The sequence below is a fragment of the Phoenix dactylifera genome, chromosome 16, assembly GCF_009389715.1.
Source record: "Phoenix dactylifera cultivar Barhee BC4 chromosome 16, palm_55x_up_171113_PBpolish2nd_filt_p, whole genome shotgun sequence".
Classification (NCBI taxonomy): domain Eukaryota; kingdom Viridiplantae; phylum Streptophyta; class Magnoliopsida; order Arecales; family Arecaceae; genus Phoenix; species Phoenix dactylifera.
In genome coordinates, this window is record NC_052407.1 from 4,455,581 (window position 1) to 4,527,669 (window position 72,089).

The window sequence follows — 72,089 nt, forward strand, 5'->3', positions numbered from 1 at the left end:
GCAGCAAGAAGCGGCATCTTCAAGGGGCGTCGACCCACATCAAGAAGGCTCGCGATCACCCGCGGCCCCGGCGGACCTGAGACCCGATCTTGATTCCACCGACCGTCTCTTGGAGTTCTTGCGTGGGAATCAAACAACTATGCAGCAGAGCCAACAACAATTGATGGAGAAGATGGATACCATGCAACGCCATATTGAGATGATGTTGCAACTATTGCTAAATCAGCGGCAAGAAACTCCACTGGGGGGAGCTCCGCATCGGACCCGGGTGGAATCTCCGGCCCCTACCCGTGGACGACCAGGACGGAGGGGACCCCCTCCTCGTGAGCCTCTCCTTCCCAACCCACCAGAGGAGATGCGGCTGGACCAAGGAGAAGATCGACCTAGACCTCGACCCGAGCTCATACCGATTGGCGCACGCGCTAGGGCTCGGGGGATGAGCCCGATTGGCATCGACGACGGGTCGGATATGGAGGATGATTTCATCCAGAATTTTCAGATGAGGAACCAGCGTGTGGGGGAGTACCCACGCCGAGGATATGAACGAGATCGGGACCGTAATGGAGATCGAGAGGGAGGAAATCGCGGACTGACTCTTAGGCTGAAATTTCCCAAGTTTAAAGACGGCGATCCTCTCGATTGGGTGTATCGAGCTGAGCGGTTCTTTCACTACCATGGCACAGCGGAGGACCAAAAGGTATTGATCTCATCTTTTCACCTAGAAGAGACCGCCCTGCGATGGTTTCAAACCGCCGACCGACTCCGACCTTTCAACGGTTGGGAGGATTTTTCTGCAGCAATTTGTCGGCATTTCGGCCCTACCGAGTACGATGACTTCCAGTCTATGCTATCAAGGGTCACCCAAAAGACTACTGTTAGAGCCTTTCAAGAGGAGTTTGAGAGGATCAGCAACCGAGTGGTGGGGTCGAGCGACTCCGCGCTGAAAAGCGTATACCTCGGAGGACTTCGTGTCGACATTCAAGCCGAGGTGAGGACTTTGCGGCCACAATCTCTGGAGGATGCCTTTGCCTTGGCCCTAATGGTGGAAGAGAAGATCAAGACCACTCGATCAGTGGCACGGGGCAGCTGGACCAACCCCCGGGCCGGCCAAACCGCAGGGGGCTCCATCGGCCAGCCGAGAGCGCCGACGGTTGCAGCAGCCAACACAGGGCCGAGGACCCCTCTTCGCTTGTCTGGTGATGTCAAGAGGGTTGAGCGTCCACCCGGGAGGACCTTGACACCAGCACAAGTGGAGGAGCGTCGAGCAAAAGGCCTATGTTTTCGCTGCGACGAGAAATTTACACCGGGACACCGGTGTGCGCGGCCCGTCGGAGCGGTGATGTTGATCGACGGATTGGAGGACGAGGCCGTGGCTGAAGATGGTGATGAGGTTGCTGAGGATGAGCCCCAAGATTTAGAGGCCAAGGAAGAGGACGTGCCACCTCAGATTTCATTGCATGCCTACTCTGGATCGGCGACACCGAAAACGCTACGCGTGGACGGCATGATCAAAAGACGTGTGGTGCGTATCCTCATAGATACGGGCAGCACCCACAATTTTTTGGATGAGAGGCTCGTCAAACAGATCGGTCTCATAGCAGAGCCGACATTGGGCTTCGACGTGGCATTGGGTGACGGAGCCACGTTGAGGGCGGAGGGCATATGCCGAGGCATCACTTTGACGATCCAGGGCAGCCAATTCAAGCTCGATCTCTATCCGTTGGCATTACGAGGAGCTGATTTGGTCCTTGGTACGCAGTGGCTGCAGAGTCTTGGCCTGGTTACATTCGACTTTGCCGAGATGTGGGTGACTTTCAGACGGAGCGGACGGCGAGTTAGATTGGATGGCATTCGGCCTAGCCCAAGGGCTGCACTTCAGCCCCTAGTCGGCTTGCCCGGACCCGACGCGCACAGCTACTTGATGCAGCTCTTACCTCTGTCGACGGAGACCACGACGGAGGCAGGTATACCTACTGATTTGGCTGCTCTCTTACAGGGGTTCGCAGATTTATTTGAGAAGCCTCATGGTCTTCCACCCGAGAGGGAGTACGATCATCACATAGAGATTGTACCGGGAGCAGAACCGGCGAATGTGAAGCCTTACCGCTACCCGCACGTTCAGAAGGAGGAGATCTCAAAGATGGTACGAGAGATGTTGGAGAGCGGCATCATTCAGCCCAGTAGAAGCTCATATTCATCGCCGGTGCTGCTGGTACATAAGAAGGACGGGACGTGGCGATTCTGCGTCGACTACCGGGCACTTAACGCGATCACCGTTAAGGACCGGTATCCGATTCCAGTCATCGAGGAGCTGTTGGATGAGCTTGCTGGTGCGGAATACTTCAGCAAACTTGATCTCCGTGCCGGATACCACCAGATCCGTGTCAGGCCCGAAGATGTGCGCAAGACGGCGTTTCGGACACACGATGGCCATTATGAGTTCAGGGTGATGCCGTTCGGCCTCACCAATGCACCAGCGACGTTCCAGGGGCTCATGAATGACATATTCAGACCATTACTACGACGGTATGTCCTTGTATTCTTCGATGACATACTGGTTTACAGTCGTTCATGGCAGGAGCACCTAGAGCACTTAGAAGAAGTGCTGAAAATTCTGCGCGGAAATCAATTGAAGGTAAAGCGATCCAAGTGCCTATGGGCCGAGCCGAAGGTCGAGTACCTAGGCCATGTCATCTCTGCTGCAGGTGTGGAGCCGGACCAAGCAAAGATACATTGCATGACCGAGTGGCCGCTACCCAAGAACCAAAAGGAGCTGCGAGGATTTTTGGGCCTAACCGGTTATTACCGCCGGTTTGTGGAGGGATATGGAAAGATCGCCGTGCCACTGACCCTGTTGCTGCGAAAGGGCGAGTTTAGATGGACCGAGGCAGCGACGGAAGCATTCGAGAAGCTCAAGGAAGCCATGACGACGGCCCCGATTTTGGCACTACCCGATTTTGCCAAACCATTTGTAGTCGAGTGCGATGCTTCCGGTGCCGGCATTGGTGCTGTTTTGATGCAGGAGGGACGGCCAATTGCTTTCATGAGCAAGGCGTTGTCCCCTAGGACCCGCTCGCTGTCCACATATGAGAGGGAGATGATGGCGGTCATCCATGCAGTCACAAAGTGGAGGCCGTACCTTATCGGCCGCCGATTCATCGTTCGGACTGATCAGCAGAGCCTTCCATTTTTTCTTGAGCAGCGCATACATACTCCAGCCCAGCAGAGGTGGGTGTCGAAGCTTCTCGGCTACGACTATGAGATGGTGTACAAAAAGGGCGCAGAAAATCGAGTAGCGGATGCACTATCGCGCCATCCCGAGTCCGGCGAGTTGGCGGCTTTGACTACGCTGTTTTTTCCTTTTATTTCAGACTTGAGGACCGCCACGTGCCGGGATCCGAACCTAGTACAGATCCAGAGGGAGTTGGCAGCAGATCCGAGCAGTCATCCCGAGATGGAGGACCGAGATGGGTTGATTCTGGACCATGGGTTGATCCGCGTGCCCACCGATTCAGCCATGCGGCAGGTATTGATCCAGCACTTCCATGATACTCCTTTTGCTGGACACGAGGGATTTTTCAGGACTTACAAGAGGCTGAGTCAGAGCTGTACGTGGGTAGGCATGAAGGCAGCGGTCAGAGCTTATGTTCAGCAATGCGATGTGTGCCAAAGGGCGAAGGCGGATTCACTGCGACCTGCGGGTCTACTTCAGCCTTTACCGATTCCTGATCAGGTTTGGGAGGATGTGTCGATGGACTTCATTGAGGGGCTGCCATTAGTTCGAGGGTACTCAGTGATCATGGTCGTTGTGGACTGCCTCAGCAAGTATGCCCACTTTTCGGCGCTCGCACATCCATTTTCTGCTCGACGGGTGGCAGAGGTCTACATACGGAACATTGCTCGATTACATGGTATGCCTCGGACTATTGTTTCTGATCGTGACCGCATTTTTGTTAGCGCATTCTGGCAGGCTTACTTTAAACAGCAAGGGACGAAGCTTGCCATGAGCTCGGCTTACCACCCTCAGACTAATGGGCAGACGGAGGTGGTAAACCGCTGCATCGAGCAGTACTTGCGCTGTATGATTGGTGATCGGCCCCGAGAGTGGCTTTCTTATTTACCTTGGGCCGAGTATTCGTACAACACCGCTTTCCACTCAGCCATAGGGATGACATCCTTTGAGGCGGTGTATGGACGAGTACCACCGACGCTGCGAGTTTATGATCCACTGTCACATGCGGACCGGACAGAGGCAGATTTTGAGCTCTTAGACCGCGATGCTACCTTACGGCGGTTAAAGTTCCACATAACGACTGCGCAGAACAGGATGAAGCAGCTGCATGATCGGAAGCACAGAGATCCAGTATACGAGGTGGGCGACTGGGTATACGTCAAGGTGCAGCCTTATCGACAGTTGACACTGCGGCCCATGGCGAACCAGAAGCTCTCTCATCGCTTCTATGGGCCCTTTCAGATAATGGAGCGCATTGGACCCGTGGCGTATCGCTTGGACTTGCCGACTACATCAAGAGTTCACCCGGTATTCCACGTGTCGCTTCTGAGGGCCCGGCTTGGACCCAAGACATCTGTCGGCCCAATCATACATGAGCCACCGGAGGACGAGGTAGTGGAGCCGGTTCGAGTGCTGGCGAAGCGTAGAATACGAGTAGAAGGACGACTGGAAACCCAGATACTAGTGGAGTGGCTGGGGAGAGCAGCAGACCAGGCCACATGGAAGTTTGAGACTGAGATACTTGATCGTTTTCCTGACTTCCGACCTTGAGGACAAGGTTAAGGGAAGCGTGGTGGAGTGATGCGGTTGGATCCACTAGACCGCCTCGGACTTAATCATTTGGTTATTTTTGCTTTTGAGTCCTTGATGTTAATTTTATTTCAGCATAGCCTTGCTCGGGTTAGCCGACTTGGCCTTTATTAGAGTCACTTTGGGTTTAGTTATTTCTTGAATTCAATTAGATCAAGTCAAGTTAAGGGATCCGGTAGCCACCTATAAATAGATGTGGTGAGCACCTATTTCAGTATGCAAAAATTGATTGAAAGGCTTTTGCCCTAACTCTCTTCCCTTCTCTCTTCTCTTCTTGCGACGCCTTCCTCCTCTCCCTAGGCCGCCGTCCAAGGCCGCCGCCCCCTCCTTCATCCGGCTGCACCACCTCTGTCCCGAGAGGCCAGCCACCTCCTCCCTCTTCTTCCTCTCCTCCTTGATCCCTTCCACCTTCTACAAACAACTCCATCCCGTTGGATTTTCAGCCCGTCCTTCCCTGCGCAGTCATCAGTCGAAGGCCGATATCTTAAGATCCCGACGTCATCTCTAGACCCACGACCTACCGCTGGAAAGCTAACACATATCCCGACGTCATCTCTAGACCCACGACCTACCTCCATCTCTAGATCTACAACATATCCAAAATTGAGATCGATCTGACGGACGGATCTTCAGAAATCGTGTCTGCAATCAGGTCGGAACTACCCTTCCAGAAATCAAGAAGAGTCAAGAATCTTGGGATACGGATCAAATTCTATTGGATCGCATCACCAACCTGCTGGAGAGTAGCACAAACCTACTGGTTTGATGCCTCTGCGGCAGCATCTCAAGCAACCCTTTTGATCCGACATAGAGACATCTTAGCATATACCCATCAGATAGCAGCAAACCTTCAATAAACTTATAAATTTATCGAGATAACTTATATCTCAATTATGATAAATTAAGATCTCAATGTCCCTAGTGTTATCCACCTACACTCATCCTATGTCCCTAATGTCTAATTCTATGACATTATTTATCCGCTTATGCTATGATAACATACTAATTATCATGCCCCTAATCCAAGATCGCAATCTTAGGTCTGGGTATGACAAAGGCTATGGGAACTCGATCTTGACTTCTACATTAACCTTGTCTATAGTCACTTCGCCAATATTTTTTTAGGAAAGAAATGCCTAGTCAAAATCTTTTTTAAAAAGAAAAGTTTTGCCTTGACTAGCCCATTTCAAAGTCTAGATGATGAAATTTGGTCCTAAATATTATATGCACGAAATTCTTTAGATGTTGGCATCACTTTGTAAAGCTCAAAAAATAATCTGATTTTAGAAAGAATAGGAGCACCTCAAGTAGACCTTTTAATAGTAAGTTAAAACCTCCAGATGTTTGGTATACAATTCAAAACCCAATATAGCGAATTTCACCATCAGATCCTATGCAGACCTCCTTGTTATAGCTAGAGTGGCCAACTAGAATCTGGTGATCCTTCTGAATCAAAATCATAGATACTATGAAAGTTCCTCTAGAAACCATAGAGGAAGGCAAATATCAAAATGTCCTAAACTAGGAGAACAAGGAATAATTCCATGGACAGGCTAGTTAGGTTTGGGTGAAAATTATTTAACCAGGGATAGAAAAATTATTTAGTAAAAATTATGTAAAAGCTCTATCTTTAGTGCCCGCCATGACTTTTTCCTCAATTGTCCTCTCCTGCTCTCTTTTTAGCTCAAGAAATTATATCGTACACCATGTGCACCACATGGCTATGCACCATGCCAATCGCCAAGCGCATGATGAATGGAGCCTGCAGAAAGAAGATGCAGTAATTGGCATGGTGTATAACTATGTTGGTGCATACCGTGGTATAATTTCTCCTCTTATAGACCCTTCTTTAATGGATGATTATTCACTTGTTCCAACAAAAGATTACAACCTTCCTTTGCCAAGATGTTTTCTTTTCACCATAGAACAGGACGCCATCTTCCCTTCTTCTCTTCTCAAAGCCCTTGGCAACCCATGCTTAGACCAAGCTCCATTCCTTCTCAGAGCTGCCACCAGTTTTTGGGCAAAGCAACACCCTATTGACCCCACTAAAGGAGAAGGAGAAGCTCAGATCCAGATATTGATAGATCAGAAAAAGTTGATGCTTTGGACACTTCAAGGTTGGCCCATCCCTGTGGCATACTGCGCAATATGGAGATAGTGATCAAGACTTCACCATCTGAAAGCAAGTGACAAAACACAGTTTTCTTTCATCCAGCGGCATTAGTAAAGAGAAGGTTTAATTACGTCACCCTTCATTTTTTGGGAATATAGGGAAACCCCCTACCCTTGTTTCATGAAAGCAATCCTTACAGACTACTTTAAGAAATCCGTGAGGATGTACCTTTCTCCCCGTGATAGACTTAGACGGATATGTCTTTTTGACAGCTAACTATGAGGTTGGTGTAGGTGCATGATTAGTCTCATGTTGGCTACATGCTGAATTTTTTTTATATATTTATATAAAATTAAAAATTTTAAATAATATCTTCTAACTAATCTTATTGGTGAGGTCACGGATTATTATATAAAGTGTATTAGAATCGATTTGATGCATAGTCTATGTGTACTGAAAAATACTGCAGCATAGGCCTAATTAAATTGACTACGGGTTGATTATGATATTCGTAACTAGATGGCACTTATGATTGAATTTAAATAGATCTGAATCCTTAGCTTAATGAGGACACCAAAATTATGCAAGGACCTATGCCAGTTACGTGATCATCTATTGTCGTAAAAGGAAGAAAGAGGGATATTATGTTAAAATAGACTTTGAGAAGTCCTTCAACAATGTTAAATGCGAGTTCAAGCCCTCCTCTTTCCAAAGGAGTGGTTTCAATCCAAAATGGGTCGTGGATTCTTTAAATTCTCTGTTCAGGAATACAATAGCCCTTGTTTATAGGCAACCGGGGAGTTGGATCCAATGCAATAATGGCTAATTTACATCAAGGAGACCCCATCTCCCCATATCTCTTCACTCAAAAAGACATTCTTCGCCCCTGTTCCTTCTATGTGCAGTCGCCGTCCTAAACCGATGTTCTGGCGACCGCCTGACATGCTAGCCCCCACCTTGTCTGTAAATGGGCATCACTCGGACCCACCATTGACAGCCCTGTTGAGGTTCCCTGTCACAACTGTTGTGATCCGGACGGTCAACATCGACACGGAAATGAAATTTTATTTTAGATTATAGTCCATTAATTAAAGCACTGTGCTGGATAAATTTTTAAATCTCCCATCTAAATAGACTAGTTGGATCTTTATCCACATAGTAATTATAATTATGAGTCGGATTTGCCCTAATAACATTTGTAACTATTTAAAACCATAACCAAAATGGCTAACTGGAAGGTATTATTTGGGTTCCTTGATCTTGTATAAATATCCGAGATCTACCTAGTAAATAATCGATGTGGGACTAAACACACATCCGCACGGATCCTCATATAAGAAATTCTAAGATTGCCCTACGAGTATTGAAGGCATCTCAACATGATATCATAAATATGCAACAGAACGATTTAACTAATAATATATAAATTTTATTTTGTTAACTAACTCAACTTACAATATCTCACAATTCTAGCACTACTCTAATCTAAGATAACTTTGTGCCACAATTCTTCTAATCGCTCTCCTATATTGTAAACTCTAGTAGGCTAGTTCTCTGAATATGTAAAAATATAAGAAATCATAAAATGAGCTAAACAACCCAGTAAGCAATGATCACTTTAGCTAAATAAACCAGATAACCAGATAGATAAGATTTTGCAGAAAATAAGTATATATGCAATACCAATATACGAATCATATTCTATTCATGGATTCAAATTCTTTCAAATATTCATTTCATCTAATCGATCCTGAGCTATGACCACATCATCTTGTGGCAGAATCATACACCGACTAATCATCTTGTGGTGAGCCATGCATCATCTTGCAGTAAAATCCTTCAGAACTATTGGTCTGCTGGCGATATATCATTAATTATCCTGGACACAACCTTCACGACAACTATATGCCAATGTATTAGCCCCCATTGGGGGGGTGTTCAACATAACTAGGTCAAAATTCAAATAGTTCTACCCTTCATATTTCAGTTCTAAAATTATGAGCTATTAAAATAAATCGATCATATCCATAATAAGATCATATATCGTCATCATATTGTAAAATATTATATTATATAGTAATATACTATCCATCAAATTCATGCATCACGAATAATACACTTAAAGTCATAAATATAATAATTTAATATTTATTGATAAATTCAAAAAAATAAAATAGTACTTACCTCGTGAACACAATCCATCTAACAAATCCAATTAATCCCAAATTTTTTTTAGAGCCTAATATCCAAAAATTATACTTTCTATTAAAATTTCATCACAATTAAAAAACCTTAAATTCCATTACCCTCAAAGGGTCAACCAAGTAGGAGTACTTAACGCTCCGGTTAGTTCAATCAAAGTGAAATTCATCAAATTATGCTCGAACTAGGGCACACATGGTTCAACAAGGATCAGAGCGATCAAATCTAACAATATTTATTAAGGGCTAGGGTGGAGGCTGACACGCCGTTCGGCGATCCTGGATGAGGATCCTTCACAAAGGTCAATTCAAAATCACTATGAATAGTCCCTACTGGATCCAACTATCCTAGAGAGAGTAGAGATAGAAAGTTCAGGTAGAGAGAAAAATAAGAGAGAAATCATACGAAGAGAGAAAAGAAGAGAGAGAAAAGAGAACAAGCTTCTCTCTCTAACCAAGGAAGAGGGTGGCCGTAGATGGAGCCCGGGGTCAAGGACATGCGGCTAGCGGCCGGCGGTGACTGGCTACCGGCAGCGCCAAACCAACAAATTAGGGGAACCAAAGCTTCTTCATCATTTTTTTAGCCATTGACACTCATCGATGGCTATTGCTTTGCTCAGAAGGGTCGGTGGGAGGCCGAAGTAGTCGATCAAGGTCCGACATCAAGAGGCAGCAATGCTGGTGGCCGTAAAAAAGGAAAGATGTGCCGGTTTTCACAAAAGCAGGGCATCCGATTCTTCACAAAAATCCGGAGATCATCAGTCGGATTCAAGGCTTTAAGGGGTTCGAAAGAAATAAGAGAGGGGTAAATCAAAGGGGCTGGGTCATTATCTAGTTTCCGGCAATGTTGGCCATTGCAACAGTGCAAAAGGTAGTCGATGTTCGAAGAGAAAAAAGAACGAAGATTCGGACAACGACTCCGATCGACGAACCTAGACTCTCCGGTGAAATCAAAGAGAGGATTAGAGGGCTCTAAATATAGTCGAGAAAGACTGGAATCCGACTATTGGTCGGGTTCCTTCCGATGAAGTCGGGGGAAATAAGACTCCCATCGCGAGCCTTGTTCCCTTGTCGCACGTGCGGCCTTTTTTTGGGGGGGCTGAAGCATACCTCTGGGGTGGTCAAATGGACCTGGCCCAGCTTGGTTTCAGGCTTTAAAAGGCCTGCGTATTATATTAGTCCTGTATAAATATCTAAAAATTCTCTTATAAATAATTGATGTAGGACTAAATACAGGCTGCACGAGTCCTTACATACCCCTCGTTCAAGCCACGATGTCCTCATCAAGTTAAGAGTTCAAATCTATTCAAATCTGATCACAAGCACCATGATCGGCTCGTGGTCAGTCTCTATGAACCTATGCTGTAGTGTCTTCTAGTCCACATAGGTTATAGGCCGAGATCACTCTGTTACCATTGTCAGAACCCAAGACGTCACCAAAAAAGTTAGCCAAAAGATATTTTTTGGATTTCTTAATTCTGTGCAAATATGTAAGATCTTTTCGATAAATAACCAATATGAGATTACGCACATGCCCGTATGGGTCCTCACAATATGGGAGTTTCCATCGTCTTCTGTCCGCACTTGGGCCACTTGTAAGAAGCTGTAACAAACTTGGCAGTGCTTCTCTGTACTAGTACAACATAGTCGTGGGTACCCATGAAATGGACAGGGAATCATAGTGAATCAAAACTAAACTAATGTAATCAGTAGGTCATCCAAAATACTTTCCAAATTTTCTCCTAATCAACATTAATCGCAACATTAGGGCCAGATCAATGAGTAAACTATCAAATTACATTGCAGCATTATATTTACATATACTCAAGCATAAACTAAATATTTTTTACTCATGATTCATATACCGAGCTTATAAGAATTGCCATTATATAACCACTCATCAACGGATGCCATTTTTCGTGCTATAATTCGCATTTCCAACAGGCATGTAAACATTATGTATAGAATAACTTTGATGTTGAGAGTTATTTACGGATTTCATATTTTTTTTAATTTAATAAACAATTCAATTAGACGGTTATATATATATCTACAATAGCAGGTTAGTACGAGCAAATTAGAAAGATTCCCACGTACCAATCTCCGTAAAAGCTCACAGTTCATCCATCACTGTCCTTGCCAATTCAGTTATCAACCATCGCCAAGGGAATGCCAGTTCACAAATTCGATGCAAAGGCTTGCAGACAGTGAAGCCACTTCCCAAGGTGCCCTAATGAAACCCTTAAAAAGCCCTAGAGTCAGAAACTCTGGGCGAGCGGTCCATTGATGGCCTTCCCTTTCCCTGTCACTACAGCTCCATAGGGTGTGGTCCTGCCCTCATCACCTCCATTCAGTAGTACTCCCCCCAGCCAACAAAGTACATACATCCGGTGCAACTGCAACGAATCATTAAATATCCTATATTTTCATTATATTGCCTCATTTAACTTATTTAACATTTCACGGCACATAGATACATCAGAATATGCCATCGGCACATGATCGGTGCCCAATCAAATGGGTTGGTTGTAGGGCCTTTATCACATTGCATGACTTGCACATGCCACCATAAAAGTCCAATTTCACGCATGCATGAATGCATCCAAAATTGTGCAACTGTATGGTCTCTAGAAGCAAGCATGCTCGGATAATTAGCTCTCCTCCATCCACCAAGGTGTAGGTATACGCATGACCGGCATGCAATAAGACTTACACATCGATCAGAATTAGCTGAAACGAGTAAATTCGAGCAAATTAATATATGGATGATCCGTAGTAGACTGTGCCTTAGCGATATATCGCATTGAAGATATTCTATAGATAAACGTCGAAACCAGGCAATGTGCAGCTCAACTAATTAATAACAATTTTTTAGAGGAAACTAAGTAATGAAATATTAATATCAATGCATGTTGATTGTTAACATATGTTTTAATATTCAGAATTAAAATAACTGAGTGTGTGGGCCTAACAAACAAGCCGATGGTTAAGCCGATCGATAAAAATCATAATAACAAGCAGTGCTATCATAGCTGCAGTATCCCTAACATCAAGGATATGGCAGTTGTGGACCACTCTTCCTAGACTTTGGACCTGCAATGCATCACCCTCTATCTGTTACCAATGTGTGTTGAAAGTAGCAATACAGAGGGCCAAGTTGCTGTAAAGAGCTCACTGTCCTCTGATTCCTAGACTCATGCTGTCATCATTTCATAAGAGGAAAAAGAATGTTGTGCTGTCATCATATGTTTCTGATGCTAAATACATAGCCCCTCCAGTTCATATTGCCAAACCCTAAAGATTTATTTGCATGTGATGTCATTTTTAAAGAGGATCATGATACTGAAGTATGGATAACAAGGTGAAAAAAGGAGAGAGATTTGGTGGTGATTGACTGAATCCGGGGGGCAGACAGGTATGGTGATGGTCGTCCCCTTATCCGGAAGACTCGCAGGATGGCTCAGTTAATGGGCAGTTTTTAGGCAGCTCACGTATTTAGGGAGGCGGACAGGGCCACAAACTGGGTCGCTTCTTTTGTCGCCCGACACTCCGAGAATTTTTTGTGGACATCTGCATAGATGTTCCTTCTTCTTTGTTGCTATTACTTTTCCGTGATTTGGCTGGTTGTACTCATGTTAAACTTATATGAATGAGTAGCCGTTTCTACCAAAAAAAAAGAAAGAGGAGAGAGATTTAACTTTGGCCTTTTTTTGGCTAAGACTAGGCTTTCCATTATATTGAAGTGTTTATCCTGTATTCTAACCCATTGTTATGTTTTAATCCTGACTCTTTCTAGAAAAGCTATTCAAGCAACAGATTTTTAAAGGAAAATTAAAAAAAGTCCCTCTTTTGATGCCTACATTGTAAGAGTGAACTACTATTCATATAAATATATGGCAGCATACAATAGACCGAACTTTCTCGCTATGCACTATATGTGATCTTCTCCTTGGAAGACTAGATGATTTAATCATAATTTGGGCCTGTATTGCATGTAATCTGCTTCATTTATTCTTCTCTGAGCTTGGTCCTCATCTTGTTAAGACCTAGACTGGTCACCATGATGAATATTTTATTGTAATTGGTCATATTGGGATAGTACAAGAGAGCTCAACCTGACATCTTAGCTCTATGTCCCAAGTTAACGCTTGCAGCCTGCCTAATAACTGTGTACAACTATGGCACTTGAGCTGGAGTGGCCATACTGCTGAACCATGCCATGGTCGCTAATTGCAATTTGAATTTAGAAAAATCCACAACAACCAGGTCATATTGTTGGATTGCCAAGCGGTTCTCTCTTTCAACTTATGGTATTGTAATTGCTGCTCTGCTGATATCTTTATTGTTCTAATTGAAATGTTAATAACCTTTTTGCAGATAAAAACATCATTCTTGTACATTTCTTTTTCGATATTTCTACTATAATGAATTATTTTTCAACTTTTGCTTTGCTTTTTTTTTTTTTTTACAAAATACAGGTCCGGGATTTTGTATGAAAATTTAGGAAAGTGCATTCAATCCCAATAATCTAGTCGTGTTTGAATTTGGGTCTTGCTGAATTTAATATGCCCATGGACTCATGATTGGAGCTCAACATCTCAAGAATGTATTTCAAAAACTTCTTGTTTGTAATGTTATTCTCTTTGGTATTTTATTTTCTTTTATTAAAAGACCTTAACTAATATGTTCGTAATTGTAAAGCATTTGCATGACTGAGTTCAACCTAGTAAATGACATGTATGATGGTTGAAATTCAGGATCATAGTTGTATCATTCACGCGAAAGGATGATTCACCTGCGTGTGAATCCATCATTGGATCATCATCCGCCGGTCATTTTGAGAAACGTGCATATTGTTGGATCTTTTTAATTTTCTAGCCTGAAGGTTCGCTGCAAGCTACCAAATTCCATAAAAGAACAGTCACAAAAACAAAGAATTATATATATGCGTGTGCGTGTGCGTGTTCTCATTTCCTCATTTAAGCTAACAGTAACAGCAACCGCAACACCACATCTCGCCCGAATGGCATCAGGTGGCGTAGGAGCTAGCATTCAAGAGGAGAGAGAGGGGGATGATCAGGATAAAAATTTATAAAGAACTTAGCAGATAAAAAATATAAATTTATTGACAAAGAACATAAGAAAAGAAAGAAAATTTAAGAAAAACACAGGGAAGTCAAAGAGGCATAGTTGCAACAAAAACAAATTTAATTAGAAAAAAGCTTTCTATTTTCGTTCTGCTGAAATCTAGATAGAATGGCCTTTCCACTGATATTAATCCAAACAAAATCGGTTGCTATCAGTCACCTCTACTCATGCTGCTGGTGATCAGCAAGAGCAGAACTGAAGTCACAACCGAGATTATGGATTCTCTGAATGCAGATATGCATACATGCGCATAGACAAAGTGGGTACATTTTAGCATCAAAGAGGTGATTCAGATAGGGGCACATCATCATTCGCAAGCAAAAGAAAACCAGAAGCATAAGAGAATTTCAGCACTCCTAATTAAATTTAGTTTTCATTAACCACCACAACTGGAATACATGTTAAACTGTAAGGAAGAACCAGATGTCCAAAAAAATCTAACAATCCTGCAGTCTTATTTTCTACTGTTAACTGTCACTGCCTTAAATGCCCTCATCTTCTACCCGTCAGAAACTTGCATATATCATCGACTCCAAAAAAGATCATGTTTCACGCAAGGGTTCTTAGATTTCCACTGAGTGTGCCAATACCTCCATTTTAACAAACATTATGGAACACCATCAAAATTAGCAATAAAAACAGAGTCATAGTAAATGAAAATACTACAACTAGAACACAGTCAAACTGCAAAATGTCACTCAGGTTAGTAAAATATTAGTTGGATGGTAACTCCATTTCCTTAATTCCCATCATAAATCCACCAGCAGGCATCTTCATTAGCCATGGAAGCATCAATGCAAGCATCAGCTTGACACCCCACTTCCACCAAAACAATGCATGCAAGTGTAGCTATTTGTACTGCTCAAGTCTTCCTTTACACCTTTCAAACTTTATTTTGGTTTGCGAGAAACAAGCTATAAAATACAATTAAGCTAGACAATCACTTTCAGAAGATCATATTCAATGACCAATAACGTATTTTTCTTAATTCTATTCGGTTCACCTCAGGTACCTCTGAGAATAAGATACATGGAAGCATATGCATTATTCAGTAGGTACAACAATCTACAAGGCATGGTTGTAAGAGTCTTCAATAAACATTTTCATTTCCAACATGAATATGGGAGAATGATAAGTGATCCAAAGGATAGAGTGGACTCATGTAAAGCCCAAAATTTATTGCAATAAGGTCCTCATCTATGCATTAAACATTTTGTTAAAGATCCAGAAAATCAAAGCATAGATCATTATTATTACGAAACGCAAAAGCATAAAAAGCCCAGTTGAATGGTACTTCATAGATTAGTAGTGAGAAGACCAGTTTGCAGCACTGCCAACCCTCGGCATGCTTGATTCCTTCTTAGTTTGGGCATCAATCTCATATGTAGCACCGCAAACCTCGCCTTTGCTGTCAACCCTGGGCATGAGCTTCACCTCATTCAGGGGATGTTCAAAACTCCGCAGTCCCCCAGAGGTTGTGAAGAAGCAACCTGGTTGAAACATAAAAAAATTAGGAAGGGCCATATATTGAACAGGAAAAAGAAGCCTATTATCGGACTTGATAGATTTATTATCTCCAATTGTTTTCTGGATTATACCTTTCGGGAATGATGCAAATGATTTCCCACAGCCTTTTTTAATGACATCCACATCATCAGAAAGAACAAGATGGCCTCCTGAATCAGTTCCCCAGTAAAAGGGAACGCTACCATCAGCATCCTGTATAAAAACAAAACAAAATCCACTGGGAGGTCGAGAACTGATTCAAATAAACTGAATCAACTCACACAAATAATACCAACAAGTGGCATGCAGATGGTATGAAAGTTCAAAATATGAAGCTTTTTTTTCCCTTTCTCAAGTGGGTTACATTTAGTGACCCTTTCTATAATGTCCAACATTACTTAAAAGAGCGAAAAGAAACCTACATGAGTAATCTGTCGCGTCCAAAGAGTATCAGCAACTTACACACGGCTAGGGGACATTCATGACAGATACTGAACTATAATACCATGCTCCATGGATAATTCATAGCCATATTTTGTTTCCGGAAATACATTACACATAACAATCATGAATACACACCATTATTCTTGTGCCACTTATAGAAGAATGCAAAAAGATTGTATAACTATTTGATTTTTCATTCTTCTAATCCAACTCTTATCAAATATTAGGATGATTTTAATTTACAAGGCACCAATGCATGTATATTTCACTGCCACAAATTTGGTCCTAATTTTATAGAAATGTCTACATAAGTAGACTTAAATTTTCCACAATTTTTATTATTGAGAACTCTAAAATAACTGTTTTTTATTGGAATATCACCACATAATGCAAAAGCATGTATACATAATTTAAATAGCCTAAGAACTTAAAAGACCACCAAGAAATAGGTACAATCATACCTTTCTATACTCTTAAGCCAAGATGAGACAATAAATACGATTCCTTAATTCAAACTTAGAAAGAAAGTTAACAAAGAGGATACTTCCTTATAATTGCCAACATCCTAAGCCATGTTCTAGTAACTGCATCTCTTTCTATTATCTCTAGATTTCTCTCTCTCTATGAATTGCACAAACTTTGCTTGTAATTGATCAGATAAGTATCTTCCAGAGAGAATTAGAAATCACTAATCAGGGGGAACTTGAAAGAGGCCCCAATGCAGCAAGGTATACGAAAATAGAGAAGTGCAGCAAATATGGGAGTATAAGAAGAAAAAAGAAATCAAAGTGGGCATTTGATCCCCATGACACTCCAGTGAAAGATTTGAAAGACCAGGGATGAACTTAAAACGAACTCTAAGTAATCAAAGTTCAAATATTCATTCAGAACTTTGCTAATTCTAGTTGCCAACTAAACCAAGGAAAGTCCAGCTCTGGAAATTGAAAAACACATGAATTACTTTACCTAAGATATGCTGTACCGGCCTGAACCAAACGGTACAGAGCATACTGTTCCATATCGGTTCAGTACCGATACACGGTATGGGTAGCGTATCGACATCCGGTATGCCAAAAAAAATTCATACCGTACCATACTAATACTGTACTAGTGTGGCACTAGTACAGAATCCAGTATCGAAACGGCGAACCTTGACTTTACTCATGACCTATCTTCTATTTCTCTCTTTAAAGAAAAAAAAAACACACTCTAATATTCATTCAGAATTTTACTAACTCCAATTGCCAAATAAACCAAGGGAAGCCCATCTCCAGAATGTGAAAAGCTCCTGAATTAGTTTACCCATGACCTATTCTTCCATTTCTCTATATAACTCTCTATCAATAGTCACTATGGCTTGTATCTCCAATACTAATGTGGTGTCATGTTACTCAGCTTCTATCAAGCCAGATAGGTATGGATGACCCTCTCCCCATTAGCTTAAGCATTTAGGGTCAATTAATTACTCAGCATGGTATCAGAGCGCAAGTTTGGTGAACTTTGGAAGTTTGAATCCCCCTCCATGCTAATTCTGGTCACCATGCTAATCCCCCCCTCCATGCTATTTATTTAATTATCCCCGTTATTGTCTTGACTCATTCCGGTCACCATGTTATCTTGACTTATTTCGGTCATTGTGGCCTCTCCACCTGCATGGTCCGAGCTGCATGTGAGGGGGCGGTTTTAAGCTTGATATACATTATTAACCCTTTTTCTATTAGCTTAAGCTTTTGGATTCAATTGGTTAGTTAACAAATTCCATACTGGTTTGCATTATAACCTTTTGTCTTGTCGGATAAATAACTAAATTAGACATTAAAAATTTAAAAAGAAAGATAGTAAAATAGACACCGGTTATAGGGTTTACTCACAGCAGCAATAAAGGTGGATTTTGCTGAGCAATCAAACAGAATGAATGCAAATTTTCCACTAAGATCTCTCACAACTTGGTCTGCAGGATAAGGTCCTCTGTCCCTTAAAGATCTGTAAGCTTCAATTACAATAATAACTTCATTAGCAGTCTTGTTCAATCCATACTGTTGTTTCAAATGAGCAATATTCCCAATGTGTCCTTGAAACAAGCAATATATATCATCCACGGCAGCAAATAATCTGCAGAGAAAGACAAAGCAAATGAAAAAGTAAAAAAAGGTTAATATGTTGCAGGTGAGAACTAAGTGATGCAAGAAAATTACAAAGGAAGGATGTGGAGATTGCCTTGGAAGATCCTTGACATAGTTAAAAAGAGTGAAATAGAGATTCAAGAAGGAGTTCTTTTTTAAAAAAAAGACAGAGGACAAACATGAAATTTAGACCATCGCATTAGACAAGTTCTAATGACTGAAATTGAGAGAAAGACAACTAATCCCTGTTTTACAAGAACAATAAGAAAACTCAGTCCTTTGTATAAGATCTACCACTTACTTGTCCTTTGTATCAATCATTCACTAATGAAATGTAATGGTGGATATTTGTTTCCATTAATATATAAGAAATAAGAAACTACTGTGAATTTTACAAAAAAAAGGGCACAAGAACTGCGGTGCACCACTGGCATGACAAGAACTGCCTCCTATATTCTCAGTACCACCAGAAATGACACAAGAAGGCAGGTCATCAGACCAAGCAATAGTCGACCAAGCTCAGTCTTCCAATATCAATATATTATTTCATAGCAATCACATAGTATTAGATATTCATAAAAGTTATGAACTAGACCACCTCATGATAAATGTTCATACCACAGACCGGTATAAGTAATATCAGATTCAAAGACTACCCCATGAGAATTTGCAAAATCAATTAGATGTCTAATTTAAATGGTTTGACAAATAACTCAGAACATTAAGAGACCTGCAAATGGCAATATCAAGAGATCCTACACTTCGCTTGATGGTGCAAGACAGACCAACTGGCAACCAGTTTTGTAACCAGTAACCAAAAATTGCAATAACATCTACCACTGCTAAATGCATCTATTAGAACAGCACTTAAAACATATACTCTGCCATTTGTCAGATGGTAAAAAGCAGAACAACATAGCTAGGAAACTCAGTAGAGATGCAGGACAGTGAGGCTCAATATTTAATCAGTAAAACAAAAAATGGCTTGATTTGTTTCTGCAACATAATTAATTAATGGGTCACAACTCCTCAACTGGAGTATAAATAATATTGACAATGCTATTATTATGAGCAATTCTCAGTTTTAAGGCTGAAAGCTTGAGTTTTAAAGGAGATATTGCAAATTTATTTTGTAAAAACTAAATTTACTGGTCCGCCAAGCTGGCATTGGTGCGAAAGCCAATTGAAGTTCAACCCCTTGCTCCATACCATCATGAACGAAACATGACTGGTGTTTCGGACAATATTTGATAGAAGTCCCAAACCAAATGTTCTCGGTGGAATCAACATGCCTCAAGCTTTGAACCAATTAATCTTCTTTGAACGATGTGGAAAATTTAGTACTTCATCCATAACTGCTCCACCTAGCAATCTTAAATTTGCCAATGTTGTTTTGTTATTATGTTTAAATTGGATACCATCTAGTTTTAATACTCCATTCAAACACAAATCTGATCATTAAGAATATAATAGGAGACTTGATATTACAATTTCTACAACTGATGCAAATCTGCAATCTAATTGCTCCGCAACTTCACGTCAATTAAGATTATGTTTCGACCTAGAGCTACCAACATATACCCAAAATAAAATATAACAATATTTAAGTTTATATGAAAAAACCTTTCATCTTAATTTTGAGGGAACAAAAACTATTTCAGTCTCCCACCAGGCTTTTCATATAAAATCAAGAGATTAAAAACAATTCCTCACAACTCGGACCCTATATAAACGATGGCATAGTCATTAACAATATCTAAGAATTACTATTAATAGCCGATCGATGTCCCTTTGTCCATTCCATGCGCAATCAATGTTTACTAAAGGTAGCTCCACACAATTAGCACATAATAATCGATAAAATTGAAATTTTAAAGCAACAATTAGTTCAAAATAGAGGGGGAAAAATGCACCCATCGATCAAGAGATAACAAATATACTTAAAATCTTCGAAAAAAAAAGAAAACTTCTATATTTTAGTTTCAACTTGCAGCATAATCAAGAGACTGCCCAGAAGACATTTGTTCCCAATTATTTCATGCCGGAAAAAAAATGATTTTGATGATTTCCCAGATTAAAATTAAAGAAAGACCACACGCATTTCTTCTTCTTCTTCTTCTTTTCTCTTTTGTTTTTATAATTACCTGGGGAGAAGGGGGTTCTGCTTCTCAGTAGTGTACGCCATGGCGCCAGAAGAGCCGAGTCTCATGGTCACCGCCCCCTCGCGAGTGGCCGAGAAGTGCTCCACCAGCGAGGCCACTCCGCCGACGCCCTTCTCCCCCGGCCCGGATTCCATGTTCTCCAGCCCCTCGGGGCACTTCGCCACCGTCCGATCAAACACCGCCAGCATCCTCGACCGTCGATCCGATCCACCCGAAACTCCGAAATCTCTCTGCAACACCCCACCCCCTCCTCGGCCCCCCTCAGAATTGATATATAATTTGAACGGCTTGCAGGGAGGATGTTGAATTTCCAAATACACCCTTGCACGTGGACGCATATAGCTGCTGGATCGAAGGGTTTGGGAGAGAAAAAAGCGAAATTATTAGGGTAAAAGAGAAAAGATAGTGGACGGATTTGATCTTGCACGTTAATGCGGAGTTGCATTGGGATCAGATGATGTGGAAGTCCGGAAGGGTCGAGAATTAAAAAAGAAAAAGGTTCTGCCCACTGACCACCGGCACCGCCCAATTCCGACCGTTCTTTTAGACTATTTTTCTACTCAACCCTATGGCATCATGACGACTGGACGGTGAGATGAGGGCGGCGTAGGCAAATGAATATCTAGAGCTTTATTTATAAGCAGAAAGGCAGGTCAAAAAATTATATAAATATATATATTTGTATTAATCACTAGTGTAATTTGTGCTAAATCCGTGTATTGCTGGCATGGCATTAAAAAATGGTAAATTGTAAGTACAATTTAGAGCATGAATCAATTAATAATGACCCAGCATATGGAGTTAGAACTAAAATCTTATGACTAACCTCTTTTATTAAAATAAATATATTTTTTTTTTTAATTTAGAGGGAGTAAGGGAAGGAGGCCTCCTTACATTATAACTACCAAAGTCTAAATTCTTGTATAACTTTTTTTGGTTGCTAAGTAGCAGGATAAGACCATTCTAACATCTACAATTTCCTACAATTAAAAATTTTAAATAATAATTTTTTGTTTAAAGGCAAAATTAGGTGAGGTTGCAATTTTGATTTATTATCCAAAAAAAGCTAAGCTTTGCCTATTATTCTCTCATGATGGCATCTCATGAAATAATCTCACATAGAAAAAGAAAATCAAACATTTTTAATTAGGACTTTGTTAACCTGTTGCAATTCTTTGTTTAATAATTAGAGATTAGAAATCCTGAATCATGCATCTCTTTATTATTATGCTTGAATAATTACATGTAGGTGGGTCTACTTTCATTTCTTTTAAAAATTAAAAATTTGCTAATAGTTTATATAACACGCAGGATTTCATCCAAAATGGCTAACCGGAAGGTATTATTTAAGTTCTTTAGCTCTGTATAAGTGCACAAGATTTCCTCGGCGAAAAATCGATGTGGGACTAAACACACGTCCTACGGGTCCTCACATATTACCTCCGTTTAAGCCCTGATGTCCTCGTCAGGCTAAGGGTTCAAATCTAATCACAACACCACGATCGGCTCATGGTCAGTCCTAATGAATCCGTGCTGTAGTGTCTCTTAGTTCACATAAGTTATGGGATGAGTCCGCTTTGATATCATTTGTAACCACCTAGGACCTCACCCAAAATGGCTAGCCGAAAGATATTATTTGGGTTCCTTAGTCGTGTATAAGTGCACAAAATCTTTTCGGCAAATAAACCGATGTGAGACTAAACATACGCCCGCACGGGTCCTCACAATTTATCTATGGCCTTCTTATCTTTTAAGAGTTGGTGAAATCTCTATGTCCTACTATTTTAGTAAATAATAATAATTTCTATTTCATATTACCATTCATCCCTTTTAGTTATACTATTTAGGACTTTATGTATGGTAGGCGTAAGTGGAATGCGGCTTCCCAATGAAAGTCTATATTTTGTGGTAGAATAGGGATGAATAGATATGACAATATAACCGTGAAAAATGACAAGAAGGGGAATATGTCTAAACAATACTCTTGTTTTAAGAATAATGATATTCAAACCCATTTTTTCTCAACAATTTCATTCTACATTGTGTGATAAAGGGATTGGTGGTGAAGCAGCAGCCACCTGGTCCCACGTGGAATACCATCAATGTTGAAAAGTTTTTCTTAACAATGTAGCTTTTTTCATATTTAATATAGATTAATTATAATGAACACGATAAATGCACGTGACTACTACTAAAAATTTTAGATATAGAATAATTTTATAAAGATTGTAGTGTGAAGCAACATATTTCTGTTATGAAATTATTTAAAATATATTTGGTACTCACGTGATGGTATGAAAAGAATTATGAGTGTTTTTCTGCTCTAGCATTTGTCAGCAAAAAAAATGTTAAAAAATTGAAAAACTAGCTCGAGTTGTTTGGATTGTAGTTAATCTTGTTATATTTTTTGAAAATGCTCTCTCTTTCTCTCCGCTTTTGCTACAAGATATAATATAGGAAAGTAGGTGCGGGAGATATTTCATAAACTCAAACAAAAGTATAAATGTCAAACCAGATATTCATATAGGATCATAAACTCAAACAAAAGTATAAATGTCCAAACCAGATATTCATACTTTAAATATCAAATTTTATAGTTTTCTCTTTAACTTTTGTGTGTGAGAGAGAGAGAGACCTACCCATATTATTATTAATTAAGTCTCATAACTTGGAGATGCACCACCTAAGATTTGAATCTAGAACATTTGGTTGCTACCTAGAGAGGAATAGTGCATAAGCCCCATTTTTCTCCCTCTTTTAAACAACAAAAATTTGCCCAATAGCTCCATTTTTAAATTTGAAATTTTCAAGAAGTTGAGAAGTATAAGAGATGGTTAATATCCTCCTACAGCAATCTTAAAAGCTTACCAATATTACCAATGCCTACAAACTTTAAAACACTTGTTATCTAGCCTAACCAAACTGTTCAGCACCAAGGATACATACATACATAGATATATTGGGAACCAAATGCCACATCGTTGTGCATGACAACTATCGTGCGTCTAGCTTTAGTATTTTCAGGAATGACTAAGATCAAGAACTCAGATGTTAATATAGGCACTTTGTAGATGGAAGCTCATTAGGGAAGACTAGAAAGAAATATCGACATGGTTAATGAAGAGGAGGTGGTAGGTTCTAGTGCCTTTAGTTTATTGGAACGTAACAGCTGGAATTGTGCAAATATATTTGCCAAAGATTGCAATGCAAAGCTTAAGATTTTCCATCATGCTCAGTCTAGGATGTAATTATATTATAAAAGTTGAATGATGATAGAGAGGAGAAGAGAATCCATTTGGAATCCACCTATATTGGAAGCTTGTTGCTACATTAACAGATAATATGAATAAGATTGTGGCTGATCCATGATAACAAAATACTTGATTATCTCTAACATTATAAGGTTTTTCTACTCTCTCTTTACATATAAGGTGGTGAGAAGATATGATTAAGGTTCTAAGGTTTAATTGTACTGTAAAACTATGAATGTTAGAATAATTTTAGGGATCACATAACAACCTACATCACTCATAATATTTTTCTTTATCAACGTGATTCTGGATCAGCCTATATTAGTTTTCTTTGTTAGCATAATTTTGTTAGAATGATTTTAGGATCACATTGACAACCTGTATCACTTATAATATTTTAATTGTTAGTAGGATCTTATATCAGTCTATATTATTTTCCATGTATGGAGTCTGTACATGAGTATATATAACCCCTGAGATGTACCGAATATAAAGCAACAGAGAAATTAAAATTACTTTTCTCTTTCTCTTTTTCTTTTGTTTTCTCTACTTCCGCAAATATTTCAACATAGTACTAGAGCCACTGATCACGTAACCTGCTGCCATCATCTCTTCCGCTTTTGTTGCGGTCATCTTCGTTGCTCATCAGATCCTCTGTTTCTCCTGCCTCATTTGGGGGGGTAGCCGGGGCTCTAGCTTCGGCAGCTTTCAAAGTCCCCTTCTTTAAATCTGAGAGAAATCTAGCTTTTTCTTTTTCTTCATCTTTATTGTGATCGGGAAGAGATGCTGACCCTAGCCTACGTAGGTCCTACAGTCACCCCTCCTGGCTATGCCTTCGCTTGAGATGCCTCTCTTCCCACACCAGGACCACTTTTTAGCGACGCTGCGATGGCGGCGGCCCTCAAACATGTTTCCCTCGTAGTCCATACGCCTCATGCACTATTCAAGCCCACCTCTTCACCTCCGAGTACTGGAGAAATAAAGAGGGAAGATAGGGAATCCCTAACTCCCCATCCTCTCTTCGATCTAATTCCACCCTCAAATCTATCCATCGTGGAAGCCTCTAGTGGTCTGGCGAGCGTGGGATTCAATCCTCTACAGTCTTATCGGACGAGGACACGCCGGCTCCACCGAAGATGAGAGAGTTAAGCTCCCTGAGCACTTGCTTCTAGTGCTCATGTTCCTCTGTGCCAAGCAAGGACACGCCGGGGCCATCGAAGATGAGGGAGTTAAGCTTTCGAGTACCTGCTTCTAGTGCTCTTGTTCCTCCATCGAGGTGGCAGGTGGCGGCGCCTAGGGGAAGCCCTGGAGGTCGATGGTGGTGGCCATAAGGCCTCCATCATAGAGGCATTGTTGTCGGTCCACAGGTTCATCTAGGGCGCAACAATGCTTGGACTCCTTCACATTAACGAGATTTGGCCAGCGGGGTAACCATGGTATCCTCACCTCTGAGACAGGACCAAAGCTGCCCCAGGCTCCTTTATCATCCAGTTCGAGATCTCTTGCTTTTCTTTCATGGTGTTTTTATCTACGAGCATCGTCGAGCTTCGGTTGTCTTCTCTCTGAGATCTATCCTTGCTGCAACTGTCATCTTTTTTGTGTCTTCTCGCTGCTACATCATCAAGTAAGTCAATCAACCACATTGACAGACATGTCAGTCTGTCACGTCAATTAGACAAATAGTCTGTCATATCGATTTCTGAGTTGTTATGTCAACTCCAAATCTATTATATTAGCTTTTGAGCTACTACTCCAGCTCATCTAATATGTCAGTTTTCGGTATATTTGTGATGCATGTTCCAACTCAAGTTGACACGTATAGTACTATCTGAGTTAAGAGAGGATGTTTGAATGATTTTAGGGATTATGTAAACAATCTGCATCGCTCATAATATTTTTTTTATCAGCGTGATTCTGTGTCAACCTATATTAGTTTTCTTTGTTAGCATAATTTTATTAGAGTGATTTTAGGGATCAAATGATAGCTTGTATCACCTATAATATTTTTATTGTTAGTGAGATCCTATATCAGCCTATATTATTGTCTATGTATGGAGTCCGCACACGAGTATATATAACCCCTGAGATGTACTGAATATGAAACAACAGAGAAATAAAAATTATTTTTTCCCTCTCTCTCTCTCTTTTATTTTTTTATTTTTCTCTTCTTTTGCAATTATTTCAATAATTTGGTTAAGAAAGTTGATGTTTATGTATTTACGGTCTCAAAGTTTCTCAAGTCGAGATTCTCTCTAGTTAAGGATTAAACAACAGGGGTCTAGTCCAGCATCACCAAGCCTAGTGTATTCTGGGATAGCTGGTGATTGATTTGAGCCTGTGAGATTCGTACCCCATGCTCTATGCCTACCCTAATCAGACAACTTTAATCTTGATAAAAGAAAATACCAAATGATAAATGAAGATGCCATATTTATTTTAATCTCATATTTATTAAATTAAATATAATCCTGAAAGATAAATGAATATGAATTAGACTTAAGGCCTGTTTGATAAAGCTTTTGGTTTGCCAGAAAGCACTTTCTGAACCTTTAAAAGTACTTTTGATGAAATAGAAATATTTGGTAATATATCGGAAAGCTATTTTAGCTTTGCCAGAAAGCTAAAACCGCTTTTTGGAAGGAGCTCCAAAATGAAACTTTTTTTTCTTTTTTTTTTTGCTAGACCGGATGGTTCATATAATACGTATACGGACGCACCCAATAAAATCGGAAAACAGAATATTATGGAGCTCTCGAGGCAGCTCCCCATCCCCATCTATAGGGTGCTATCGGAATGATTAGCCACGTAGGTGGCCACCCAATCCATAGCCTCATTAGCTTCTCTAAACACATGCTTCGCCTGCAAAATTAAAATGAAATTTTTTCTAAAAATACTTTTGGCCGTGCGTCGAAAAGCTGTTCTGATTTATTATTATTTTTTTACCAAAATATCCATAATAAATATTATAATTACAAAAAATTAGTCCTAAAAATATTATATTAATAAAATATTAATATATAAAAATAATAATTATAATATTTTATATTTTATTATGATATTATATTTTAAATATAATATTATATTACATTATATCATAATGCATTTTTATGTTATGTTATATAATATCAAATTATGTTATATTATTAACTATAGTATACAATATTATATTATTATATTATAATAATTTTATATTATATTATAATAATATTATACTATATTATATATTTATATATTAATATATATTATATTTTGTTATGCTTTGTTGTATAATATCATTTTTTTTATAGTTATTTTGTTGTACTAAAAATATTTTCAGTTTGTTTAATAAATATATATTAAAATTATACAATATTTTAAAAAATATAGTTATTAAATAGTAAATAATTTAAAAAAAAATTATTTTCAAAAGCTCTATTACGGACGTCCTTATTTTACCCTCAGATTTATTAAGTCAGGAGTTTCTCCCTGTTTCCAAAGTGCAAAATTATGAAATCGACCCGAGGGGTTCCCACTTCCCTATAAACAAAAGTATCCACCCTTGAGAAAGCGATGGAAGCCAAATATCTTACGAAAAGAATCAAATTTAAGTACCGAAATAGGGTGAGGCAGGGCAAGCTAAGTCGCCACCAAGTTCTCTTCAGTTGGGGCTGTGGACAAATGGAGGAGCAGACACAAACCCTGATGATCCCCAGAGTGAAGTTGGGATCCGAGGGATTAGAGGTATCTCCCCTTCTTCTTTTTATGCCTCCTTTGTTTTCTAATCATATGCTGTATGATTTGTTCTTAACTCTAATTAGGAAGCTATCCTCCTCCTGATGATGATGATAGTAGTGGATACATGTCTGTTCTCATCTCTCATCCTCTTGATTACATATTACTACTACTACTACTACTGTACTACAACAACTACTACTACTACTATTATTATGTTTTCTGATTCAGTTTCTTAGGATGCAGCGGTTGTTGTCCTTCCTTAAAAAAAAAAAGGGAAAAAACTAGTTTTTTTTCTCAGTGCTAATACCGTTGTAAATTGTGATGACCTGTGTGCTTGCGTCCAGGTATCCAAGCTGGGATTGGGTTGCATGAGCCTCAGTGGAGGATACAATTCTCCGCTCAGTGACGAAGATGGGATAGCCGTCATCAAGCATGCCTTCAGCAAGGGAATCACCTTTTTCGACACCTCCGATTTCTATGGACCCCGTACCAATGAGATCTTGATTGGAAAGGTTCAAACTTACAGTCTCTTTTTTCTTTATTGAAGGAATTAGATGTTGTGCACTGGAATTAAACGTGAAAAAGAATTGATGCTTGCTCGTAGGCCTTGAAGCAGTTGCCCCGAGAAAAGATTCAATTGGCCACAAAATTTGGCATTGTAGGGGTTCAGACTGGTTTTGTTGTAAATGGTCGGCCAGAATATGTTCGAGCATGCTGCGAGGCGAGCCTCGAGCGTCTTGGTGTGGAATACATTGATCTATACTATCAGCACCGTGTGGATAAGACAGTGCCAATTGAGGATACTGTAAGCACTAACCTTTTAGATTCAAGTTATGGTTTGTGTGAATTGATTTTTCTTTTTTTTGTGTGTGTGTGTGTGTTCTTTGTGTCAATGGAACCTGCATTTGTTTTGTTGTTTGATAGATGGGGGAGCTGAAGAAGTTGGTGGAAGAGGGCAAAGTGAAGTACATCGGGCTATCAGAAGCCAGCCCCGACACAATCCGGCGTGCACATGCCGTTCATCCTATTACTGCACTCCAGATGGAGTGGTCTCTCTGGTCTCGTGATATAGAAGGAGAAATAGTTCCACTCTGCAGGTCTGGTTAGAATCCTGTTTAACAAGGTTTAATTGTCTTTTTTTAAGATAAAAGGTTTGCGTACGAATGAATTACCCATGTCCGTATAATAGTCTAAAATCCAGTTTAATAAGGTTGATTCATAGAACACCAAATTTTTGTTACGAATCGAAGTGCCCACTGACCTTTCCATAGCAACTGAAAAATGTCCAGAGGCTCAAAATCTAATTGGTATTAAGTGTTATTAAGATAAGAGAAAAGAAGCATCACATAAACAATTAAACAAATAATTTCAGAGCGCGACTAGTAATTAATTTCAGAAAACTTTTAGCACCTGTTGTAAAAGAAATCATACATAATGCTGCTCTATTATGGAAATCCTTCAGGCACCATTCCTGTGGAGAGAGTAGAGAAAATAAAAGACAAAGCAAGTCTTAAAATGATTCTAGCTTTTGACTAATAAACTATCTTGGGCACTATTGGATCATTATATTCTTTAACAATTGGGGAGTTTGACTGATGTGATGCACTTAAAGTTCACAAATACATGATGTATCTTATAAAATGCAGAGAACTTGGCATCGGAATAGTTGCATACAGTCCTCTTGGTCGTGGTTTCTTTGGTGGAAAAGGAGCTGGAGAAAGTATTCCTTCAGGCAGTATATTGGTATGAACTTCAATATAATCACAACCTCTGTATTGAAACTTTCATCTCTGAAGAATATTTGAAGTTTTTTTATGTTGAGATGCTAACATGTACAATGTTTAAAAAATGGAATTTTGTTTTTACTCATAATGCATCCATATGATTGGTTAGGCTTTACATCCAAGGTTTACTGGAGAAAACTTGGAAAAGAACAAGATTCTGTACCTGCGAATAGAGAAATTAGCTGCAAAGTATCAGTGCACCCCTGCTCAGCTAGCTCTTGCTTGGGTTCTTCATCAAGGGGATGATGTGGTTCCTATCCCAGGCAAGTAATTGGATCTGAAGTATGTAGCATGCATTTATGTGAATATTAGTTTATCGTATAAATTTGGCACACATGTTTGAAAGGATGCTTTCTATTTTTATTAGTATTGTTTCTTAATTTTTGGACACAAATATCAACTAGACCAAGACTTTCCCAGAGCTATTACGAAATGATTTTAGCTCCCTGTAACTTTATGTGGCTGGGAGATGGCTTTAAATTTTTACCTGGTAGATTGGTTTTTAAAACTTGAAATATTTATTTAAACTCGTATATATTGTTTAGAATAGCAGGACAAATATAACTGTATTTACAAAAGGGAGAAATCCTTATAATCTACATTAAAGGAAAGTAATAAGACTATGCTAATCAATTCTAAATTAGAACCAGCAAAAAGGTTGTGTCTGATAAAAAAATTGTCAGAAGAAGTGCTATATTTTACGTATTTATAACCTAAATGAGGATTACCGGAGAAGAAAAGAATATCTCATATATATATATATATATTTATTTATTTATATATGTGTATGTGTGTGTGTGTGTAACTTGAATGAGGATTGCTAGAGAATAAAATAATTTCTCATATGCATACATATAAGAACTAAAAAATGGTGGACTAGTGCATGAGGCTCCGCCACTGTAGGGCTTAGAAAGGATTAGATGTACCCAACCTTACTCTGTGTGCAGATAGACTGTTTCTGTGTTTCGTACCTGTGACACCTAGGTCACATTAGAGCAAATCTTACTATTGCGTCAAGGCTCATCCTCTGTAATATTTTCTGAGAACTACAATGGTAATATGCCACCACCAGGATTGAAGTCCAGGACCTCTTCCCAGAGTAGAGGGTGCCAACTGGTGGACCAAGTCTTGTTGCTGAATTACCTAGATAGTTTGCCCTGTATCTATTGCATGAAATATCTTCTGAAATTTCACTATCTGATTGGCTTTAAATAGTGGGGAAAAAATTATGAAGTAAAAATTATGATAGTTAGTATAGACTGTGAGTTATAGTTTATCTGTTGGATTTGGTGGAGGAGCTTGTTTCAGCTTAACATGGTCTAAAAATTCCTAAACTAGCCAATTATGCATCAGGTATCAAGCTCAGGGTTGCAGTAACAGCAGGGGAAGGTTTTGCTAGCTTTGTGCTTTCTTTTTACTAATTTGAGTTGCAACGACTCTCTTTAGTTTTTTGATATTATTATCAAGATTTGTTCAGAGCTATCCAAAATAATTTCATTAAATTAAAGTGTATGATATAGCTTTCAGTTCGACAACCTATTACTTTGAAAGGAAGTAAGTTGCACTAAGGTTAATGAAAGGAATCTGTTTAGTCCAAAGATATCAAGCCCCCAACAGTCCAACGTGATCAGAAATATGTTGGTCTGATGTCTAGACTGTTTTTTTCGAGAGAACATGTTATGTATGGATTGTTAAATTTTATTTTTTATGGGAAATTGATATTTCTTAAAGGATCAAATCCTTTGTAAAACCCTATAAAAGTGTCTATGCAGTTTATTGAATTTACTTGAACAGTTGAAACATCATATGATGATTGTTCTTCCCATAATTTTCTTTTGTGTTGCTTATGACTCAGTTTACATTCAGCATGATTCAAGTGATGTGAATCATCATGGTTTAGTGCTTCTCAATAGAGGCCCTACTTAAGAATAATGCGAATTTCTATAATTTTGTTAACCAAGACAGATCTGATACAGGGATATAAAACCTAAGCAGCTCATCTGATAGCATCAATAGGAGTATGAGTGCCATTTTGCTTTGATTTTTGCCAAAAGAAATGATGGAAAATTGAAAAATAAGTTGCTATGGAATATATTATATATGGAGCAATCTGGTAAGTGTTTGGATGTATTTAATCTTGTTATATTTTCAGACTCCACCACCCCCCCTTCCCCCCAAATAATACACACATTACCTTTTTGGCAAGTTATTGATTATATTCAAGTAGGCACGTGGATTATTTTTACGAACTCAATAATACACAAAAACCTATAAAATGTCAAGCTGGGCATTCATACTTTAGATATCAAAGTTTTTAGTGTTCTCCATCCTTTTTTCGACAATGGGAGTGTTCCCAATAGCTAAATTTTTTAAATTTGAACTTTCATAAAATTGGGATGCATAGAGGCATGGTCAATCTCCTCGTTGTGCAGCCTTAATAAGCTTACCAATATCGTTGATGCTTAAACAAATAAAACACTCTTGTATCCAACCTAAGCAAAATGTGAAGCACCAAGGACATAAATTGGGTACCATATGCGCATGTATGTGTATGACAACTTTTTATCATGTAACTTACTTGAATATTTTCAGGAACGTCCAAGATCAAAAACCTAGATGCTAATATAGATTCTTTGAAGCTGAAGCTCACAAAAGAGGACTTGATGGAAATATCCAATGCAGTGAATGAAGAAGAGGTGGCGGGTTCTAATGCCTTTGTTTTTTCAGAACATTACCTGTGGAAGTATGCAAATACACCTGCTAAAAATTGCAATGCCACATCTTAAGTTTTTCTGGTCCTGTGTGGTTTGCTGTTATAATATTGTAAATGTTGAATGAGGACAGGAGTAAGATCCTTTTGCAGTCGACCTTAATTTGGAGGCTTGTTGCTGTATTTGTAGATAAATTATGAATTAAGAGTGCCGGATGATCTGGGATATTAGGGTGCTTGGTCATGTCTTAGATATTATAAGGTCTGTGTGTGCCCGCGCGCATCTCTGTGAGAGAAGATATAATGTGTTTAATATGATTAATGTTTAATTGCATTGTCAAAAATGTGGAAGATAAGATTTGGATAAGGAAGTTGGTATCTATGTACATAGGATCCCAACTCCGAAGAATATTAATTCTAATCATCTTGAAATTTTATATAAAGACCAAGCTCAATTTGCATCAAGTGGTTCTCTAGTGTTGAATGTTGATCTTATATGATTCTTGTAGCTTTGGATTTTTAAATGATTTCATTCTATCTTCTCAAACACAAATAATTTCATTTTAAAGATGGGAAAGGTGGTTAATCTTGCATGCATAGCTTGCACGAGTTGAAATAGGTAGTCTGCAGATTTTACACAAAGCTGGTATCTTGAAACTAAGTAATTAATGCCTCAAACAGGGAGTTCTGGTTAATTTTGGTCAAATATAAGCCGCCTAACCTGGAGTTAGCTGCCATCATGACTTCACAGGAAGCTTGTAACCTAGGGACTATTCTGCAATCATTTCATATTTACATGCAGATACTTCTAAGTAATCATTTCTCAAATATTTATGAAGTTAAGATGGAAAATTTTGTCGAATTCATAACAATCCAGGAACATGGAAATTTCATATTAAACCATTTTACTCTTCTTCTTGTTCTCCCGAGCTAAACTTTACACAAGGCAATGTGAGGCCTATACGTAATTTAAGTTTTAACCCAAAATCTAAAACTAATTTTTAATGTCCATTATATATAATTTTTAAGCCAAACTTCAGGTGTTAAGTGGTAGAGAAAGCAAGATCGCCGACTTTTGTATATAGCTAATAACTTAGGATATTCAAGTAACTTTTCCGGGACGCAGAATATATTTCTCCGAGCAAGCACATTCAAATTTAAGTCGGCAAGAATTCCGACGACTTTATGTATCCCGCCCCCCAAAACAAAAGAAAATCCGATGACTTATGCCTGCAGCTTTAGAGAAACCAAGAATGGCAAAATTGTTCCACTTGCCCGCCGTCTTCTTCCTTCGTCTCTCCACCGTCTGCTTCTTCTTCTTCTTCCATACCATGGCGACCACGGCGTTCCCGGAACTCAGAGCCATCTTCGATAACTCTGTGTCCCTGGATCCCAGGATCCCCTGGAGATTCCAATCCCTTGGGCCTCTCGTTAGATGTGCCCTAGGCTTTCAGTTTTCCCGAGGATGTCATGACTGGAGTCTTTGGTATTTCGAAATTTAGATCCGTCTCCATGGCTTTAGTTCCTATTTAATGCGATTTTATTGTTTCTTTGAGCTTTTCCTTCTATTATCCGACTGAGTTCGCCTTGTCGGTTTATAAAATTTGAATGTTTCTTAATTTCTTCGGGAATATGACATTGTTATGCAAATGCTTTAATTTTCTTGTTGATGTTGGGTGTTTATAAATCATTTCGCCAAAGAAATAAATTGCGAGGACGATAAGTTTCCTATTTCATCTTTTTCCTGTGATATTTGTGCCGCATGTAACACTCTCAAATGATAGCAAAAACAAGGAAGCATTTGCTGACGGTCCACCTGCTCATTCAGGCTGTGAAAGGGGGTTTCTTTTTAAATTTTGAAAAGCTGGATGAAATCACCAGCTCCATATACTCTTGCTGTTAATGAAAAGGATTGTTTTGAGAGAGCACTTAGCTCATTTGGCAAAGTAGCAATTTCTATTCCATATACGTTATCCAGTTAATTTATTTAGGATCTTGCCTCATAATAGATGTGGGTTAAGGCGACTTCTATGTCTGAATGGTAGAAGGGTATCCCCATGTCATTAATATATGAACAAAGAAGCTGAAAGGATAAGGCAAAACTTTCCCCCCTCTGTCTTGGTAGTGTGCAAGACTGTTTGTTTAAAATTGCCTTCTTGATCTTGCAAAAGCAACGTGCTCAATGGGATTATTTTAATTTAAGTTGATTAAAGTTTAATGATGGATGCATAGTCTTGTGTCCATAACAGCATCGGCCACACATCCTGCACCAAAACTACTAGTTCCATCATATATGGGATCAGGTGTTTTCTCGTTTTAGAAATGTTTTTGACCTAACACCACTTGCCAATCATTTCCACTGCTTTCAGCAAGAGAAGTACAGCTTGCAATACTGTGTGTGTGGAAACTTTGCTGCAAGAACGGTTAAACCTAATGAACTATCCTGATCATAACTTGATAAATGACCACCATCTGATGTTCTATCCACTGGTGAAATGTCACGCCCTCGCCTGCGCGAGGCATGTGAGGCACCTAGTGCCCACGTGGGGGCCACATGAGGGGGGAACACGGGGCTCCCCTGCCAGATATTGTCCGGTTCTGGGGCTTCACGCAAGCATCCTTCACCCCTCCCCGGTTTTGTTTTCCTCCCAAAACGCGTCTGCAGGATTTGGAGTCACCCGCCTCATATGCGCAGTCTCTGGAACGAGTCTTTCCGATGTGGGACTATTGGGCCTCACATGATTAGTCAAAGAGAACTGCTAGCATAACTCTGAAAATCACGCTCTGAAATTTCATTCAACGGATGTAGTTGTACATTGTAGCTCCTTATATTAAATTGGTTCATTGATCATAATTGAATGCTAGTGTGGTTTTCATTCTTTTTTATTTCCTTGATTCTATTTAATCATATGTGAGGCTGGGATCTCTTCTTTTTTATTTCAGTAGTTCTATTTAATCGTATCCATGGCTGGTACTATCTACTCTAATAATGCCAGTTTCTTGCATTAGCTTGGACTGCTTCATGTGTTTGACTCTCCTAAAAAATCAAATTTACAGAGCTGCTGGTATGCAATTTCTTCTAGACAACAAGCCAGTTGTTTAGTCCAGCATATAAGTGTTTTTAACTTCTTATGGTTTGATGATGAAGTGAAAGTAAAACAGACTATGTTGCATCGAATAGTACAAAAAAGAAAAGAGGAATAACTCAATAACTTTCACAGCCGGGCTGAGCATCGCATGTGCAGTATACCAGAATAGAGTGATGAAAGGTAAGCTAAACATCCAGTTATTACGTTCTGACCCTTTAAATTTGAACCCAGACATTTATTTTCGGTTTGAGCTTCTATTGTTGTAGAAAGCCAGGTTCTCTTCAGTGTGAGCTGTGGAGAAATGGAAAAGCATGTCAAAACCCAGATGATCTCCAGAGTGAAGTTGGGATCCCAGGGATTAGAGGCTACCACTCTTCCTATATTCCATGCCTTGTATCTGATATATGGGATACTAGCTTTCCTCATTTATGGATGCTACATGCTAATACGAAAGATATCCTCCTCCCCCTCCTCTTTGATGATCATCATAATGAATATCCTGATGGAAATCTCTCATCTTTCTATTATCATGGCATTTCAAGAATTATAACACACCAAATAGTTGCTTTCATTGTTCTTCTACTACTTTCATTATCTCTTCATTTATAATGCCCCTTGAGTATACAACTCTCCGGTCAGTGATAAAGTTGGAATAATCATCCTTCCCCGCCTCCCCCCAAGAACAAAAAAGAAAAGGAAAAAAAGATGCCTTTAACAAGGGACTCACTTTCTTTGACACTGCTGATGCCTATGGACCCTATACCGACGAGATCCTGATCAGGAGGTCTATCCACCCCCAACACCCCCCCCCCCCCCCCCTCCTCAAGTCAAGGAATTAGTTTTTGTCTATTAGAATCAGAAGTAAAATGGCTTTGATTCTTGTAAGCTTTGAAGGAGCTACCCCGAGAAAAGATTTAATTGTCCACAAAATTTGGGATCATAACGTGTGATCAAAGTGATTTCTTGATAAATGGTAGGCCAGATTATGTACGGGCATGCTGTGAGGCAACAATCTAGCGCCTAGGCTTGGAACACATTGATCTATATTATCAACATCGTGTTGATAAGACCATGCAATATATGAAACTGTAAGCACTAGCTCTAAATTTCAGATCATTGTGTCTGAGTTAAGAATTTTAACTAAATGTTTTGGAAATTTTATCTACTCAAGGGAATCCATTTAGACCGAAATATCAAGCCTCCTGTCCTATATTATCAGCAATTTTTTCATGTTTTTTATGTCAATTGTTTTAAATTGTTAAGCTTTGTTTTTTATGGCAAACAAAGATTGCTTTAGTGGTATATTTCTTAGTGAAACCCTATAAAAGCTGAGGTTAAAGGAAATTATTTTACATTTATAAAATATACTACTTACTAAGATCGGCGGAAACATCTTGAATCGGGCGGTTTCGGCAGATCTGAGCTGTACCGGTGGAGAAGGAAAGAGAGAGCGAGCGGGGGAGGGAGGGAGAGGGAGAGGTCGGGAGGGCCGGCAGAGGCCGCAGTCAGTTCTTTAGTTTCGAATGAAATAGAGGTCCGGCTGCGGCTTAAAAAAATTCAGAATTTTTAAGTGAAGTCGGCAAGTGAATCACAAAATTTTTTAAGCCGCGACAAGACCCCTGTTTCGTTCGAAACAGGGGAACGGCCGCGGCCTCATCTGCCACGGTCCTTTGCTGGCGTCCGGCTCCCTCCCTCTCTCCCCCTTCTCTCTCTGTCTCTATTTCTCTCTCTCACGATACCATGCTCTCACTCGTTGGTATGGGCCTGGCACGGCCCATACGGGCTTGTGCCACTGGAGAACCGGTATGGTGCCCGGTATTGTACTAGTTTCTCCGACCTTGCTACTTACCATAAAAAAAGTATACTATTAAAACTTTATTCATCCATGCTTGAGGACACTGCTACACATAATCAAGGTTTTAAGTCCTGGTGGGATGAGGTGGTGTCTCAGCCGTCCTGTCCCATTTCTGTGAGAAAATGGGACGGAATGGGTCGTGACTCTGAAAATCATCCATGCAGGGAAAGAAGAAGGAAAAAGGAAAGAAACAGAGGAAGGAAAGATGAGGAAAAGAAAAAGTGAAAGGAAAAAAAGAAGAAAAAGGGAAAAAATAAAGAAGGAAGAAGAAAACAACGTAAGGGAAGAAAAAAGACGAAGGAAAAGGAAACAACATAAGGGAAGAAAAAGAAAGAAGAAGAAAAAGGAAAGAAAGGAAAGAAAGGAAAAAGAGAGGAAAGAAGAAAGAAATGAAAAAAAGAAGAAAAGGAAGAAAACGGACAACTATTTTTGTTTTTTTGTTTTTTTTTGCAATTCATGCTCCTTCTTTATCAATTTATTAACTAGTAGCTCTTAACATAACTTTGTAAATATGCTGCATGGTTCCTGATTTGAGAAATTGGACACAATTACTTTTGTTTGATCCCATAACCTTAATCTATCTCTGCTTATGCTTCATGCTTGACATGTGTCAAGATAACGTTTTTAAATAAAAGATACAGTAGGATCCACTAGTGGCTATGGTTATTAAAACCAATATGATAGCATATCTTCTTCCTGATTCAGTTATATGAGAAGTGTTTCCTTCATCCTCACCACCGACAGACAATGTGCTCTGAGGTAATCTCACCTCTAAGTGGGTAGATTCATTCTGACCATTTAAATTTATCCCCAGCATTCCCTTCTCAACTCTCAGGTATTAGTTGGACTTTGGTTAGAGTCCAGTGTTTCTTCAGGGTGGAAAGAAATGGAGGATGAGACCCAAAACCAGAATGTTCCCAGAGTGAAATTGGGGTCCCAGGGATTAGAGGTTATCCCCTCACTCTTAGCATTCCATACCATTTCTCTTCTTATCATCTAATATAGACATATAAATTGTTCTCATGGCATAGAGTCTGTAACGCCAAACCTGTCTTCTTCTTACATGTTAGTGTTGATGCCAATGCTGAATATATCTTTGCTTTTATATTCCATCCTTCTTTTTCCGTGTTTTGAGAATTATGGTGAAAGTGGCATCATCCTGAGTCAAACTCAAGACGCTTTCCAGAGAGGAGAGCGGTGCCAACTAGCTGAGATAGGTGTTGGCCTTCCATCCTTTATATTATATTATGTAATCAAGTACATTTCTCAACAAATTCTCAGGAAGCTACTGCCTCTTTTCTTCTATTACTTTCATTCTTTATGGTTTTAACTTTTTTCCTTCTTTTTTCTTCGTTCATTTCTTTTACCATGATTTTTATGAATTGGTCATCTCTTTGCTTCTATTCAGGTATCCAAGTTAGGATTTGGTTGTATGGGTCTTTCTGGGATATACAGTTCTCAGATTTCTCCACTCCCTGATGATGTCGGTATATCCATCATTAAGGCTGCCTTCCTCAAGGGTATCACCTTCTTTGACACAGCTGATGTATATGGATCCCATACCAATGAAATTTTAATTGGAAAGGTCTGCTTCTCTTCCTTTTATTTATGGTAGAATTGTTTGTCGGGTATCTAAATTTGTAGTGACAAATTGGATTGGTTAGGCCTTGAAGCAGTTGCCCCGGGAAAAGATTCAGTTGGCTACAAAATTCGGGATTGTAACGCTTGGTCCAAGTGGTCTGGTTGTAAATGGTAGGCCAGAGTATGTGCGAGCATGCTGCAAAGCAAGCCTTGAACGCCTTGGGGTGGAATACATTGATCTGTACTATCAGCACCGGGTGGATACAACTGTGCCAATAGAGGAGACTGTGAGTATTAACCTCGAGAACATGTGCCTGATTGTGAGAGACAATTTTTTTTCGATTTTTTGTTAGTGCAAAATGGTTGGTTATTTCCACTTTTGGTAATTGGCAGATGGGGGAGCTTAAGAAATTGGTGGAAGAAGGGAAAATAAAATACATTGGACTATCGGAGGCCAGCCCAGATACAATTCGGCGTGCCCATGCTGTACATCCCATCACTGCAGTGCAGATGGAATGGTCACTCTGGACTCGTGATATTGAGGAAGAGATCATCCCACTTTGCAGGTCTGGTTAAATTTCCATTTTGATCAATTGTAAATTTCTTTTCTTTGTGTGTGTGTGTGTGTGTGTGTTTAGGAATTAATGTTTCATTTCCATGCTTTTTATTTCTCTTGACGATATATGAGGTGGTTCCACCATCATTTGCCTTTTTTTTTTTGACAAAAAAAGTCCATGCATCTTAGTTTTGTAGCACACTGAACAATCTGAAAGGGTCGGATTATAATTGGATGTGTGAAATGTCACATGTGGAAAAAGAGACACATTTGAAGTAAGTCATTTTATTGATTCATGGAATTGTAACAGCTCACATTAAAACATGGAAATCTTACATAAAGCTTATTAGGTGGTTGTCCTTTGAAGAACACTCAAACAGAGAGATGATAAGTTGATTGCGTTAGGAGAAATTTCTAGCCAGATTCTTCTTGCTTCACATTTTCATGCTCTTCGTCGCTTGCAGATAGACGCTATATAAGTATTAAATCAAGTAACATGCCTTTTCTTTACCTGCAAGTTTAAATTAGAGATCGTATTACTTTCACATCCCAAAATGTTGGAGTTGGTAAGTAGAATAATGAAATGATGCAATCTTTTTTTGTTCTTTCTCTGACTTTTGAGCAATCTTTGGCATATTGAATCACCATACTTGCATCCTTATCATGCTGTCATCTGGTACTTGAAAATGAGTCGGGTACATCTTTATGCTGGCTTCTTGTATCTACTCCTGAAAGTGCCTTGATGCACTAGAATGGAATCTTTGCAATGCAGAGAACTTGGCATCGGCATAGTTTCATACTCCCCTCTTGGCCGTGGATTTTTTGGTGGCAGAGGAGTTGTCAAAAATACACCTCCAAATATGATCTTGGTATGAACTTTAATTTATTCAGAATATTTCTTCTGAAGCTTTAGCTTTAAGTTCATCTGAATTTTTCTATAATTAGGATACTGATATGCTTGATATTTGAAAATGTGGATTGTTGGTGCATCACAAATTGATGATTTTGTCAGGCTAAACATCCAAGGTTTAATGAAGAAAATTTACATAAGAACAAGACACTCTATCAGAGACTAGAGAACTTGGCCGTGAAGCATCAGTGTGCCCCTGCTCAGTTAGCTCTAGCATGGGTTCATCATCAAGGTTATGATGTGGTTCCTATCCCTGGTAAGCACTGGCCCTGAAATATATAATCATTCTAAACATCAACATAAGCATGTAATTGAAAAGATTCCATCGATGATTTATCTCTACTAGCAGAATCTCCTTGGCTTTCAAGTATATGGAACACTAGCTAGACCAAGAACTTGATGGAAACCTAGACCGTTTGTGAAGGTTTTTTAATTAAGAAAAAAAAGAAAAAGAACCCTATCAATATCTAGCTAAGCCTTGCCATCAGGAGTTGAAACTTTGGCAATGTTCTGAGTTCCTTTTTTTTTAAAATTTGAAATCAAGTTCTGATGTTTGAAAAGTCTATAGCTTAAAGCAATTTGGTGCAAAGAATACAATAATATGTTCTTTCTTATGTTAGAAGGGAGAGAGCATATAATTGTCAGTCCTCGAATATGCAGAATGATGCTGATAATGACTAGATCAATGGCAGTTTGGAATGCTTTGCCTCATTGTGATATTGCTTTTTCTCTGATGGAATGTTCCATGTGACTCTGTTCTCAGAACCTTTCACAACTGTGGTTGCTTTGGGGTCTTTCAGTCTTGCTAGGGGGTGTTGGTATTTGATGCTTCTTCAGTTGTGAGGCTTTTAATGGTTTCCTGAGAGCTCTTATTTTGTCGTCTTCTTTCACCCTGTAAACGAAATGAAGATAGATGAGTCTGACCATCATGTGCCAAAGAACAAAAACCAATGTAATCTTGAAACCATAGTTAAGACTTGTTTAGGTTCATCTTTAACAATTATGTTACATTTAGAATTAAGTTTAGCGCTGATTCCTCATTTAGTGACAAGGTAATCTCTATAATGCATTAAATTGAGATGGATATTTTGGGAGCTGAAAGAATTAGTGGAGACCGTAAACCTCTTTCTTTCTTTTTTCTTTTAGCAAACTTGATTAGGTTAAATTATTATTCAGTTAACAAGTAAATGATTTATTGCTGGTTAGTATTTTATTTTCTTATAGCTAGATATTTGAATTGTTTCAAGCCGGAGACATGCGTTGTTCACCACCACTCAAGTTTGATTATGCATGGGACCTTTCACATGGAGAGAGAGGTGACAACCAATTGAGCTTCCAGTTGGCAAAGACTTGTGCATTATTGAAGGAAGTTCTTGGAAATATCACAGGATAATTTTTTATCCTAGTGGCTCGTTGCTATCTTCCCAAATTTCTAAGACATTCTAGTCCTGAAGGCCATTATAATTGAACCAAATGGTTACGCATGTGGACTTTCTAGTGTCCTAATAATGTGGAGTACCTGCTTGCTAGGCTAATTGCAACCTACAAGAATCATGAAGAGGTAGAGAAAAAATATAGTGAATTTGGGTCCCTCCGTTGCATATGAAGCAATTAGAAGGCATGCATGTCTACCACTAAATCATGATATTTATGGTTTTGCATTTCCTTTTTTAATTTTAGAGCAAGTTACAGTTGGATAAAATTATGTGCTTGGATGTGTTCCAATATTTAAGATAGAGGAGAAAAAACTTTAGAATGTGCAATTGGAACACTTTCAGTAAAATGATCAAGGCTCATGGTCTTCTCCCTTTTCAACAACCTTGAAACTTTTATTTTCTTTTTTCTTTTTTTTTTTCAATAGAATGCTGGGTGCCAACCAGCTGAGATAACAGTTGCTGGCTGAGCCTTGTTAAATGTAGGATGGTAATATAACCAGCCTTTTATTTTGTGTACATCTAATGTTTATTTGGTTGTTGTTAGATATTGATGACCTTTTCACTATGTTGTTCTGTCTTATATCCAACTTCTATCAGGGACCACCAAGATGAAGAACCTGGATTCCAACATTGGCTCTTTAAAGGTCAAGCTCACAGAGGAGGACCTGAAAGAAATATCGCATGCCGTTCCCATAGGAGAGGTAGCAGGTGATCGAAACTATGATTTTGTGGGACCAGCCGATTGGAAGCATGCAAATACACCTCCCAGAGATTCCAGTGCCCCAGCATGATGTTATTAGATCATGTCCAGGTTGATCTGATGATAAAGAAAGTCCTGCGATTCCAATTAGATGGGAAACTTCTCTACCTGGTCCCTTAACAGTCGTCTTGGAAACCTAATAGTTCTTGGTTATAGAAGCTGAATGTTTCTGAGAAGATTACAGAAGTTTGTAGTTACTGTCTACTTAAAAAGTGTTTGTAGTTGCTGTTATGCTACTGTTTTGATCCCTCCCTCCACTGGTACCGTAATTGGTCCTCCGCACCAATACGTACAAGCACTATATGAACATGGTACCAGTATAGGTATTATAATCAGGATTGCGTAGGTTGAATCTAACCCTTCAAATTCATTTCACATTATATTAAAAATAATTTATATAAATTATAAGTTATTTTTTATTTTTTTAAAAATATATAAGATATGATAACTAGGTAGAGATAATATTAATCCAGAAAACATATCATATTTTATCAACAATCAGTTATTTAATAATATGGTTTGCCACCTTCTTCTTTTTCAAATGACTAAGGACAATCATAATTCTTCATAAATCTAGTCAAAGACTGGATTAAAGAAATAATCCCTACTCTTGTACATAACAAATACTGGTAATAACCTCATGTAGATAATTAATATAGCAAAGCAAGCCATTCGGGAAGTTTTTTTCCTTCTTTCTTTCTTTTGCGGGCAAGGGATGCTTAAAAGATCAGCTACCCAACTTTTATTAGAAAATGAGGAGGTATAATACAGAGTAGTTGATAGAGTCTACAGCAAAACAGAGACAGTAGAGAAAGGGACTTCTAACAAACGGTAACCGGCACTCACGAACAATAAAGAGTGGATGAAAGAAGTATCGGAGAAATTATTGCCCAGATATTGCAATATTATTATTTTATAGAAAAATAATTCACTAAAATAAAATCAGAAGATTGAAAAGTGCTTGTCTGGATCAAGGTGTATGATATATACTGCTCTAAGAACGTGTTTGCCTCCTATGTGTAGGTTTGCGGTAATCTCGTCTCCAAGGTACAACAACTCAGCTCAACCTGATCCTCCTCTAATGAGCACGATTGCTAGAAGGCTTGATCCAATCGACTCCTTTAGTTGCCTAAAAAAAAAGAAAAGATATAAAGCAAAAAATTGAAAAGTGAAAGAACTTTCTGTCTATGGAAGAAACTCTAGGGAGATAGAGTGCCAGTGAGAGAGACTAGATTGGATTAGGATTAATCTCGGAGGAGACTATTTATAAACTCAATCTGAATACCGAAGAGACGCGATGGTTCTAAAGATATGTAATATTTTAGAAACAACATATCTTTTCCAAAACCAACGTTTTCTTTCGAAGAGTCCCAACTCTTCTGAAAGAGGCGTCTCATAAAAAGGTATTTTAAAGCATTTTAAACAACTAAAGTTTAAGAGATAAAAAAAATTAAATTTTTTTAAGATAAAACTCTAACAATCCCCCACAAAAGATTTATTTTTTTTAAAAAAAATTATAAAGTAGAATATCTGGGCAATTTATACTGTACAATGGGTGAGGTATCCCTTGAACTTGAGCCTCACTTAGTGTTGATAGTATCTATTTAAATGAACCATAGTGGATTAAACCTTGAACTTGGTCCTTTGACTCGGACTTTTATTTATCACACATACGGTACAAATCAGTTGGGTCTTTATGTGGTTAGCGTCATTTAAAGGCCTTGCGCTTAGTACCTTGATTTTTCATGAGAAGTTTATTAGGATAAGCCCAAACCTCTATTCGCAGCGTATACGATACTTCTCACATAAGTAAGTCTTCCAAGGGTATTTATGACCTAATACTCTGCAGATTTTCTATCTTAAATTTATTAAGAGTATAACTAAACCTTTTCCATATATATTTTTGTCACTGATAAGAGCACCCATCATATAGATGGGATGAGATATACTCCAAAAAATGTGCTATGATACGATCTCTCAATCAACTTCGTTTCTACTATATTGAATCTCTTTTATGGAATCTCCAATCACAGAAGTTGGGTATCCACTGTCGGTGACCAAATAGTGAGCTTAAGCCTCATCCCTCTTGATGAATCTAGGACTCCACTCCTAGACAAATCTTTGGTTAAACGATCTGTCAAGTTTTTCTCAAACTTGACAAATTTTAAGGAAATGACATTACTCTTTTTGAGTTGTCTTACAAATTAATCACAAATTTGGATATGCCGGTTTATTTTTTTGTTAGTTCTCTTTTGATTTATAAGGCTCTGAGTTAGATTCTAGATTTTGAAATTAATGCAATAAAGAACAATAATATCAATAAAATTAAATAGCCACACTAAGAAATATAACATGTAACTTTGTCAATTTTTGCACGTTTATCAAAGCAACAATATATATTTTGAGAATAGCTAATAATATGCACATTTTTTAAAGCATCAATAATTTTTTCACATCTTTTTAAAATGCAGAAATTTTTTGCATATTTTTGAAGATGCAAAAAATTCTGCACAGAAATAAAAATTGCAGAAAATAGATTGAACAAACTTTAATGCTGTAGAAAATCTGCATGGATTTCAAAGTGAGGATGATAATGTTATTTCGATGATTAACACAATAATTGAGAGAATATCAAATTAGCAATACAACTTAACTTGATACAGCATTAAGGAATGGCACACCCTCGATACATTCACGATACATTGAGAAAATGAGATCAAGACGACTCTCAATGATTAACAACGAGATAAAATATATAGTAGAAAATGATAGAGAGATTTTAAATTTATTTCGGCAAAGTTTTAAGTCAAGTACACTCTAAAGAGCAAAACTATAATTTTTATTGTTAAGGGTATGAAGCTCTATCGTGTCATACACTCAAAATTATTTGAACTATGTTCTATTGATCCTATGTACTAATCTAACCTTAAGATGCAAGAAATTATGAGTTGAGTCGACCTCAAAGAGGTTTGGAGTCGACTTTGATACATATGGCACGCACTGGCACGGAGTGACACACTTGGCAAAGAGTAGGAGTCGACCTCAGAAGAGGTGGAGTCGACCCTGGCATGTTTTGGGACGATCTGGCACATTCTTGCAAAAATGACACAGATGAACAGTAACTGGGGCCAACCCCAAGAATCCTTGAGCCGACCCCAAGAGAGGAGCCGACCTCAAAGAACCATGAGCCAACCCCAACTTGTGAACTCAAAGAAAACAACTCTCTGAAAATTACTGAGAGGGCCGACCCCAGGTGGAGCCGACACCAGGAGGACTTGAGTCGACCCTAGTGGAGCCGATCTCAAGAGAACATGAGCCGACCCTAGGATGAGTGTTCAAAAACCATGTCTCTGGAATCCCTGAAAGGGCCGACCTCACTGGAGCTTGGGTCAACCCCACTGTAGCATGGGTCGACCGCAAAAAAGCATGAGTCGACTCTAGTGAAAACAGTCAGAAAAACAAGGTTCTGTGTTTCCTGAGAAGGCCGACCCCACTGTAGCAGGGGCCGACCCCAAGACTGATGAACAGTAACTTGAGCAGGCCCTAGAAAAGCTTGGGTCGACCCCAGCACGGGTGACAGCCCAACGGCTAGCTCTGTAGAAGTGCTTTTTGAGCTCCTAACGGCTAGAAACGGCTAGTTTTTCAATTCAAACAGCTGGAAAGTGACTAATAGAGGTTGGGGAGGTATTTAAGAGATATTATTCATCAGAGGTAGATATCTTTTGATATTAAAAGAAGCATATTCAAGAGCAAACCCTAGAAAAGAAAGCCTCATTCAATTGCTTTATTAAAAGAGCCAAAAGAAAGTTGTTGAGCAGTTTCAAAGAGTCAACAATAGCTCCACCAATCCTTGTGAAGTGAAGCAAGCTTGACAAAGAAGAGAATAGCTCCTCCAAAGCGATAAACATTCTCTAACTCTTCTTTGTAGTTTATAATTGCTTTATTTGCTCTCTTAGGAGCTCTCTTTTGTTACTTATCAATCTTGTTATAAGGTTAGTTGGTAAGCCCGTAAAACCAATATTGTAGGTTGTTGGTGAGCCCGCAAAACCAACATAGGTTATTGGTGATCCCGGAAAACCAACTTGTAAAGGTTTTTAGATTGTGAGCCTAGAAAACAATCCAACTGTAATCCGTGGGACTATAGTGAATTCCCAAGGGGACGCTTGGAAGTGGACGTAGGTGTTTAGGAGAACACCGAACTACTATATCTCTGGTGTGTTTGTATTGTGTGCCTTTCCAATTTCACTACACGTACTTAATTAACATTAGCTAAACTACCCATTCATCTATCATCTTGATTAAGGGATCAAAAATTTAGAAAACCCAATTCATCCCCCCTCTTGGCTTGTCACCTAGGGCAACAAGTGCTATCAGAGCAGGTGCTCTCATAATATTTGTTGATCTTACGATCAAGAGCCAAAGATCATGGCAACCCAAGTAGAAAGTTCTATAAGTGAGGGGCAATCCACAAATAGACCTTCCTTGTTTAATAGCACAAACTACACATATTGAAAAGCAAGGATGAGGATATTTATTCAAACTCTAGATTATGATTTATGGAATATCATAACTAGAGGACCACATACACCCACAATTAGCATGGATGGCACAATCATCCTGAACCTAAAATAGATTGGGATGATAGTGATAAGAGGCTAGCACAACTAAATGCTAAAGCCATTAATGTACTTTACTGCTCTCTAGATACAAATGAATTCAATAAAATATCTACATATACCTCAGCCAAAGAAATTTGGGATAGACTAGAAGTCACACATGAAGGGACTAATCAAGTTAAGGAGTCAAAAATAAATATGTTAGTACATAGATATGAATTGTTGAAAATGGAGTCCACTGAGTCCATAACCGAAATGTTCACTAGATTCACGGATATCATAAATGGATTAAAGAGTTTAGGCAAATATTATACTAACTCTGAATTGGTGCGAAAAATTCTGAGGTCTCTACCAAGAGTTTGGGAGGCCAAGGTAACCGCAATTCAAGAGGCAAAGGACCTCAACACGCTACAGTTAGAAGAGCTTCTAGGATCACTCATGACCTATGAGTTGACCATGAAGCAAAATTCAGAAGAAGAGGTTAAGAAAAAGAAAACCATTGCCCTAAAGTCCACGACTCCAAAACAAGGCAGTGAATCAGAGGATTCTGATGAAGAGGAGGAATATGATGAAGAAGGAATGGCAATGCTCGCAAGGAAATTCAAAAAATTCATGAGAGGGAAGAAGGAGTTTCACAAGAGGAAGCCCTTCCTCAAAGGCAGCTCAAGCAAAGAAAAGGAAAAGGATAAGGAGAAAGAAAAAGAAGTGCCAATTTGCTATAAGTATAACAAGCCCGGGCATTTCAAGATAGATAGCCCAAAATTGAAATGGATGGCAAGAAAACTCAAGAAGAAGATTTTCATGACTGAATAGAGTGAAAGTGAGGAGTCAAGCTCAGAAGAGGAAGATCAGCAAAACACGGCTCAAATCTGCTACATGACCAATGAAGATGAGGTAGATTCTGAACTTGAGTGTGATTTTACAGTAGAAGAATTACATGATGCATTTTTAGATCTTATGGAAGAGCACAAGAAGCTAATTAATAAAAATAAAGTTTTAAAAGTTGAAAATCAATCTCTTATGAAAGATAAGCTGAAATTATCTAATGACTATGAAATATTAAGTAAGAAGTTCACTAATAAAATCAAAAATCTAATTACTGAAAATTGTAAACTAAAAGAAGATGCAAAAAAATATAAATTCTTAGTGGACAAGTTTACACTTAGCTCGACTAAATTAAATATGATTTTTGATTGTTAAAAAGCTGTATATGACAAAGCAGGCTTAGGATATAAAACAAATAAAAAGCAAAAATACTTAAGGAATATATTTGTTAAAGCCAAAAATGAAAATACAACTTGTCATTGCCGCAATAAAGTAGGACAAAGTATACGAACGTAATTCTAGAAAATTCAGCTATAATAAATTGAGTGAAAAGAGCAAACTAAAATACAAGAAAATTTGAGTTCCAAAAGGAACATCAAACACTAACCCTAAAGAACCCAACATAGTTTGGCTACCTAAAATGCATCCCTGACTTTGATTGCAGGTGTGTCTTACAGCCGATGCCAAGAATACATGTTGGTATCTAGATAGCGGCTATTCAAGACACATGACAGGTGACATAGAGCAATTTGTCACCTTGGAGTCTAAAGATGGTGGAGTGGTAACTTATGGAGACAATGGAAAAGGACATATCATTGGAAAGGATAAAATCTGTATCACTCCATCTATCTTTATAGAAAATATTTTGTTGGTTAATGGTTTGAAATACAACTTACTTAGCATAAGTCAATTTTGTGATAAAGGTCTTAAAGTTTTCTTTAAAGCTTCAGTATGCATAATCACAAATTCTAAAGATAATAGCATTGTACTTATGGGACATAGGCATGGAAATATTTATATGGTAGATCTTGATGACTTAGCCAAGAAAAATGGATTATGCTTAATCACTAATGAAGAAAAGAAAAATAAAACAAGTTGGCTATGGCATCGTAGACTAGGACATGCTAGTATGGACTTAATATCAAAACTAGTCAAAAAGAATTTGATAAAAGATGTGCCAAAATTAATTTTTGAAAAGATGGACCATGTCAATTAGGAAAGCAAACAAGATCATCTTTCAAATCAAAGAATGTAGTGTCAACCACTAGGCCTTTTGAACTCATTCACATGAATCTATTTGGACCTACTAGAACTACAAGTCTAGGAGGGAAAAAGTATGGACTAGTAATAGTGGATGATTTCTCAAGATGTACATGAATTTCGTTTCTTGCACATAAGAATGAAGCATTTTCAGCATTTTTGAAATATTATAAAATTGTTATAACTGAAAAGAATTTCACCTTAATTGCTATTCAAAGTGATCATGAAACTGAATTTAAAAATCAACACTTTGAAGAATTCTGTAATGAAAACGGTATTTTTCATCAATTTTCAGCACCTAGAACGCCTCAACAAAATGGGGTTGTTGAAAGAAAAAATAGGACTTTGGCAGAAATGGCTCGCATTATGTTATGTGAATCAAATCTTCCAAAGTACTTTTGGGCTGAAGCTATAAATACTGCTTGCCATATTTTAAATCGTATTTTAATTCATCCTATTACAAAGAAAACTCCTTATGAACTTTGGAAGAATAAGAAACCAACTGCTAAATATTTTAGAGTATTTGGATGTCGATGTTTTATTTTAAAAAATAGCAAGGAGGATCTAAGCAAATTTGATGCCAAGTCAGATGAGGGCATCTTCTTAGGATACTCTACATCTAGCAGGGCATATAGATCTTCAACGAGAGAACTCTTGTTGTTGAAGAATCAATAAATGTTATTTTTGATGAGTCTGATAGTGAGTCCCCTAGGAGAGGAAGTATTCTTGATGATGATGCAGGAATTATTGAGATTGAAAAGCTGAATCTTAATGACATGCCAAATTAAGAAAAGGAAGATGAAAAGAAAAAGGAAGATGATCATGATCCACCACAATCTCAAGACTTGCCAAAGGAATGGAGGTACGCACATGGACATCCCAAAGATTTAATTATTGGTGATCCATCACAAGGGGTAAGAACTCGATCCTCTCTAAGAAATTTGAATGATTATCTTGCTTTTGTTTCACAAATAGAACCTAAAACTTATGAAGAAGTTGAGCATGATATAAATTGGATTAATGTTCTGCAAGAAGAATTAAATCAATTTAAAAGGAGTAATGTATGGACATTAACTGAAAGACCAAAGCATAATTCAGTAATTGGAACAAAATGGGTCTTTAGAAATAAGTTACATAAAAATGGAATAGTTACAAGAAATAAAGCTAGACTTGTAGCTAAGGGATACAATCAAGAAGAAGGGATAGATTTTGAAGAAACGTTTGCTCCCGTAGCTAGATTAGAAGCTATTAGACTACTACTACCATTTGCACGCTTTATGGATTTCAAACTATATCAAATGGATGTAAAAAGTGCCTTCTTAAATGGTTACATAGAAGAGGAAGTGTATGTAGAGCAACCCCCTGATTTTGAAAGTCATGAATTTTCTGATCATGTGTTTAGATTATATAAGGCACTATACGGATTGAAACAAGCACCTAGGGCATGGTATGACCGACTAAGTAAATTTCTGTTAAATAATAATTTTAGTGGAGGAAATGTAGATAAAACACTTTTCATTAAGAGAAAAGACAAAAATTTGCTAGTGGTACAAATATACGTAGATGACATCATATTCGGTGCCACTAATGATAGTCTTTGTAAAGAATTTGCTGAATTAATGCAAGAAGAATTCGAGATGAGTATGATGGAAGAACTTAATTTTTTTCTCGGATTACCAATCAAGCAAACTAAGAAAGAAATTTTCATTCATCAAACTAAGTATACAAAGAAAATACTAAAAAAGCTTGGAAACGAAAATCACAAGGGAATAGGCACTCCAATGAACCCTACCAGTAAGCTAGACAAAGATGAAAAAGAAAAAAGTATAGATATGAAACTCTATAAAGGCTTAATTGGATCTTTGCTTTACCTTACTGCTAATAGGCATAATATAGTGTTTAGTGTAGGGATATATGCTAGATACCAGTCAGACCCTAAGGAATCACATCTAAGTGCTGTCAAAAGAATTCTTAGATATCTAAGAGGAACCACAAACATAGGGTTATGGTATTCTAGAGATCTTGTCTTGATTTGCTTGCATATTCAGATGCGGATTTTGCCGGATGCAAGTTGGATAGAAAGAGCACTAGTGGGACATATCAATTCTTTGAAAATAATTTAATATCATGGTTTAGTAAAAAGCAGAATTCAATAGCATTATCAACGGCTGAGGCCGAATACATCGCAGCCGGAAGTTGTTGTGCCCATGTACTATGGCTGAAGCAACAACTAAAGGACTATGGAATCAATCTTAACAAAATTTCTATAAAATGTGATAACACTAGTACCATCAATCTCACTAAAAATCCGGTTCAGCACTCTAAGGCAAAGCACATTGAAATTAGGTATCACTTCATTAGAGATCATGTGCAAAATGGGAATGTATGTATTGAGCATGTGTGTACCGAGAAACAATTAGCTGATATATTTACAAAATCTCTAAGTGAAGATAGATTTTGCATGCTTAGGAGAGAGTTAGGAATATGTGATCCCTTTGATTAGAAAAAAAAGTAGACTCATGATACACTCTCATTTTGAAAATCCTATAAAACATTGATCAAATCATTGATTTATAGATTCCTTACATGTATATCAATGTCTTATAAAAATCTGGTAAGGATCAGGAAGAAGGAAAATATATATATATTTTTAATCTTGAACTGGGGCCGACCCGAGCCCAGAGTGGGGGTCGACCCCTCGTTGAGTCGACCCAAGCAAAAGCTGGGGTCGACCCAACGGCGGGACCCCGTTTTTAAAGGGATGCCGTGAGCAACATTTGGGCTTTTCTATTCCTTGTACCCTCCATCAAACCCTATTTTCCACTTTCCAATCCCCTCCAATCACTTCCAAACAGTGGTAGATCACTCTCCCAAGCCGTTAGATCAAGTTCTAAGGAAGGGTTTGGTGAAAATGGGACCCAAATGAGCGGTGGCCAAGCGAGCCAGGGGAGTGTCACGCCCAACTATTGTAGAGAAGCATCCTAGAGAGTCTTCTACAGTGCCTCCACGAGGTGAGCCACGTGCAAAGCCTCCTCCACCTCCTTCCCCTTCAGTTCAACTTGCTAAATATGCGGGGAGACCGGTTACAACGGGTAGAAGAATTCACTCCAAGTTTTTGGATCAAGAAGGGTTCCAGTTGGGTGGTTGGATCCGACGACAAGGATGGAAGTATCTTGCTCCTTAGATTTAAAGACCTACCCGAGATTAGTTCGTGAGTTTTACGCTTTCCTACGGGTCGGTCCAGGAGAGCCTAGGATAGTTGCTTCATCTCTCCTGTGAGGGTACCACACCAGACAAACCAAAGCACAATATTAGAGCTCTACAACTGATTTTAGAGAGAGATGACATTGATTACTCAAACAATTTGATAGCTAGCTCTTTATCAGTTGAGATGAGGTTGCTGCATAACTTTATAGGTCGGATACTGTTTTCGAAGAGCGGAAGATTCGACCATGTGTCTGAGCGTGATCTGGCTATTATGGAGCATGTTATTCAAGGTATTCCTCTGAATCTTCCAGCCATGAAGATCAGACAGATGCGTGAGGCCGTATCTAGATCGAGAGTCTCTTTACCATATGGTATGGTACTCACCCTGATATTTAGCCATCATGACGTATGTTTAGAGGGAGAGATCTCCAGAGACATATTATTTACCGACACCTACACTGCACGATCTCTTGTGCGCATGGGCTATGAGAAGGTGGACGGTCAGTGGATGCGTGGAGGTGCAGGGGCACATGCACCAGAGCCTGGAGACTTTATTCCTGAGGCTGAGGTACCTATCGACCACCCTCTGGCACATGAGGAGGCAGGACCTTCATCATCCACACCTACTAGATATACAGAGAAGTTTTGGAGTAGGATGACTGAGATTGTATCACTTTAGGTGATGGGTCTCTCTGATAGGATGACGAGTCTCTTCGATGGTATGATGAGTCGGATGGACAGTATGACAATTGAGATCGAGGATTATCTGCTCAGATGACAGGTCTCACGGATCGGATGACAGCTTTAGGGAGAGAGAGAGTTTCATAGTTCTTCGGAAGCTCGAGCTGCTGAGTCAGAGGTCTCGGCACAGAGCCAGCCAGCTCATAGGGCTCACAGACCCTCACAGTCATATTAGCGCAGACCTTCTCTCGCCACCTATACTAGGAGATCTAGAGCCAGATCCTAGCCCTTGGATGCCTCTAGGCCTACTGATAGCACTGCAGGGACTCATCTAGATTAGTGTCTATAGTCACTCTAGTTATCTATGTATCTTGCTTTCTATTGTTTGTAAACAATGTTATCTTATTTGGCTCATTAGAACATTGTAATTTTGACTCTTATGAAATACAATGTCCTATTTTTTTTGTTGTTAATCACTATCATTGGCATACTTTTCACCCATGTATTACATATTCTTTTGATAATGACAAAAAGGGAGAGAAGTAAGAGAAGGGAGAAGTAAGAGAAGTTGGAATATATGCATTGTTGCCCAAGGTGACAACCCAAGAGGGGGGGTGAATTGGGTTTTCTAAAAATTATGTTCCCTAATTAACTTGAATTATGCAGCAGAATGATAAGATGTTATCTTACTTAAGCTCTAGGCAATTACAAGTAAGGCAGTGAAAATTAAGCTAGAGCAACTACACTATGGCTTTAAGGTGCAATTGATCTAAAATTAACTTATAGTTATAAGATCAATTTTAATCTATGTGAATGATATAAATGGAGTGGAAGCTAAGCAAGCTCTAAACAATCACATATAAATCAATAGGAAACAAAGCTGGAGATATTACACAATCAAGTATGAATGTAAGGCATGAAACACAAGAGATAAGGCATCACAAACACAAAGATGTATAGTGGTTCAGTGCACCCCAGCTAGAGGTGGGCATTGGGCCGGGCTGCCCATGGCCCGGCATGGCCCATAAGGGCCTGGGCTGGCATGATTCGTGGGCCAAGCACGAATTTATAGGACTCCAATTTTTTTCCAAAATACCCCTCAAATTAGCCGTTTTATGGCTGTTGGGAGGGGCAAAATGGGTAAAAAGCCACAAATAGCCGTTATGGGCCAAAAAAATAGCCGTTATGGGCCATCCATAATGGCTTTTTTTTTTGGAAAGACGGGCCGTGCCGGGCACGGCCCGTCCCGGGCCCGGCCCGTGCCTGCCACCCCATGGGCCTAGGGCCGTGCCGGGCTTAGCCTTTAGGTTAAGCGGACCGTGCCCGGCACGGCCCGTCCCGGGCCTGGCCCGTGCCTGCCACCCCATGGGCCTAGGGCCGTGCCGGGCTTAGCCTTTAGGTTAAGCGGACCGTGCCAGGCACGACCCGTTTAGTAACAGGCCGGGCCAGGCACGGCCCGTTTGGTCTGTGGCCCGGTGGACCTGGGCCGGGCCGGGCCCGGCACGGCCCGATGCCCATCTCTGACCCCAGCACCTACATCCACTCCCTAAGACTTCTTGAAAATTTCACTATAATCCTTCAGATTACAGCCGGTTGTTTTACAAACTCACAATCTAACTTGTTGTTTTCACGAGATTACAACAAACTCGGTCGGTTTTCATAGGCTCACCGACTAGAACCAATCCGACTATTTTCACGGGCTCACAATCCAACCCAGTTGGTTTTTTCCGGATCTCCAACTACAACCTACAATGTTGGTTTTCACTGGCTTACCAACAACCCTTAACCCCTGGATTCAATCCCTTGATTGAATCAAGTTACAAGATGTCAAAATAGGAGTTTAAAACAAATACAAACTTCTCGAACAAGCAGATATAACAATATAAACAAATGGAGTAAAGAGAAGAAGCCCTCAAACAAGTTTTGCAGATGAAAGAACTCGGCTTCTTCTTTACTTGACCCTCTTCTGATTTCGCACGAGGTAGAGGATCACTGAGGCAGCATACAGTTGGAGAGGCAGCTTTGGGATTTACTCAGATGCTCTTCTTCTCTCTCTTTTGCTTTGAATGGCCCTTTTGTGCTTTTGGGAGGTTTCTCTTAAAATTTTTTTAATCTCTTCCCTATGTATTCTCTCCCACTTCTCTTGCTTCTCCCCTTGATTTTATAGCTTTGGATGGCGTGGGAACAAAGATCTAGCCGTTAGAGACAAAAATCGAGCCGTTGGAGTCGAAAAAACTAGCCGTTATGCCTCCCAGCGTGCTCGAGTCGACTCGCGCAGACTTGGAGTCGATTCGGCTGAAGCAGGAGTTGACTCAAGCTTGTCGGGAGTCGACTTGCCCTCAGCAACTTAAAAATCAGATTTCTGTCTTTTCTGTGCGAGTCGGCTTGTGAATAGTTCGAGTCGACTCGCGCTCTGCGAGTCAGCTCGCAAGTCAGCTCGCGCTCTATGCCAACGTTACCATTTGTGCCAGAGTCGACTCGAGGCTTCTAGAAGTCGACTCGAGGACTGTTCTTTTGGATTTTTCTTTGAATTTGCTACTCCAACTTGAATCCTTTGAACTTGAAACTTGGGCCAATAAAATATATCTTTGTTTCAACTTTTTGAGAGCTTTTGAGGCCTTCTTCTATTCTTTCAACTTGTTATGTTCCTTGCAAAACAAATATCTTTCTTCTTGCAACATAAATATTAGTAATTATGCTTCAAGGTTTTGTGATCATCAAAATCAATCTTTGGGTTCAAACCCATATTATGATTAGCATTTGCTGCTGCAGAATAAACCAATTGTAAAATATTTGACTGCTATTGATGTGCTGAAGCTCTGTTCCAAGAAAGAGAGATTTGACTGTCCTTAATGAAAGCTAAATTGGAAGAAAATATTTACTTAAGGGGGAGAGATATATAACAATGAAAAAATCTGCACTCTAGAATCTCTAAATAAGAAAATCTAAAGTTTAATCAAAGATTCTAAATTAATGGCACATATGTCACTTGCTTCGATACATAACTTGAAACTCTTGCATTGGTACAAATTCTTGAAGTCTTATCTTCAATAAAATACAAGAGTAAGGGGGGAGCAAAACTAAACTTCAATTAGCATAAATTTGAATTAGATAGGGGGAGCTTTTGGTTGGCACATCCTATAACTTAGAAAATTCTGAATTTTCAGCCTTTAAAGCATTTTCTAAACTTTAAACCTCAATTCATATATAAATGCCAACTTAAGGATACTCAATGTTTTGTAATCATCAAAAAGGGGAAGATTGAGGATGATAATGTTATTTCGATGATTAACACAATAATTGAGAGAATATCAAATTAGCAATACAACTTAACTTGATACAGCACTAAGGAATGGCATACCCTCGATACATTCGCGATACATTGAGAAAATGGGATCAAGATGACTTTTAATGATTAATAACGAGATAAAATATGTAGTAGAAAATGATGGAGAGCTTTTAAATCTATTTCGGCAAACTTTTAAGTATACTCTAAAGGGTGAAATTGTAATTTTCATTGTTAAGGGTATGAAGCTCTATCATGTCATACACTCAAAATTATTTGAAATACGTTCTATTGATCCTATGAACTAGTCTAACCTTAAAATGCAGGAAATTATGAGTTGAGTCAACCTCAAAGAGGTTTGGAGTCGACTCTGATACATATGGCACATACTGGCATGGAGTGACACACTTGGCACAGAGTAGGAGTCGACCTCAGAAGAGGTGGAGTCGACTCTGGCACGTTTTGGGACGATCTGGCACATTCTTGCAAAAATGGCACAGATGAACAGTAACTGGGGCCGACCCAAGAATCCTTGAGCCGACCTCAAGAGAGCAGCCGACCCCAAAGAACCATGAGCCGACCCCTACTTGTGAACTCAAAGAAAATAACTCTATGAAAATTACTGAGAGGGCCGACCCCAAGTTTCCTTGAGCTAACCCTAGGAAGACTTGGGCCGACCCCAAGAGAACATGAGCAACCTCAGGATGAGTGTTCAAAAATTATGTCTCCGGAATTCCTAAAAGGGGCGACCCCACTGGAGCTTGGATCGACTCCACTGTAGCATGGGTCGACCCCAAGAAAGCATGAGTCGACCCCAGTGAAAACAGTCAGAAAATAAGGTTATGTATTTTCTGAGAAGGCCGACCCCACTGTAGCAGAGGCCGACCCCAAGACTGATAAACAGTAACTTGAGCCGACCTCAGAAAAACTTGGGTTGACCCCAGCACGGGTGACAGCCCAACGGCTAGTTCTGCAGAAGTGCTTTTTGAGCTCCCAACGGCTAGAAACGGCTAGTTTTTCAATTCAAACAGCTGGAGAGTGACTAATAGAGGTTGGGAAGGTATTTAAGAGATACTATTCATCAGAGGAAGATATCTTTTGATATTAAAAGAAGTATATTCAAGAGCAAATCCAAGAAAAGAAAGCCTCATTCAATTGCTTCATTAAAAGAGCCAAAAGAAAGTTGTTGAGCAGTTTCAAAGAGTCATCAATAGCTCCACCAATCCTTGTGAAGTGAAGCAAGCTTGACAAAAAAGAGAATAGCTCCTCCAAAGCGATAAACATTCTCTAAACTCTTCTTTGTAGTTTATAATTGCTTTATTTGCTCTTTTAGGAGCTCTCTTTTGTTACTTATCAATCTTGTTGTAAGGTTAGTTGGTAAGCCCGTAAAACTAACATTGTAGGTTGTTGATGAGCCCGCAAAACCAACATAGGTTATTGGTGATCCCGGAAAACCAACTTGTAAAGAGTTTTGGATTGTGAGCCCGAAAAATAATCCAATCTGTAATCCGCGGGATTATAGTGAATTTCTAAAGGGACGCTTGGGGAGTGGATGTAGGTGCTTAGGAGAGCACCGAAGCACTATATCTCTTATGTGTTTGTATTGTGTGCCTTTCCAATTTCACTACACGTACTTAATTATCATTAGCTAAACTACCCATTCATCTATCAACTTGATTAAGGGATCAAAAATTTAGAAAACCCAATCACCCCCCCTCTTGGCTTGTCACCTAGGGCAACACAAAGCTAGAGTAATTTTCTACATAGATTTTTTTAATCTGTAGAAAATTTCTGCACCGACTTTAAAGTTGCAGAAAAATTCTATAAATATTTTAAATCTATGGAAAATTTTTGTATGGTTTTTAGTGTTGCAAAAAATCTGTTTGTACAATATTCAGAACAATATGACTTTCTAAAAGGACTGATTTTTGTAAAGAGAAAAAAAACTTTTACATCTTTCTAATTCTATATAATTAAAACCAAATTTAGTCTTATGCAATTAAACTTAATTTGATAAACCATCAAATAGCTATTTCTAGTGTAATCAAGATCACGTTCTTAGACTGTTGGAGATACTATTGCCTAGAAATTGCTACATCATTATTTCATAAAAGAATACTATTGCCTAGAAATTGCTATATCATTATTTCATAAAAGAATAATTCACTAAAATAAATTCAAAGTCGGCTCCTCTAGTACTCGGCCCTCGGCCCTTTTAATATCAATGAAGTACATTTTTTTCAATGCTTTGCATTTTGAAGTCTGACAAAATATTTGAACTCGTCTCACTTGATACTTTGTGTTGGGCTCTTGTATTTGGCTAAATAAGGTCTGAGTTATATAGCTTAAGTGTTGGCTTAGCCTTCACTTAGTAGGACCCTTGTGTAAAGTTTTTGCCAAGTCTGTATGCTCAGCATTTACTTCCAACTTAGAAATAACCTTGCAAAGCTGGTGAAGAGCTCATTTATTTCGGAGCCTGTCCGCTGGTGCGCTTTAAGCGTCCAGGTCGAGCATCAGGTCTGCTTCGGACCTTTTGCAGGAACTGAGCTCGGGGTCTTCTTTTTGCACTATAGTGTGCCCGGGGGCTTTTTAGGCAGGAGATTGTCTCAGGCTTTGGCACCTTTCTGCCTTGTAGATTTCTGTGGACTTCAACTGGGGTGGTTGACTCAAGCTCGGGTCGCCCTCAGATTTTTCCCGAGATTGAGGTCGGGAGAGCTTTTCCGGCTTGTGGTCGATTTTGCAGGGCGATCTTGGAGGATAAGGGTACCTGCAGTCGAACAAGCTTGTAGCTCTTCATTTGGTACTGCAGGGCACCTCGATCCCGGCTCGAGGGGTGACATTGAAGAGTAAGGAAAACCAGCTCGAGGGTAGAGACCAGCTTGAGGGTAGAGACCAGCTCGAGGGTAGAAACCAGCTCGAGGATAGAAGCGGACTCAAGGGTAGAAACCAGCTCGAGGGTAGCAGCGAGCTCGAGGGTAAAAACCAGCTCGAGGACAGAGACCAGCTCGAGGATAGAAACCAGCTCGAGGGTAGAAGCATGCTCGAGGGTAGAAACTAGGTCGAGAATAGAAACCAGATCGAGGGTAAAGACCAGCTCGAGGGTGGAAACGAGCTCGAGGGTAGAAACCAGCTCGAGGATAGAGATGCCCCCACTCAGATCAGGGCGCCTCAGGCTTGAGGGTAGAGACCTGCTCGAGGATAGAAACGAGCTTGAGGGTAGAAACCTGCTCAAGGGTGGAAACAAACTCGAGGGCAGAAACCAACTCGAGGATAGAGACGCCCCCACTCAGATCAGGGATCCTCGGGCTTGAGGGTAGAGACCCGCTCCAGGATGGAAACGAACTCGAGGGTAGAAACCAGCTTGAGGATAGAGATGCCCTCACCCAGATCAGGGCGCCTCGGACTCGAGGGTAGAGACCTGCTCGAGGGTGGAAATGAACTCGAGGGTAGAAACCAGCTTGAGGATAGAGACGAGCTCGAGGGTAGAAACCTGCTTGAGGGTGGAAACAAACTCGAGGGTAGAAACTAGCTCTAGGATGGAAACGAACTCGATGGTAGAAACCAGCTCGAGGATAGAGATGCCCCCACTCAGATCAGGGCGCCTCGGGCTTGAGGGTAGAGACCCAATCGAGGATGGAAACGAACTTGAGGGTAGAAACTAGCTCGAGGATAGAGACGCCCCTACTTAGATTAGGGTGCCTCGGGCTTGAGGGTAGGGACCTACTAAAGGGCAAAAACAAATTTGAGGATAGAAACCAGCTTGAGGATAGAGACGCCCCCACTCAGATTAGGGCGCCTCGGGTTCAAGGGTAGAGACCTGCTCGAGGATAGAAATAAGCGCGAGGGTAGAAACCTGCTCGAAGATGAAAACGAATTCGAGGGTAGAAACCAGCTCGAGGATAGAAATGCGCCCACTCAGATTTGGGCGCCTCGGGCTCGAGGGTAGAGACCTGCTTGAGGATAGAAACGAGCTCGAGGGTAGAAACCTGCTCGAGGGTGGAAACGAACTTGAGGGTAGAAACCAGCTCGAGGATAGAGACGCTCCCACTCAGATCAGGGTGCCTCGGGCTCGAGGTTTGAGACCCGCTTGAGGATGGAATCAAACTCGAGGGTAGAAACTAGCTCGAGGATAGAGACGCCCCCACTTAGATTAGGGCATCTCGGGCTCGAGGGTAGAGACCTGCTCGAGAGTGGAAACAAACTCGAGGGTGGAAACGAACTCGAGGGTGAAAGCCAGCTCGAGGATAGAGACGAGCTCAAGGGTGAAAACAAGCTCGAGGGTAGAAACCCACTCGAGGATGGAAACGAACTCGAGGGTAGAAACTAGCTCGAGGATAAAGACGCCCCCACTTAGATTAGGGTGCCTCGGGCTCAAGGATAGAGACCCGCTCGAGGATGGAAACGAACTCGAGGGTAGTAACCAGCTCGAGGATAGAGACGCCTCCACTCAGATTAAGGCGCCTCGGGCTCGAGGGTAAAGACCTGCTCGAGGATGGAAACAAACTCGAGGGTAGAAACTAGCTCGAGGATAGAGACATCCCCACTCAGATTAGGTCGCCTCAGGCTCGATGGTAGAGACCTGCTCGAGGGTGGAAACGAACTCGAAGGTAGAAACCAGTTCGAGGATGGAGACGCCCCCACTCAGATCAGGACGCCTCAGGCTTGAGGGTAGAGACCTGCTTGAGGGTGGAAACGAACTCAAGGGTAGAAACCAGCTCAAGGATAGAGACGCCCGCACTCAGATCAGGGCGCCTCGCCGTACATTCCTGCGGGGACGAAAGCCCTTTGGCTTGCGATTGACACAATACAGGGCATCCCAAGCCGAGCTCGAGAGGCGACTTTGTAGATTTGGATCCTGCAGTCGCGGAGCATTTTGGCTCGCGGTCAACCCTACAGGGCTCCCCGAGCGGAGTTCGAGGGGCGACTTTGTAGATTTGGATCCTGCAGTCACGGAGCACTTTGGCTCGTGGTCAATCCTGCAGGGCGTCCGGAGCCGAGCTCGAGGGGCGACTTTGTAGATTCGAATCTTGCAGTCGCGGAGCACTTTGGCTCGCGGTCGACCCTGTAGGGTGCCCCGAGCTGAGCTCGAGGGGTGACTTTATAGATTCGGATCCTGTAGTGGCGAAGCACTTTAGCTCGCGGTCGACCCTGTAGGGTGCCCCGAGACGAGCTTGAGAGGCGACTTTGCATATTCGGATCCTACAGTCGCAGAGTACATAGGCTTGTGGTCGACCCTGCAGGCGCCCCGAGCCGAACTCGAGGGGCGACTTTGTAGATTCAGATCCTGCAGTCGTGGAGCACTTTGGCTCGCGGTCGATCCTGCAAGGCGCCCCGAGTCGAGCTCGAGGGACGACTTTGTAGATTCGATCCTGCAGTCGCGGAGTACTTTGGCTCGTGGTCGACCCTATAGGGCATCCCGAGCCGAGCTCGAGGGGCGGCTTTGTAGATTCGGATTTTGCAGTCGTGGAGCACTTTGACTCGCGGTCGACCCTGCAGGGCGTCTCGAGCCGAGCTCAAGGGGCGACTTTGTAGATTTGTCGCTATATACATAACTCGTGTTGCGGAGATAACCGGGGCATGTAGAGTCCATTAAGGCATTTCAGAGACGCTTCAAAGAAATCCTAGAGGATAATTTATTAATAACATATTCTTGGATATAAAACCCTAACCTAGAGGGGCTAAAGTCCCGTCCGGAGGTTGTAGCTTGGGTCCCGGGTCTAACGACTCGGGATGATGGGGATGAGGCCTCTTCACTGCCCCACGAGGTCAAGGAGCCGCTAGCATGTGGGATACACGGCTACGACATTGATGGTGCCCACGACGGGACAGTTGTCGCTCTGCCCCTCGCGCGGCTCCAAGCTCTATCCCTCGGTCTCCCTTCAGTCGGTTTGACCACGGACAAACCAACCTAACAGTCCTCAGCGAATAAGCGCCTCGATCTTATCACGGAGCTGGTAACAGTCCTCCATATCATGACTGTAATCTCTACAGAAGTAGCAGTACTTGTCCGAGCGCTTTCGCAACCCTGATGGTCACATCTTTAATAGGGGTTGGAGGTAGCCGCGACCCTCGATTTTCATGAGGATCCCTATTCGGGTGGATGTGAGGGGAGCGTACTTCCTAAACCTCTGGAGGGGAGCATATTTCCTGGGCTTCTGGAAGGGAGACATCGGACGAAATGTGGTTCCAGGTCGAGGAGGATTTCTCTTGCGCCGGGGGGATTTGCTCCTTGATCGATTGCGCTCCTTATGGCATTTTGAGACTTGGTCCCGGAGCGTCTAGATTTGTCGTTCCAATTCCTCAACTTTTTTGTCGATCTCGGCCACGGATGAAGCTCCTATCTACTGGAGGCCTTGAGCAGCTGTGGTAAGTGTTTAGACTTGCTGGGCGAGCAAGTAAAACTGCTTTGGCTAGACCTAAAGGGTTTGGTTTGCCAGCGTAGGTGCTGCACGGGGTGGACTTTGAAGCGAGTTGCCGAATGTTGGTACCCGGCTGCTCGATGCATTTGGAACTTCGTGACTCTTTGACCTCATGATCTTGACTCAGGTCCTTCCTCTACCACCAAATATTGTGGTTCAAATTTGGCCCGAGGGTGATAGGTGTGACGGGATATGACTAGGCGTTGTCCTTGGCCAGCAAGCAAAGCATGGTGCGGTGACGTTGTAATGTACGGCCACGTAGGCAGGCGTGGGCATGCACGTGGATGCGGTCATGGGCATGGCCGAGCTCGATGAGAGGTCGTATCATACATTCGGCGAGGTCGGCTTGGCGGGTGCTGAGGTCGGCCTAGCTTCCTCGGTTCCGAGGTTTGCCCGGCAGGGCGCCTTGAGCTCGAGGGTCGGGGCGTGTTGATGGATAAGGCACCTCAAGCTCGGTCGGGGTGCGTTGGCGAATATAGAGGGCTCCCCGAGCTCGGTCGGGGTCCGTCAGCGAATATAAAGGGCGCCCCGAGCTCGGTTGGGGCATGTCGGCGAATATAGAGGGTGCCCGAGCTCAGTTGGCGCGTGTCGACGAATAGTCTTGCGGTTGAAGGAGCTCTTTAGCTCACAATTGATACGGCAGGGCGTTCCGATCTTGGGCTCGGTACGTCATTATAAACATCAGAAGAAGTCACGGCAGGTCGTAGGAGAAATCCGGCCGAGGTCAACTGAGCCTTTGGCGGAGTCTGAGATTGGGCTGGTTCTGAGCAGGACCGAGGTCCTGCCTGGTTGGCGTTGTGGTTTGCTCGGCCGAAATAGGACGATCCCTTGCTCTAAGCAGAACGATCCATTTTGCCCACCATCAATTCCAAAAGTATTTTCTCAATTTATTTAATAAATATATATTAAAGTTCTATAATATTTTAGAAACATAGTTATTAAATAGAGAGTAACTTTAAAAAAATTTATTTTTAAAAGCTTCGTTACCAACCGCTCTGCCAAAACTTGCCTTGTTTTACTCTCAGATTTATTAAGGCCCTATTTGGGAGAGCTTTTGGAGGGCCAAAAAGTACTTCCTGGCTCTCCAAAAGTACTTTTAGATAAAAATGGTGTTTGGTAAAAATTTCGAAAAACTGTTTTAGCTTTTTCGGAAAGCTGAAAACAGCTTGGGAAGATGCTTCAATTTGGAGCTTTCCGAAAAAAATTATTTTTAGCTTTGTTGGAAAGCTGTATTTTTGACAAAAATACCCTCCATTTAAAAGTTTCCTTTCTTCCTCCCGCGCCACTCCTTCCTCTTCCTCTCCCACCCATCCCCCTCCCTCCCCCTCTTCAGTGCCACCCTCTCCCTCTCCACGGCTGCACCCCCCCCCCCCCCCCCCCGCGCGACGCCCTCCGCCTCTTCTCCCTCCTCTGCCGCTCCCTCTCCCCCGCCGCGGCCCCGAAGCCCTCTGCCGCCGCCGCCCCCGATGCTCTCCGCCTCTCCTCCCTCCTTCTCTGCTGCTCCTTCTCTCCCGCCACCGCCCCCAACGCCCTCTTCCTCTTCTCCCTCCTCCTCTGCCGCTCCCTCTCCCTCGCCGCCACCCCTGACACCCTATGCCGCTTCTCCGTCCTCCTTTGCCGCCGCATCTCCCCCGACAGCGTCTCCCTCTGGCTTCGCTGCCCACCCTCCCGTCGTCGCGCCGCCGAGGGCTTGATCGCCCCTTCCATGACCGCACGGGAGAAGTGAGGCAAGGGAGGAAGAAGGGAGAGGGGAAGAGAAGAAAGAAAGAAGCTTCGGGAAGGAAGAAGAAGAAAGAAGAGAAGGAAAAGAAAAGAAAAAGAAGAAAAAATAAAAAAAGAAAAAGAAAAAAAAAGAATAAATAGAGAAGAATAAGTAAATTAATAAATAAATAAAAATAAATATTTGTAATTTTTTAACTAATTTTATCATCTAAAAAATTTGTTAGAGAGATAAACGATCGTGGTGAAAAATTAATTTACGCTAATAACTAAAATATTTTATATTTTTATTATTGTATTATACTATAAATATAAGTAAATAGAAAGAAGAAAAGAAAAAAAAGAGAAAAAAATATAAATAAGTAAATAAATAAATAAATAAATAAATAAATAAATAAATAAATAATTATGTATATAAATGAACGAATAAATAAATAAATAAATAAGATAAGAAACAAAAGGTGCAAGCGCAGCGAACTACCATTGTTGGACAAAGCCAAGTTCTCTTCAGTGTGGGCTGTGGACAAATGGAGGAGCAGACACAAACCCTGATGATCCCCAGAGTGAAGTTGGGATCCCAGGGACTAGAGGTATCTCCCCTTCTTCTTTTATGCCTCCTTTGTTTTCTAATCATATGCTGCATGATTTGTTCTTAACTCTAATTAGGAAGCTATCCTCCTCCTTCTGATGATGATAGTAGTGGATACATGTCTGTTCTCATCTCTCATCCTCTTGATTACATATTATTAGTACTACTACTACTACTATTATTATGTTTTCTGATTCAGTTTCTTAGGATGCAGCGGTTGTTGTCCATCCTTAAAAAAAAAAAAGGAAAAAAAAACTAGTTTTTTTTTTCAGTGCTAATACCGTTGTAAATTGTGATGACCTGTGTTCTTGCGTCCAGGTATCCAAGCTGGGATTGGGTTGCATGAGCCTCAGTGGAGGATACAATTCTCCGCTCAGCGACGAAGATGGGATAGCCGTCATCAAGCATGCCTTCAGCAAGGGAATCACTTTTTTCGACACCTCCGATTTCTATGGACCCCGTACCAATGAGATCCTGATTGGAAAGGTTCAAACTTTCAATCTCTTTTCTCCTTATTGAAGGAATTAGATGTTGTGCACTAGAATTAAACGTGAAAAAGAATTGATGCTTGCTTGTAGGCCTTGAAGCAGTTGCCCCGAGAAAAGATTCAATTGGCCACAAAATTTGGCATTGTAGGGGTTGATCAGACTGGTTTTGTTGTAAATGGTCGGCCAGAATATGTTCGAGCATGCTGCGAGGCAAGCCTCGAGCGTCTTGGTGTGGAATACATTGATCTATACTATCAGCACCGTGTGGATAAGACAGTGCCAATTGAGGATACTGTAAGCACCAACCTTTTAAATTCCAGTTATGGTTTATCCGAGTTGATTTTTTTTTGTGTGTTCTTTGTGGCAATGGAACCAACAATTGTTTTGGTGTTTGATAGATGGGGGAGCTGAAGAAGTTGGTGGAAGAGGGCAAAGTGAAGTACATCGGGCTATCAGAAGCCAGCCCCGACACAATCCGGCGTGCACATGCCGTTCATCCTATTACTGCACTCCAGATGGAGTGGTCTCTCTGGTCTCGTGATATAGAAGGAGAAATAGTTCCACTCTGCAGGTCTGGTTAGAATCCTGTTTAACAAGGTTTAATTGTTTTTTTCTTTTAAGAAAAAAGGTTTGTGTATGAATGAATTGCTCATGCCTGTATATAGGAGAAATAGTTCCACTCTGCAGGTCTGGTAAGAAATCCGGTTTAATAAGGTTGATTCATAGAACACCACATTTTTGTTATGAATCGAAGTGCCCACTAACCTTTCCATAGCCACTGAAAAATGCCCAGAGAATCAAAATCTAATTGGTATTAAGTGTTATTAAGATAAGAGAAAAGAAGCATCACATAAACAATTAAACAAATAATTTCAGAGCGCGACTTGTATGTAATTTCAGAAAACCTTTAGCACCTGTTGTAAGAGAAAATCATACATAATGTTCTATTATGGAAATCCTTCAGGCACCATTCCTGTGGAGAGAGTAGAGAAAATAAAAGACAAAGGAAGTCTTAAAATGATTCTTGTTTTTGACTAATAAATTATCTGGGGCACCATTGGATCATTGTATTCTTTAACAATTGGGGAGTTTGACTGATGTGATGCACTTAAAGTTCACAAATACATGATGTATCTTATAAAATGCAGGGAACTTGGCATCGGAATAGTTACATACAGTCCACTTGGTCGTGGTTTCTTTGGTGGAAAAGCAGGAGAAAGTATTCCTTCAGGCAGTATGTTGGTAGGAACTTCAATATAATCACAACCTCTGTATTGAAACTTTCATCTCTGAAGAATATTTGTAGTTTTTTTATGTTGAGATACTAACATGCACCATGTTTAAAACATCGAATTTCTTTTTACTCATTATGCATCCATATGATTGGTTAGGCTTTTCATCCAAGGTTTACTGGAGAAAACTTGGAAAAGAACAAGATTCTCTACCTGCGAATAGAGAAATTAGCTGCAAAGTATCAGTGCACCCCTGCTCGGCTAGCTCTTGCTTGGGTTCTTCATCAAGGGGATGATGTGGTTCCTATCCCAGGCAAGTAATTGGATCTGAAGTATGTAGCGTGCATTTATGTGAATATTAGTTTATCGTATAAATTTAGCACACATGTTTGAAAGGATGCTTTCTATTTCTGTTAGCATTGTTTCTTAATTTTTGGATACAAATATCAACTAGACCAAGACTTTCCCAGAGCTATTAGGAAATGATGCTAGCTCCCTATAACTTTATGTGGCTGGGAGATGGCTTTAAATTTTTACCTGATAGATTGGTTTTTACAACTTGAAATATTTATTTAAACTTGTATATATTGTTTAGAATAGCAAGACAAATATAACTGTATTTACAAAAGGGAGAAATCCTTATAATCTTCATTAAAGGAAAGTACATAAGACTATGCTAATCAATTCTAAATTAGAACCAGCAAAAAGGTTGTGTCTGCAAAAAAAGTTGTCAGAAGAAGTGCTATATTATATGTATTTATAACCTAAATGAGGATTACCAGAGAAGAAAAGAATATCTCACATATATACACACACACATACGTCTATATATATATATGTATATATGTGTGTGTGTGTGTGTGTGCAACCTGAATGAGGATTGCTAGAGAATAAAATAAGTTCTCATATGCATACATATGAGAACTAAAAAACGGTGGACCAGTGCATGAGGCTCTGCCACTGTAGGGTTTGGAAAGTATCAGATGTACCCAACCTTACCCCGTGTGCAGATAGACTGTTTATATGTTTCGTACCTGTGACACCTAGGTCACATTAGAACAAATCTTACTATTGCGTCAAGGCTCATCCTCTGTAATATTTTCTGAGAACTACAATGCTAATATGCCACCACCAGGATTGAAATCCAGGACCTCTTCCCAGAGTAGAGGGTGCCAACTGGTGGACTAAGTCTTGTTGCTGAATTACATAGATAGTTTGCCCTGTATCTATTGCATGAAATATCTTCTGAAATTTTTGGCTTTAAATGGGGAAAAACTATGAGGTAAAAATTATGATAGTTACTATAGACTGTTGAGTTATAGTTTATCTGTTGGATTTGGTGGAGGAGCTTGTTTCAACTTAACATGGTCTAAAAATTCCAAAAGTAGCCAATTATGCGTCAGGTATCAAGCTCAGGGTTGCAGTAACAGCAGGGGAAGGTTTTGCTAGCTTTGTGCTGTCTTTTCACTAATTTGAGTTGCAACGACTCTCTTTAGCTTTTTGATATTATTATCAAGATTTGTTCAGAGCTATCCAAAATAATTTCATTAAATTAAAGTGTATGATATAGCTTTCAGTTCGACAACCTATTACTTCGAAAGGAAGTTGCACTAAGGTTAATGAAAGGAATCTGTTTAGTCCAAAGATATCAAGCCCCCAACGGTCCAACGAGATCAGAAATATGTTGGTCTGATATCTGGACTGTTTTTTTCGAGAGAACATGTTATGTATGGATTGTTAAATTTTATTTTTTATGAGAAATTGATATTTCTTAAAGGATCAAATCCTTTGTAAAACCCTATAAAAGTGTCAATGCAGTTTATTGAATGTACTTGAACAGTTGAAACATCATATGATGATTGTTCTTCCCATAATTTTCTTTTGTGTTGCTTATGACTCAGTTTACATTCAGCATGATTTAAGTGATGTGAATCATCATGGTTTAGTGCTCCTCTATAGAGGCCCTACTTAAGAATAATGCAAACTTCTATAATTTTGTTAACCAAGACAGATCTGATACAGGGATATAAAACCTAAGCAGCTCATCTGATAGCATCAATAGAAGTATGAGTGCCATTTTGCTTTAATTTTTGCCAAAAAAAAATTGAAAAATAAGTTGCTATGGAATATATTATATATGGAGCAATCTGGTAGGTGTTTGGATGTATTTAATCTCCCCCCCCCCCCCCCCCCCCAAAAAAAAAAAAAAAATAATACACACATTACCTTTTGGTTCGATAACGGGAGTGTTCCCACTAGCTAAATTTTTAAATTTGGACTTTCATAAAATTGGGATGCATAGAGGCATGGTCAATATCCTTGTTATGCAGCCTTAATAAGCTTACCAATATAATTGATGCTTAAACAAATAAAACACTCTTGTATCCAACCTAAGCAAAATGTGAAGCACCAAGGACATAAATTGGGTACCATATGCGAATGTATGTGTATGACAACTTTTTATCATGTAACTTACTTGAATATTTTCAGGAACGTCCAAGATCAAAAACCTAGATGCTAATATAGATTCTTTGAAGCTGAAGCTCACAAAAGAGGACTTGACGGAAATATCCAATGCAGTGAATGAAGAAGAGGTGGCAGGTTCTAGTGCCTCTGTTTTGTCAGAACATTACCAGTGGAAGTATGCAAATACACCTGCTAAAAATTGCAATGCCGCATCTTAAGTTTTTCTGGTCCTATGTAGTTTGCTGTTATAATATTGTAAATGTTGAATGAGGACAGGAGTAAGATCCTTTTGCAGTTGACCTTAATTTGGAAGCTTGTTGCTGTATTTGTAGATAAATTATGAATTAAGAGTGCTGGATGATCTGTGATAATAGGGTGCTTGGTCATCTCTTAGATATTATAAGGTCTGTGTGCGCGCGCGCGCATCTCTGTGAGAGAAGATATGATGTGTTTAATATGATTAATGTTTGATTGCATTGTCAAAAATGTGGAAGATAAGATTTGGATAAGGAAGTTGGCATCTATGTACATAGGATCCCAACTCCGAAGAATATTAATTCTAATCATCTTGAAATTTTATATAAAGACCAAGCTCAATTTGCATCAAGTGGTTCTCTAGTGTTGAATGTTGATCTTATATGATTCTTGTAGCTTTGGATTTTTAAATGATTTCATTCTATCTTCTCAAACACAAATAATTTCATTTTAAGGACGGGAAAGATGTTTAATCTTGCATGCATAGCTTGCACAAGTTAAAATAGGTAGTCTGCAGATTTTACACAAAGCTGGTATCTTGAAACTAAGTAATTAATGCCTCAAACAGGGAGTTCTGGTTAATTTTGGTCAAATATAAGCCGCCTAACCTGGAGTTAGCTGCCATCATGACTTGGAAGCTTGTAACCTAGGGACTATGCAGCAATCATTTCATATTTACATGCAGATACTTCTAAGTAATCATTTCTCAAATATTTATGAAGTTAAGATGGAAAATTTTGTCCAATTCATAACAATCCAGGAACATGGAAATTTCATATTAAACCATTTTACTCTTCTTCTTGTTCTCCCGAGCTAAACTTTACACAAGGCAATGTGAGGCCTATACGTAATTTAAGTTTTAATCCAAAATCTAAAACTAATTTTTAATATCTATTATATATAATAAAAAATTCTGGAGCTGTTCGCATAAAGCCAAACTTCAGGTGTTAAGTGGTAGAGAAAGCGAGATCGCCGACTTTTGTATATAGCTAATAACTTAGGATATTCAGTTAACTTTTCCGGGACGCAGAATAAATTTCTCCGAGCAAGCACATTCAAATTAAAGTCGGCAAAAATTCCGACTACTTTATGTATCCCACCCCCCAAAACAAAAGAAAATCCGAAGACTTATGCCTGCAGCTTTAGAGAAACCAAGAATGGCTAAATTGTTTCACTTGCCCGCCGTCTTCTTCCTTCGTCTCTCCACCGTCTGCTTCTTCTTCTTCTTCCATACCATGGCGACCACGGCGTTCCCGGAACTCAGAGCCATCTTCGATAACTCTGAGTCCCTGGATCCCAGTATCCCCTGGAGATTCCAATCCCTTGGGCCTCTCGTTAGATGTGCCCTAGGCTTTCAGTTTTCCCAAGGATGTCATGACTGGAGGCTTTGGTATTTCGAAATTTAGATCCGTCTCCATGGCTTTAGTTCCTATTTAATGCGATATTATTGTTTCTTTGAGCTTTTCCTTCTATTATCCGATTGAGTTCGCCTTGTCGGTTAATAAAAATTGAATATTTCTTAATTTCTTCGGGAATATGACATTCTTATGCAAATGCTTTAATTTTCTTGTTGATGTTTGGTGTTTATAAATCATTTCGCCAAAGAAATTAATTGCGAGGATGATAAGTTTTCTATTTCATCTTTTTCCTGTGATATTTGTGCCGCATGTAACACTCTCAAATGATAGCAAAAACAAGGAAGCATTTGCTGACGGTCCACCTGCTCATTCAGGCTGTGAAAGGGGGTTTCTTTTTAAATTTTGAAAAGCTGGATGAAATCTCCAGCTCCATATACTCTTGTTGTTAATGAAAAGGATTGTTTTGAGAGAGCACTGAGCTCATTTGGCAAAGTAGCAATTTCTATTCCATATACGTTATCCAGTTAATTTATTTAGGTTCTTGCCTCATAATAGATGTGTGTTAAGGCGACTTCTATGTCTGAATGGTAGAAGGGTATCCCCATGTCATTAATATATAAACAAAGAAGCTGAAAGGCCATAAGGCAAAACTTTCCCCCCTCTGTCTTGGTAGTGTGCAAGACTGTTTGTTTAAAATTGCCTTCTTGATCTTGCAAAAGCAATGTGCTCAATGGGATTATTTTAATTTAAGTTGATTAAAGTTTAATGATGGATGCATAGTCTTGTGTCCATAGCAGCATCGGCCACAAACTACTAGTTCCCACTGATAGAGTCTACAGCAAAACAGAAAGAGTAGAGGAAGGGACTTCTAACAAACGATAACCGGCACTCACGAACAACAAAGAGTGGATGAAAGAAGTGTTGGAGAAACTATTGCCCAAAAATTGCTATATCATTATTTTATAAAAAAATAATTTACTAAAAGAAAATCAGAAGATTGAAAAGTGCTTGCCTGAATCAAGGTATGTGATATATACTGCTCTAAAAATATGTTTGCCCTCTATGTGCAGGTTTGTGGTGATCTCGTCCCCAAGTTACAACAACTCAGCTCAACCCGATTCTCCTTTAACGAGCACGATCGCTAGAAGGCTTGTTTCGATTGACTCCTTCAGTTGAATAAAAAAGAAGAAAAGATATAAAACAAAAAGTTGAAGAGTAAAGAACTTTTTGTCTATGGAAGAAACTCTAGGGAGACAGAGTACTAGCGAGAGAGACTGGATTAGATTAGGATTAATCTCGAAGGAGTCTATTTATAAACTCCATCCGAACATCAAAGAGACGCGATAGTTCTAACGATATGTAATATTTTAGAAACAATGTATCTTTTCAAAAACCAATGTTCTCTTTCGAAGAGTCACAACTCTTCTGAAAGAGGCGTCTCACAAAAAAAGTATTTTAAAGCATTTAAAACAACTGAAGTTTAAGAGATAAGAAAATTCAATTTTTTTTAAAGATAAAAC

The 72,089-nt window shown here is 39.9% G+C and overlaps 3 protein-coding genes across 4 annotated transcripts; 2 read left to right on the forward strand and 1 right to left on the reverse strand.

The window, feature by feature from the left end:
* Nucleotides 1-15,362: 15,362 nt before the first annotated feature.
* On the reverse strand, nucleotides 15,363-20,788 carry LOC103723417 (stem-specific protein TSJT1). Its single transcript, XM_008814326.4, has 4 exons — nucleotides 20,505-20,788; nucleotides 18,109-18,349; nucleotides 15,886-16,006; nucleotides 15,363-15,777 (listed from the first exon to the last, which is right to left on the reverse strand). Exons 1-4 carry the CDS (start codon nucleotides 20,708-20,710, stop codon nucleotides 15,590-15,592), a joined length of 756 nt encoding a protein of 251 aa, XP_008812548.2. The 5' UTR covers nucleotides 20,711-20,788; the 3' UTR covers nucleotides 15,363-15,589.
* A 6,592-nt stretch (nucleotides 20,789-27,380) lies between these two features.
* On the forward strand, nucleotides 27,381-42,417 carry LOC103723420 (probable aldo-keto reductase 1). Of its 2 annotated transcripts, XM_039114305.1 has the most exons (12): nucleotides 27,381-27,493; nucleotides 27,832-27,999; nucleotides 28,092-28,292; nucleotides 28,412-28,584; nucleotides 29,134-29,230; nucleotides 29,381-29,534; nucleotides 31,864-31,974; nucleotides 33,234-33,274; nucleotides 38,915-39,072; nucleotides 39,835-39,931; nucleotides 40,075-40,228; nucleotides 42,006-42,417. In XM_039114305.1, exons 1-12 carry the CDS (start codon nucleotides 27,431-27,433, stop codon nucleotides 42,197-42,199), a joined length of 1,611 nt encoding a protein of 536 aa, XP_038970233.1. In that variant the 5' UTR covers nucleotides 27,381-27,430; the 3' UTR covers nucleotides 42,200-42,417. The 2 variants fall into 2 exon arrangements, with proteins under 2 accessions (XP_038970233.1, XP_008812551.2); XM_008814329.4 differs by lacking the exons at nucleotides 27,381-27,493; nucleotides 27,832-27,999; nucleotides 28,092-28,292; ... (3 more) ...; nucleotides 31,864-31,974; nucleotides 33,234-33,274 and adding exons at nucleotides 37,305-37,874; nucleotides 38,334-38,510; nucleotides 38,590-38,793 and having other exon boundaries at nucleotides 38,900-39,072.
* Nucleotides 42,418-64,633: 22,216 nt separating this feature from the next.
* Nucleotides 64,634-69,439, forward strand: LOC103723418 (perakine reductase-like). Its single transcript, XM_039114306.1, has 7 exons — nucleotides 64,634-64,771; nucleotides 65,089-65,256; nucleotides 65,349-65,552; nucleotides 65,657-65,829; nucleotides 66,407-66,500; nucleotides 66,650-66,803; nucleotides 68,981-69,439. Exons 1-7 carry the CDS (start codon nucleotides 64,709-64,711, stop codon nucleotides 69,172-69,174), a joined length of 1,050 nt encoding a protein of 349 aa, XP_038970234.1. The 5' UTR covers nucleotides 64,634-64,708; the 3' UTR covers nucleotides 69,175-69,439.
* The last annotated feature ends 2,650 nt before the right edge of the window (nucleotides 69,440-72,089 follow it).

Coding starts and splice junctions, on each gene's coding strand:
- LOC103723420 (XM_039114305.1), top strand. CDS start 27,431: ATGGAGGAGCAGACACAAACCCTGATGATCCCCAGAGTGAAGTTGGGA. Junction 27,494..27,831: donor TGGGATCCGAGGGATTAGAG/GTATCTCCCCTT, acceptor GCTTGCGTCCAG/GTATCCAAGCTGGGATTGGG. Junction 33,275..38,914: donor GCCCGCCGTCTTCTTCCTTC/GTCTCTCCACCG, acceptor GGGGAGCTTAAG/AAATTGGTGGAAGAAGGGAA.
- LOC103723417 (XM_008814326.4), bottom strand. CDS start 20,710: ATGCTGGCGGTGTTTGATCGGACGGTGGCGAAGTGCCCCGAGGGGCTG. Junction 18,350..20,504: donor CAGAACCCCCTTCTCCCCAG/GTAATTATAAAA, acceptor CTTTCTCTGCAG/ATTATTTGCTGCCGTGGATG. Junction 15,778..15,885: donor ATTTGCATCATTCCCGAAAG/GTATAATCCAGA, acceptor TGTTTCAACCAG/GTTGCTTCTTCACAACCTCT.
- LOC103723418 (XM_039114306.1), top strand. CDS start 64,709: ATGGAGGAGCAGACACAAACCCTGATGATCCCCAGAGTGAAGTTGGGA. Junction 64,772..65,088: donor TGGGATCCCAGGGACTAGAG/GTATCTCCCCTT, acceptor TCTTGCGTCCAG/GTATCCAAGCTGGGATTGGG. Junction 66,501..66,649: donor TTCCTTCAGGCAGTATGTTG/GTAGGAACTTCA, acceptor ATGATTGGTTAG/GCTTTTCATCCAAGGTTTAC.